This window comes from Clytia hemisphaerica, unplaced genomic scaffold (assembly GCF_902728285.1).
Source record: "Clytia hemisphaerica strain Z4C2 unplaced genomic scaffold, Clytia hemisphaerica genome assembly, whole genome shotgun sequence".
NCBI lineage: Eukaryota > Metazoa > Cnidaria > Hydrozoa > Leptothecata > Clytiidae > Clytia > Clytia hemisphaerica.
The window spans coordinates 1-65869 of record NW_027103564.1 but is presented as its reverse complement, the minus strand read 5'-3'; the positions used below and the strand labels follow the sequence as shown (position 1 = coordinate 65869).

The 65869-nt window shown below is 36.0% G+C and overlaps 2 protein-coding genes across 2 annotated transcripts; both read right to left on the bottom strand.

Annotated features, from left to right (window-relative positions):
- Positions 1-20159: 20159 nt before the first annotated feature.
- LOC136800873 (uncharacterized) lies at positions 20160-22802 on the bottom strand. The gene has a single exon (XM_067057482.1). It carries the CDS (start codon positions 22800-22802, stop codon positions 20160-20162), a length of 2643 nt encoding a protein of 880 aa, XP_066913583.1.
- Positions 22802-25806, bottom strand: LOC136800872 (uncharacterized). Its single transcript, XM_067057481.1, has 2 exons — positions 25442-25806; positions 22802-25143 (listed from the first exon to the last, which is right to left on the bottom strand). The coding sequence occupies exon 2, from the start codon at positions 25028-25030 to the stop codon at positions 22802-22804; it is 2229 nt and encodes a 742-aa protein (XP_066913582.1). The 5' UTR covers positions 25031-25143; positions 25442-25806.
- Positions 25807-65869: the final 40063 nt, after the last annotated feature.

Sequence of the window (65869 nt, the reverse complement as noted above, 5' to 3'; positions counted from 1 at the left end):
GGCTAGAGGAGAGTCTTTAACCTTTCCAAGACATGATAACGGCGTGTTCTGGATAGAAAATTAGTTCTGCTACTTGGGAAATTAGGCGGCTTCATTTCCCATTGAGAAGTTTCTCCTCTAGCCTTTTCGGGGTTTTAAACTCAATGAATGGAGAACCCCTTAACATAGACGCTGTGATTGAAGTTAGATGAGGAAAATTTGTTACAATGCGAGATTAATACACCCTGTATCACTCATAAATTAGGACTATATGTATACCTTCAATTATACTGCTGTCTTCAATACCCTTCTCAGAAATTTTGAAACTTCGATATTGATTATAAAATTGAACGAGGCACTTCAAATGATAATCTGCGCGAGATGCCACCATTTCTTCCAACACTTAGCTTTGCCAAAACTTCAACACTGCGCATTTCCTGAGCTATTTCTTTGATCTTTTCGTTTAACTCTAACGTCTTACAACGGTGCATATTTTCACTATCAGAAAAGTCATTGCAAAAGAAGCATCTCCTGAGATTTTCCAATCCGAGCACACTAGATCTTTTTGGTCTCTTTTGGCTCCACATTAGAATTTTTTGTTTCACTAAGACTAGCATCTACACAAAACAGTTTTCTTTTCACTCTGCTCAATTTTTGTGAATTATAGTTCGCCATGCAATTTTTGTGTGAAAGACGGCTTTTTCCTTCAAAAAGGCATCCAGAAAGTCGTTTGAGCAAGTATACTTTTGACATCGCTGTTTCAACAAACTCGGAAAGTAACTCGAAATCCTGGAATTTGCTCAACGTATTCGCTATGGTATTGTAGGAGCTCTTTTCGGGATCAAATCCTGTAACAAGTAGTAAATATCTAGCGGTAAAATTTAAAATTTCGTATACTGAATCAATAAACCGTTTTATTCAAAAGTTGTACAAAAGACTAAGGAAGTGGTGTAACATTGGAATTTACATGACCTAGTGCTAACCTTATCACCCTACAATTGTATTCAGTATACTTTATTAAATAAAGCTTAAGGCTTCAAAAAGACAATAGAGCCCGCATAAAACCTGTTCAAGATTGTTTTTATTTTACCTCTTCTTAAAGATGGATTCACTAAAGATCTTCATTATCCTCCTGACAAATAAAACACAACTCCCATTTTGTTCTGATGTCTTGTAGGTCGATGGGAGATACAACCCACAAAGTCCCCAGACATTTGCGTCAAAAAAATCCAATAACACCTAAAAAAGCACTTTTCATCATATTGCTCCACAAACTTGTTTTAACATTTGTTCAATGTTTTGTTTTGAAAGTTTTCTTGTTAATGGCAATGAGATTCGAACACTTTAGGATTCGAATGTTCTGAAATTCGAAAACTAGATTCGAACGTCTGTGATTCGAATGTTATTGTAAAATTCGAATGTCTACAAATGTGGGACTTCCGCGTTCAATGATGTATGTAAACAACAACATCAAACAACAAACACATTGACAGGCTGGGTAAATTCAAGAGCAGCCACCCGCTAGGAAGTATGAAATATCTGTTCTTGAGGTCCCTTTCTCCTGGAAAAACTATCTGTTCTGTATCCTGGGCTCTCCTGGATTATATCATCTGTTCTGGGAAAAAATGTGAATCCTGGAAAATGTATATCTGTTCAATAGAAATATTATGCTCCTGGAAAAATAAAACAGCTATTCTCTAAGAAAGTTAAAATACTCCTAGAAAATGAGACCTTTTAAGAAAATTAAGAAGCTCCCTGGAAAAAAATCTGGCATCTGGTTGTGTTTTTCACAATTTAGCTCCTGGATTTTTCGAACAGATTGTCCGCTGGAAAATTGTATGTGCTTTTCCTTAAAATGTGCTCCTGGATTTTAAGAACAGATGTCTTTAAGGCGACCCCTGGATTTTACCTAGGTGTTTTGAGGAAAGTCTAGATTTATCCATAAAATTTACTCTCCTAGAAAAAAAGAACAGATATTTCAAAAAAATCTGCCGGTGGCTGCTCTTGTAAATTGAGACAAAGAACAATTTGAGCATTTTTACGCATGAAACTAGAGTTAGGAATTTGTGTTGTTTAAGCTTAAAAGAAGCTTAGTTTGGATGACTTTTCTTTTGTGTCAATAAATGTATCGAAAGACAAGCACAACTTATGAAAATGTCATAATCTTTATAATAGATTTCCATTTAGAAAATTCGAGAGGGCGTTTTAGGTGGTACTTGAATAAATTTAGCTGATAACGTAAGTTTGGATATAGAAAAAGAGTTTCAATATAGTGGTTATATCTATGTTTTTATCTTATGTAGTTAACGTCAAAATGATTTAACGTCAAAATGATATTCTTGCATACAATGGCAGCTTCAGAAAGGCATATCTTTTTTTAAATTGATTTTCGTGATTTCCCGTAAGCAAAAAAGTTGTTCAGAATTAAATATCCTTTCCAACAGTATATAATATGTTAGGGTTTTTCGAAGATGAAATTTTTGCAAAAAAAGTGCTGACGTCAACAGAAACATCATTTTCAAGAGTGTCTCTCTCAATTTTTATTTTCTTTACTTCATGGGGAACCTCTGTGCAAAATTTCAGAGCTCTATCACAATTTGAAGTATCGTCCCTTTTTTATGTGATATTCCGCCCCACTACATAACTTTGTGCACCAACAGGGAAGTATATATTTGTTGACTTTTTCCTCACTTTTAGCAGTGGGAAGGAAATTGCACTCCACCTTTTAAAGTCATAGTTTTCTTTTCACTTGAGAGAAATTTTTCTTGACACAAGAGATAAATTTCCCAGTATCCTGTCTGTCTGTCTGTAACTATCATGATCTGATTAAGAAATATCAACACCGACACTTTTTAAATAAAAAATTTGACGTCCAAATAAAACAGAACAGTCACTAAATATCCACTATTTCTATATTTCTATCACCGTGTTCATCAAAATGTCAGGACAATCAAGACTTTTTCCACTAGGGGCTAAAAAATTTGGACCAAAATGTCTGCATTTTTAATTCTGTTATTCAAGCATTATTATATTCTGTCGAAAGTTTTTGTGACTTTGTTTATAATTTTGACATTAACTGTGGTAACTCAGGAAAGTTAATGATAAGGGAATTGTTTATCGCTATGACATAATCAAATGCACCGATTGAAACATACCATTTGATTCCTTCTTTTTGTCTTGGACCAGATTATGATCACAGTCGCTTACAACAGTTATGCTCAAGAATGTTTAATATATTTGCTGTACCAAATTTATGATTTAAATCTAAGTTCTGCACCAGAAGAATCTCTTTTTACCATATCTAGCTTAGAGTCTATATTATGTCAAACATGTTATAATGCTTCAGAGAAAACTACATATGAAACTATCTGTCATATTGAGTTTCATAATCGTTTTAACCATCATTCAATAAAAAATTAAGTTTCAAGATTAGTTAATGACCCACATGGAGAGTTGCTTCAAGACTTCTATGACTGTGCAAATTGTCCTTCTCGCACAATAGCTACGAAAAGTAAAACAATCATCAACATATCTGAATATTTGATTGTCTCACTAAAAATATTTTGCTATGATTAGGCATCAAACACTTCAAGAAAACTAGTTCCCAACCTCAATATTGAAACTCATTTTGAAAATGCATTACTAGGGAATCTAAATTTGTTTCCATTTTGATGGTTGAGAGATACAATTTTATAACTTTCACTGACTTAGGTTAGTTTTAACTCAACCTTGGAGCAAAATGGACTGATTGATAATTGGATTTCACTGAGTTCTTCTTCTTCTACAACATTGACTTAACTGGGAAGTGAAAACGTAAATTAGAAAAAGGTGAACCGGGGGATGGAACCGAGGTGAACTCATCTGGTAAACCGGCTGAATCGAGGTGAACCCATCTGGTAAACCGGCTGAATCGAGGTGAACCCAGAACCCATCTTCTGCAGAACTTACTTTGAAATGTTCTTTGTGCATTTTGAACGTGGAAAAGTTTTGTTGTCAACATACTTGAAAATTTTCTTAACTTTTGCCATGAACTTTTGAACCTTCTTTGACATGCCTTTTGTAAAACATGGAAAATTTTTTGTCGTCAACTATAAAAATTTTCCTCCACATATCTGTTTAAAATGTGAAAAACCTTTGTTGCTTATGAGTTAGTTCATCTAATCTTTCCAGCTCACCCAAATAGAGACTTATTCGAATGCATAATTTTGCGTTCTTTTAAACCACATGTAGTTAATTCCTGTTACAAAAAATGATGAATGAATCTGTAGGGGTGGTACAGTCACATTCGGTCGGGGTTGTGGATGGCAAAATATGTTGTTCTTTGATTACCTTATTGGTATATATTTTCGCAACAACAAGAACAGCAACATAGTCGAAGTGAAACAACATCATCATTTTATATTTTGTAAAAGCGTTCACCCAAAAAATTAAGATCATCAAAAAATCAATTGGAATACTTATGTGAAACTAGACTGAAATTTCATATCTGAGACTCATTCGCTAACAAAGCATCCAGTCCATAAATTTTTGGATTGGCAAAAAAAGGGAAAGTGTATGCATAAAAAAGGTTCCAATCTTTAAATAATAAAGCAAACAACTCATGCTTATAAGAAAAGGTTGACAGGTTTAGTTTATTTGATTCTTGTATTTGATTACTTTACATAAGAGAGTTTGTTTGCAATCAACATCTGTTTTCCAGAGGAAAGAAAGTTTTTGTATACATCATGTCTGCCACTCAAGTTTTAAGTTTAACAACCATAAAATCAGGAATTTTCAATGAGTGAGTACATCTTCCAATGATAACGAGGAAGGTCTCTTCAATATTCGCTGGAAGAGGATGTCAAACGAATAAATATCAGATGAATAGCTGACCTTTGACCCTCTGAAGAGTTCAGGGGCAAAGTGACTTTGATCATTGAAAAGCTTTAAAACATCTTCAACTTTTGCCTTACCACAACTCTCACGAAACGCAAACGTGAATCCCATCAGTATTGGTTTAGTGCGGTCGGTCAAAATAATGTTACTGTGAATTATTGTGAAGAACACCTCTTGAAAACAGATGTTGAAGGGCACTTGAAATACCAAGTATATGCTGCTTTAATTTATCCAAGGACATTTACATATTTCTTATCATCTCGTGTTGGAGTGTCCCCCCAGTTTCAAAGTTTAAAATATGTGCAAATTTATTGCTGAACTGCACTAGAGCAATAGTTTGAACAATGTTTGGATGAACTCCTAAAAAGGTCAGAATTCGATGCTCATGTGATGCAACTGCAAGAGCTTGCATGCAAATACTGCCATTTAAAGACTTAATCACTACTGAGTCACCATCAGGAAAGATAGCTTTCTCAGAATTAGAGACAGTACCACTAGCTAAAGATACTTTCTTTGCCACTTTAAAACTCTCTGGATCGATTATTGTGGAGTCTTGCTCTTGCATTAGTAGATCCCCGCAGTGAAAAGTTTTGCTAAGTAATGAAGCCTCAACCATTAAAGTAGAACGTCTCTCTCCAAGCTGCTGTATGATCTTCAATTTTGTATATATTGCATTGCGGAGGGAGAGAGAAGCATTCTTTTCTTTGAGGACACTAATTGTGTCTGATTGAGTTTTATTAAGGTTCTAAAGTCGTTTGATTTGTGTATTAGCATTCTCTAGGCGCCTTTTGTTTATATCTACCTCTGACTCTACTACTTTCCATCTTTTAAAGTGCTTGGGGATGACTGAAGTACCCAAGATAAAGGGGTAAAGAGGTTAGAACCATAGCTTACTATCAAGTAAAACAATACATTGATCAAATCTGTTTTAAAAATCAAAACTGAAACCTTTCCCTGTCCTTCACTTTCATAATCTTTACATATGCTGAAATCACTTTCAGTAGACCAGTAATCATTATTTTCATTAGTTTTGTTATTATCATTGTCAATTTCATCAGTTTTGTTATCATCATTTTCTTCTCCTTTACCACTACTTATGTAATTATCAACCTTTATTTTGAAAAAAAAAAAGATAACTAAATAGTTGGAAAAATTATCAAAATTTCAGTAAAACACTTTTAAAAAGCCTTTAATCAATTTTGAGAAATTATTTTGAAGTCAGTAGTTTTATTCACATAAATCAAAAGGTCATACTTCTTTAAAATAACAAAATTTTTAGACAAAGAATTACGTTATTATCACAACCACTTTTATGATGGAATGAACCAATTTTTATCTCTACAGCAACCTAGATAATTTTAAAGGAAAAACTATTTGTTCAATTTTCACAAAACATGTCACATTTAGCATATTTGAACTTGTTTTCAATTTTTGGCAAAAGAACTTTACTTTTTGGTAGTTATGCGATAATAAAATAATCTATTGCCTGGAGATTGCATGAAGAACTGTGCAGCAATTGTTTTAACTGGTTCAAATCATTTCTATTTTTGGCTCTTTAACTTTTCTGTTGAAAGCATACACAATAAAATAAATTACTTTGAATATTGTTGAGACGTAGTCAGCAACTTTCTTCAGGATTTCCTCCACACTTTCACCTCTCTCAATTCCTTTACATATTTTCTATGAGTGAAGAAATTTACTTAGAAAAATACTTGGAAACTAAATATATAGTTTATTTACAGTACATTAACTAGAAAATTGGTGATATCTTCCATAGTATGATATATATGTCTTTACAACATAATTCAATTAAATAGTTTACACAGACAATAATTTTAAAATAATAATTGTAAGCTTCACACAATGCATACCATCACTTTGGTCTATATTTTGTCGTACTCGTCTCTTTTGTTGTGCCCCCGATTTTTCTCTGGTGTGATTTTTGACAAAATAAGCATAGATCTGATCCCAAATAACTAGTGATGAACAAGAAAAATAAAAATTTCAACAATAAGATAGCAACCTTTTTGTATAGGGTCTATTCACCTGAGAAAAATTACGTGTTTTTTTATAAGCATAAAATTTCACTCAAATCAATTCACCAAACAAAGATTTCACTGTCCAGCCGAGGCTGGAAGGTCAGCCAATAGAGCTTAGCTAGATAGCTTTAATAAGTGGGTTAAAGGGGAAGTTAAGTGATTTCTAGGGTTTGTATTTTTTCACCAAATATCAAAGTTTACATCATAAGTTTCAAGAAAAACGCCACTTTATATCGTGTATATAATTTTTCATTTCACAAATGTCTACTGTTTAACACATAAAAACCGGTGTTTAAAAGACCCCCTTTTATTTTCAAAACTCAAATATTCAACTCTTTGTGTGACGTCATGTGCTCCAAAAGAGAAAGCTTCTAGAGCTTTTAATTTTTTTCTCTTCAATGTCTCTCTGCCAAAGTATATCGTTGGATGAAAGTAGAGGAAGAGATTATTTTGAAAGAAATTTTTTGATAAAGCATGGTTGCTTGTGGAGGTCATGGATGCACTAATAGAACAGAAACACATCCACATTTGAAATATCATCTGCTACCTTCAGAATCTAAGAAGGAATTACGAGAAAAATGGTTATCCAAAATAAGAAGAGAAAAAATTCCCAAAAAGATCAGTATCTGTGACGAACACTTTGAAAAAGATTGTTTTGAACGTGATTTACAGGTAATTATCATTTCATCTATTACGCAATCCATTTCTTAGTGCCAAGAAACAAGGTAAATTTCAATTAGTATTTGTCATTATTTGTCCTCCAGTCTTTACCTTCATCTGTTATATTGTGTTGACTTGTTTACTAATTTGATAGCGAGGTAATAGTTCTCTTATTTTTTATTTCCAGGCCGAACTTTTGGACGGTACAAAGAAAATGAAACTTAAACCAGATTCCGTTCCAACAATTTTCTCGTATACGAAATCCGCTAAACGTAGAATATCTTCCATACAACGACAAGAAACTTCGGCAAAGAAAATTTGTCTGGAGCAAGCTTTTGAAGCATCCCAAACTAAAGAAGTTGAAACAGCAAGTAATATGGTTGATAAGGCAATCGAGTGCAATTTTACCCAGACTCGACCTCCGAAAACCAAGACAATCAAGACTAGATCCATCCGAACACAATACAATAGGCTTGACATAGTGGAAAATATTGTGAAGCCTGTGTCATCAAACAACCCTGTCAAAATCAAAATACCAATACCAAAGAAAACGAAAAGAGTAAGTATTGGCATCAACACCGAATTAACGTTCCATTGCGATGACAATATCTGTATCGTTAAAGCGCCTAAAGGAAAAAGTGAACATTTTGATATTTCGGAGAGTGGTGGCAATACTGATGAGTCAAATGAATCCCCTGATGAAGAGCCTGATGAACCGGATAACATTAAAAACGATCCTGATTTCGAGCCAGAAAAGATTGAAGAGCAAGAGGACTTACCCAAAGATACCAAATTAATTGTTTTTTTGGACGTGTTTATTACCACTCTTGCAAGTTTGTATGATATGCCGCCAGCTAGCATTTGTTAAAAAAACGTTTTTTAAAGGAACCCAAGTCATTGTAGACTTAGTTTGTCAAAACGGACAAGTTTGTCAAAACGGACATGAAACGAAATGGCATTCACAACCCAATATTCGAGGCTTTTCAGCAGGAAACATTTCGATGGCAGCAAGTACTTTGATTTCTGGATGCACATTCCAAAGGATTAAAGAAGTCATGAGTATCGCTAAAATTCCATTTATGAGCAAAGTTACCTTTTATTCGATACAAAAACGATTTCTTTTCCCAGCTGTACATCGTGTATTTGTGACAAATAGAACCTTGTTTTTGGATTTCGTAAGACGACGAGGCCAACTGGATTTGTTGGGTGATGGGAGGTGTGATTCCCCAGGATATAGTGCCAAGTATGGGACATACACTATAATGGATGGCCTAACGAATTTTATCTTGGACTTTCATGTCTCTCATTGCAAAATGGCGGGAAACTCAGCCAGAATGGAGCTAGATGGACTGAAAAATGTGCTACGTCGCTTAGATGAACAGAAGATACCGATCTCCAGTCTGACTACTGACCGACACAAACAAGTTCGGTGCTTTATGAGAAAAATGCGAAAGGATATTGACCACCAGTTTGACGTCTGGCATATCGGTCGGAACATTAAAAAAAAACTTCTAAAAATTGCCAAGAAGAAATCATGCATTGATGCATTTAGATTTACAGCCTTGGATCAAATCAATCATTAACCATTTTTGGTGGTGTTGTGCCTCTTGTGAAGGTGATGCAGAGGTGCTAAAGGAAAACTGGGTTAGTATCCTCTACCACATTGTTGATAAGCATAGATGGAAGAAGGGCAAAGTCAATAAGAAATGTAAACACCCCAGGTTGACGAAAGAACAAAGGAGCCGAAAACCTTTCTTATCTACGACTTCCCCGTCATACGTAGCCTTGGAAAAAGTTGTACTTGACAAAAGTCTTCTTGGTGCATTCGATCATCTTACCTCGTTTAATCACACCGGCACGTTGTAGGTTTACCATTCCCTCTGCAACAAGTTCTGCCCGAAACGTTTACATTTTTCGTACTCTGGAATGATAGCCCGTTCACAACTTGCCGTTCTTGACCACAATTCAGGAGTTTGTGCAGTTCAAAGCGAAACCAAAGCGGGAGATAAAAGGACTAAACTGCAGTTTTCGAAAGTCACTCAATCTTGGGTAGTGAAAAATATCAAAGAGCAAAAACAAAAAGACTACATCGAACATATACTATTCGAAATTTTCGAGACAGTCTCTTCCAATGAGACTTATGAATCTCCGAAATTGGAAAATGTGCCCTCTAATATCGCACCTACCGAAAAGCCATCTAAGGAAGAGTGTATCAAAAACAAGAAAACTAGATTTATCGTTTAGTGAATATTTTGTATATATTTTCTTTTTCATTCTTCTTGGACTATTTCCATTTCCACATTATGTTGAGATCTTTCTTTGTCTTCTAAATATTCTGAAAATGGTACATACTTGCTGTCCTCTGAGGGATACTTCTCCCTGATTTTCCAGACAGCGCACGATGGGATTACTTTACCAACGCCTTTCCCAAGGTGGTTATGAACCCAAAATGTATATTGTTTATAGCCTGCATATCTGAAACTTCTGTTATCAACTTTTATTGGGTCTCCTCTCAGCCTATTGAGTGCCGATAATACAGTAATCAAAACAGGCTTTTCCAAACAAACCATCCTGTAGCCTTCTGATTCAGTGATGCATTTCTGACCTAAAACGAGAAATGATTTATCGTTTTCAAAATGTTTAAAGTCTCACCCTCAGAGATCTTTCTACAGATTTTTCTATATTATCGCCATATCCTTATAGAAAATTTACAAATTGTTTTTACTCATATTACCAACTTATCTTCTTATATTATAGCCATTTTTACGAATTTTTTGTTTATCATAGTCATACCCTGTATCTTTAGCTGTGGAAAGATGTATAGTATAACTATAGAACTATAGACATAAATTATAATCTCAATCTCGATTTTGCGTGTGGTTACCTACCTTCAAAGAGTTCTTCAGGGACCTCGTTTGTGTCTTGGCAGCACAAACTTTCGATTGAACTTTCCATAGCTTCACATTTTCCACAAACACACCAGTCTCTGTTCCCAATTCTGGAATCGCTGGTGTCCTCATCTAGCTCTCCTTCGTCTGTTGTGGGGGATATCGGTCGTGGATCGCACACTGGCCTGGCACCTTTAAGGTTCAAAAGCTCGGGTTCTGACTCATCTGTACTCTCCTCACTTGCGGTAGATTCTTCAGATGAGCTCTCGTTTAATTCAGATGAGGGAGGTGGATCTGATGGAGGGTATTGAAGCTCCTCCGTATTACTGAGGTCAACAAACCTTTCTTCTTGAGGGTTTTCTTTGTTAGAAACGAAGTTATCTTCCTCACGAGGGCTTTTTTCATCAGAAACAAACTTTTCTTCATGGGAGTTTTCTTCGTCAGAAGAAAAACTCATAGAATATTTCAGCTCTTGGGTTTCATTCAACCAAGACATGATGATAGTTTAGAAAGGAAATAGAATTATTGGCTTTAGGTGTACTTGCTTTGAGAGAGAAGAGATTGAAAGAGCGAGAAAATTCTCTTCGTAGAAAAGTGTTTACCAGAATATAATTTTTGTTTAAAGAGAAATCTCTCTTTTTGCTTTTGGAGCATTTCCATTCTTTTTTAAAAAACGCGTCCAGTTTAAGAACCCTCTATTTTAGTAAAATAAAGAAAGCTGTAGCTTCAACAAAAAATTATCCTCGGGCACCTAACATTGATATATAATGTAGAAAATGATGGAAAATATATACCCTAGAAATCACTTAACCTCCCCTTTAAACTTTTTTGTTTACAATTTGTTTTATTTTAATCCCTTTACTCTGTTTTTTTATGTACGAAATAGTGTCTGATCAACACTATTTCTTCTTTGGTAAAGATGACGGGTGGCTCGCGGGCGTCAGAGAGTGGTTACTCTTGGTACCACACCTGACTCTAGGCTTTGTCTTCATCTTGCCATTTTCTTTTTCTTTGTATAGTTGTTTGATTCAATGTTTTGACTGTTTTGTATCATATTTGTTGGTATTGTCGGTCGAGCAATTGGGGTGTGATGGTGTTTCAGCTTTTGCTGAGATTATGTTGAGGGTAGTGTTTTGATCCATGAGAGATTTTCAAACTTTTCTTAGATATAATCCAAAAATGAAATAACTTTTCCACCCTGTTCTTGATTCCAGCTATGAAGAACAAGCAGCAGGGCAGTCTTTGATTCAGAGTCTTTCCTGTGCTCCAATTTATTCAACATAGGGGATGTAACCCACAACATAACGTAATGTGTTTTCTTCCTGACTTGTCAGCTTCAAAAACTTTAAAGACTTTTTCTGAGCGCCTTCTTTCCATACACCAAGGTTTTTGATTGATTTTGATCCTGAAATAAGTAAAAGAAATACAATTATATAACTGCTGAAATGTTTTAGATGACATGGTACCCCAATAATACATTATAAAGGATTCTGTGTCTGTACAAAAGAAGAAACTATTCAGCACTGCAAATAATCCAATACATGATTAAGGAAACAGATTTTCTCTAGGGTGGCTTTTCTCACTAGGAATGGAAGAGAGCAAAAAAAGTCAATCAGAAATGGGACAAAAAAACATACCACAGGCTTCTTCATGGTCTTTTTGTATTTTTGAATTACATATTGCTTGCCACAATGTTTGCAATATAAAGTTGACTTCTTCCAATCTTCAATTTCATCGGATCCATAGGGTTTCACCATTAGAACACTTCAGTCATCTTGAAACATGATTGAAATTTCTTGAGTTGATTTGTCAATTTCCAACTCCAAATCATCAGCCTCTTCAAGGATGGTTTCACTGACAATTATCGGTTCAATGTCAAAGTCAACATCTTCTTCATCAACACTGATTTCTTCAAGCTGTTCTAATGCAAGAAGTTCATCAGGAAGTTCAGCATCAAAGTTTAAATCAAAGTTTGATTCTTTTTCCAAATTTATTGCTTCCGCCATTTTCTGGAACTTCTGTTAAAATCGTCTGACACAAACTTGTGTACACATAGCAAAGATTTTATAAACAAACTTCCCGTGCTCTGATTGGTTGATTAACAATAAACTGTGACGTCAAACAAAAAAATTCCGAAAACAAAAGTAGTCAAAGCTAGTTTCAATAGATGAGTAGGCCATTTCGCATCCTCTTCTTTCAAACCCTGATTTTTTTGGGACCCTTGGGGCATAAGCTACCCGTTGACCACAAAAATTCCAAAATTCTTGAATTTACCGTTGACAACATTAGAACGGGACCTAATGAGGTCACAAGTTTGGGAAAAAAACTTCAAAATGTGATATCTCGAGTTTGAAAAGGAGTTGGGAGGTCATTGACCCCTCATTGGATCGAGAATTCTATTGGGAATAAGATGGGAGGGGTTATTAGTAGGCTTGAAAAAGGCTTGGAAATTTGGCTGATTTTTCAGGCGTTTTCACTTGATGACATCATCAAAACAGGACAAATGCGATATCTCGAGATCGGAAAGGAGTTAGGAGATGGTTGACCCCTCATTGGATCGGAAATTTAATGGAAAATAAGTGGGGGTAAAAGTGGGTATATAGACACTTTCGAAATTAAATATATTCAAATTGAGGTATCTTAGGTCCAATGACGTCATCAAAAACAAAAAAATACAAATACAATATCTAGAGTTTGAGAAGGATTTAAGCAATGATTGACCCCTCATTGGATCGGAAATCATCATGAGCATATATTTGGTCAATGAAGAAATAGTTACAGTAGAGAGTGAAAAGTTTATTACACATTCGATGACATTATTTAGAGCCCAAACGACGTAACAAAACATACAATTTGTCATATCTTTAGTTTTAAACCATTTTAAGTGGTAATTCTTCGTTCTTTGGGATTAATTCAGTCTATAGTTTCCCCTTTACTATCAAAAGGGCTTATGATGCGTTCAGCTTATCTACTCCTTGGCGAGTTTATGAAAAATTTCTCAAATTTTGCCAAGGGGTTGATTCGAGTATGAGAGAGGGATTTCGTGCAGTTTTAAAACAAGAAATCTTGTTGTTTTTCGAAAATGCAGTTATTATTTGGTCTTCTAAGGCGCGTCATGTAGACCTCAAATTAATACAGCAAGCAATTTTTGGACCTACCGGGAGGTCCTTTAATTTGACCGTTGTCCGTTCGTCTGTTACAAGCTTTTCTCGGGATTGGCTCATTAGTTTTTTTTAATTTTTTGCACAATGATACAAAATGGCAATGCCTAAGAAGTGACGGAGCCCGATTTTTNGACGAGCCCGATTTTTGAAAAAAAATTTTGGGGGGCAAATTTGGGCCAAAAACTACCTAAAAATAAGGTTTTTTGGACTTTGTGCAAAATTGCTTCATTAGTTTTTCCTGATTTTTGGCAGAAAGATAGAGTGCAAGGTACCCTAAAATGTGGCTGAAGTAATTTTTCTCGAAAAATTTTTTTTCGTCGTCAAATACGGATTTTCGCAAATTTGGGCCAAAAACTACCTAAAAATAAGGTTTTTTGGACTTGGTGCAAAATTGCTTCATTAGTTTTTCCTGATTTTTGGCAGAAAGATAGAGTGCGAGGTACCCTAAAATGTGGCTGAAGTAATTTTTCTTGGAAAATTTTTTTTCGTCGTCAAATACGGATTTTCGCTTTTTTGGGGAAATTCCCTTTTACCATTTTCCTGTTAGCAGCTTTTCTCGGGATTGGCTCATTAGTTTTTTTTTATTTTTTGCACAATGATACAAAATAGCAATGCCTGAAAAGTGACAGAGCCCGATTTTTGAAAAAAATTTTTGGGGGGCAAATTTGGGCCAAAAACTACCTAAAAATAAGGTTTTTTGGACTTTGTGCAAAATTGCTTCATTAGTTTTTCCTGATTTTTGGCAGAAAGATAGAGTGCAAGGCATCCTAAAATGTGGCTGAAGTAATTTTTTTCGGAAAATTATTTTTCTTCGTCAAATACGGATTTTCGCAAATTTGGGCCAAAAACTACCTAAAAATAAGGTCTTTTTTTGGACTTGGTGCAAAATTGCTTCATTAGTTTTTCCTGATTTTTGGCAGAAAGATGGAGTGCAGGGTACCCTAAAATTTGGCTTAAGTAATTTTTCTCGGAAAATTTTTTTTCGTCGTAAAATACGAATTTTCTTTTTGGGGGGAAATTCTGTTTTACCATTTTCCTGTTAGCAGCTTTTCTCGGGATCGGCTTTTTATTTTTATTTTTTTTCATTTTTTGCACAATGATACAAAATAGCAATGCCTATAAGTGACGGAGCCTGATTTTGAAAAAAAAATTTGGGGTAAATTTGGGCCAAAAACTACCTAAAAATAAGGTTTTTTGGACTTGGTGCAAAATTGCTTCATTAGTTTTTCCTGATTTTTGTCAGAAAGATAGAGTGCTAGGTACCTTAAAATGTGGCTGAAGTAATTTTTCTAAGGAAAATTTTTTTTTGTCATAAAATTTTCAAAAAAAGACGACCAAGTTACACAATGATAAAAGAAAATAAATCAGACGTTTTTGCATTGTTCTAAAACTTATTGTGTTTGCTCAATACCAATAGTAAAATATGTAGAATACCTACTTTTATCTGATATTGATCAAGGTAGGTCCATTCAGCATGTTGCTTGTTACTACTTGTGACTTACCTGTACCCGCACAGCCTTGAACAATTAGTCGTTTGCAATGTTCATATCCTACAGCAAAATTTCCTCTCGCATAATCCAAAAGAAGTTGAATATTGTAGTTGACAATTAGCATTTGGATTGGATTTACTAATTTTGGGTCAACATCTGGCAATGTACAAAGTCTACCTTCCCTCTCAAATGCTTCATTTGCTTGCTTTGATACATCGGATAGCCAATTTTTTGTTTCTTCTATAAGTGTGTCAGGAAAGGATTGTACACCCAACCACATCAAGCCATTTGCGTGCCAGTCATAATCAATTCCACCATTGTATAGCACTTCCTCATCGACAGAAGCTTCTTCAATTGATAGTCTATTTTCTCTCGCAATATCTCTAAGAAGTTGGTTTCCCATTGTATCAACGACATTGTGAAGATTGACTATCTTGACTTCCTTCAAGTGTTGATTGAGAGAAATTTATTTCTTCTATTGGTTGATTCGGCTGATTGTTTTGTCTCTTTTGGCGTCTAACAACTTTCTTGTCATATTCAGCCTTGGCAAACTGCAGCATCCTTCTCACAGATTCAGGGCAATAGTCAGAGTCCAGAAATTGAGCAAATGATTCTGTGTATGTATCAAATCCATTTTTCAAATCATCAACTTTCCTCCAAGTACCAGGAGAGAATTTCATTAATAGTTCTTTAGAAAAATCTTCACCTACTGGCCATATCCAAAAGCGCTGACATCCAGTAAATACAGGAACATGATCTTTGTTACAGGGTGACTTCTTTGCACAATCACACTTTTTTGCCCAGTCGTACAAAGTAATATAGGGATTTCTTCCCTTCTTTTATCTGAAAGAAATTGTCAATAATGGTATCTTTGGTAACTTTGCCATCTTTACCATTAGGATCAAAAAGCCTGAAACCGCTTAAACCAATTCTTTTAAATCTCCTGCTGCAGCTGTATAGCTTACCTTTAGTATTGATGTAATCAGCAGCTGAAGATGGAGTATCAGCAAAACCAACTGTTTTCAAAAGCAGTTTTTGAGCAACAGACTTCAGAGAAACTGTTGGATCAGATTTATTCAGTATTTCCTTGTATATATCCATAAGGTCTTGTGTAGATTTGTTACCTTTACAACAATACCCAGTTATATACTTAATCAATGCCAATAAATCATCAGTGACTATAGCCTGGGTATCACATTGGGCTAGCCATGTTAAAGGTCTTAGAAGTATATGTTGAACCATCCTGGGGTGATCGTTTCTACCTTCAAATCTGGATATTTTACCCTCTGTAATTCTTGGCTCAAAAGGATTGATCTCTTTACCAGTTGATCTTTTAGATTTTTCATCATATTCGCCAAAATGATGTCTGCAGTATCGAATGACTCTCTCATTGGTTTACCATCTTGATCTTTTTCCTTAGTGGTTACAGTTTTACGTCTAAGGCAGTACGAGCTACAAGTGTGAAGCATAACCTTATTGACTAAGTCAGTATGGAATGCTTTTAATCTACATCATCTCCTTGACATAAGACACATTTTTTCAACACATTGGCATCTACATCAGTTAAACTTCCTTCTGGCAAAGGCCAATTTTGTTTGTTAGGAACCCATTGTGGTGTTTGATCATCATTGTGTTGCACTTCACCTCCTGCAGGGTGTAAGGATACAAACCCAGGAGAAAAAACCCCAGTGTCATTCATCTCTTTTGTTTGAAGCCATGTTTCAAGATCTTTGGCAATATTTACAGTTGGGTCATTTTTATCTTGAGATAATATAGCTTTGACTTTATCATAGTGTTGTTTAGAAAAAAATAAGGAGTGTGAATGAATCTGCCCTCTTGATTTGGCGAATTCATATCGACTCCAAAATTCTTCATACTGAAAAAGCTCTTTTAATACTGTATTTATGTAATTGTGATGTCTTGCATCAAAATATGATGTAACAATATGCTGGTTTTGAAGTAAGACTTGATGTCGAAACTTTGAGTCACTTTTGAATTTTACTTGGAGATCAGCTTCAAGATCTCCAGTAATTTGAGACAGGTACTTTATCAAAATGTTATGCAGTGGAATCCAGTGATGCTCTGCACAGCTGGAAGTATCAAAATAGGTAGGATAAACTTGGTGTTCTTTCAACATGAAAAAACAAAAGGAATCCAATTCATGCTTTCGTTCACGCCAATACGGAGCTGTATCAATTAAGTTAGCACTGAATGATAAAAATTTGCGCGGTATTGCTTCATCTTGATTTTCTAACTGTTCAAGTAACTCATCCCTGGTGATATGTTTCTCATTGATCTGTTGGTTGACACAAAAGGAACCTTGATCCAAAGCTTTTTTACGCATACTGATATTCATTAGGTGAAATTTGAGAAATCTGTGAGCAGGCACTCTGTTATCATTGCAATAGCATATATGCTGTACCCAGTCTTCATATTTCAAAGTTCTTGCAGCTTTAATAGTATAATCACATGTCCCATTTACAAAAATATGAGGATAACACATTGTGAAAAAACCATCGGTTGATAATTCTGGAATAGGTTTCTCTCTTTTGTTTAGGTGCAGCCTTCCTATGTCTGCTACTTGACCTGCTTCAAGAATTTCTTCAACATTAGCATTGTCACCCAGAAATGCACGCAATGCATTCTTAACATTTTCATCAGCATCAGAATTTGTTAATTGAGTTGCAAACCCTGATGCTGTTGTTAATTCTTCATCTACGGCAAGCTTTTCAAACTGACCAGGTGCTGGGCCTTTATCTTCATTTTTATTTTCATTATTGAACTTATCAGCAGAAACTATTGGAAGCCCTGGTATAATTCCAGCATCTTCAGGAATGTTTAAGAGGCGATTCTGCTCAATAATTACATCATGATAATATGGATTGGGCTCATGCAAAAAATATTTCCCTTTTAAAATTTTCCCAGAAATGTGATTTTTCCTTTATATTGAGAATATCCAGGTTGTGGATTATCCAGTCCAAAAGCAGGGATACCAAAAACCAAACCATTAAGAGCTTTTTGTTGTTGTGCACGGAAATAAACTGACACAGTTTGGAACTTCGATTGAAGTGAATACGATTGTTCAAACTGAAAATTAAAAATAATGACAAAACTAAGTGACGAAATATGACAAGAAAAATGACAAGAAAATTGTACAGAAATTGACTAGAAATCTTGAGGAAATTGATCAAATTGACCTTAAAAGTATCATGAAAATCGCACAAGAAATCTCTTGAAATATACCAAAATTAATGAAACCTAACTTAAGCTTAAAGAAATTGATTTAAAAATATCAAAAATAATCTAATTCCAGACACCTGAGCCAAATAGGCTGATGAACAGAAAAACACAGAGAGGCAAAGGCAAAAAGCAGAAAACAACATACCAGGTAGCCAGTATGTGAAAACTGTGAAAAACTGTGCACAAAAGTTGAGAATTGAATTTTGATTTGGAAAGTTAAGACCAAAACTGTCTAAGTCTGAAACTCCATATTTTGATGCAACCACACACAACGCTTCTCATAGCTTGATTGATGATTCATGAAAATCGAGATAGAAAAAACGCGTACTTGAATAAAATTGAAAATACTAGATAATTGCCTAAGTGTGAATAAACTAATTATATGACAAAAATGATACAAAAGAACTTAAATGAATGCGTAGAATTAATTGTCAAGAGACTGAACAGAAAAGTGACGTAAGACCAAGAAACAAAGGACTGAATAAAATGACACAAAAGACGCTGAATGAGTTAAATTTTTGACCATTTTATATTAAAACCATCATGCATTACATTCCCCACCATGGGCCAAAAATTTAATCATGTGATCAACCAAAATAATAACTTTGCATGGCTCAATGCCAATAATGACTTTTATCATGGCTCATTGCCAATCAAATAATAACTTTCACATTAACTCATAACCAACCAAGATAACATTCACTCATTTCGTGGAGCTCATTGAACAAATCAGGATCATCGACTGAATGGATTAAAACGAGGTTACGAACAGATCTAACTGTTTCACGTTTGACGCTTTCGTTTTCGTTTTGATAAGATACTGTAACCTTACGAACATTGCCATCATCGCCGACAACAACATCTTTGATCATACCGTACGTGTATCTTTTCGTTAGTGCAGATTCGACTTTGGTGAATAATACGACGTCGCCGATTTGCAAGTTGCGTTCATGGCGAAACCACTTTGTTTGTTTCATAAGCTTGGGAACGTGACATTCGAGCCAGTTTTCGAACCATGCATCGTAGACTTTGGAGTTGGTTTCGAGTAGCCTTATTGGATTGCATGTTTTGACGAAGTCTCCTGAAGGACTACGATCGTTGTTACGACCAAGTATCAGCCGATTCGGTGTGAGAAGATCCATGGTTTCAGTTTCAGTGATGTTTCCAACGAGTAGTGGTAAATCGTTGATTGAGTTTGCAATGATTGATCCGAGTGTCTCCCATTGCAGTATCGATAGCCTTTCGTTGTGGGCGATCTTTTCGATTGACAGGTTGACTTCTCGAATCTTACGTTCGACTTTACCATTGACGTTGTGAGCTCCTACTGGACAAGTTTCGAATTCTACTTTTCGATCCTTGAAAAGTGTTGATTGGATGTTGGTGAAGCTCATTCGAATATCTTGATTGCTTTTGACCAGTTGACTGCCTTCGTCGCAGTATAGCTTTATGGGAAATCCATATCTTGATGAGAATCTTGTAAACGATTGGATGAAGGAGGGTGACGAATAATCATCCATCGTGTTGATGTGGACAGCTGATGTGGAACAGCAGCAGTAGATGACGAGCCAGATCTTTATGGTTGCTCTCTTGTTGGTTGGTGAGATTGATTTGTATGGACCACTGAGATCCACTTGGGTTTGATAAAACGCTGGTGCGATGGTGAGTGAACTGCTTGGAATAGGACCCATGATGGCTTCAACGGTACGTTTTTCAAGATAGCGACATCGTTCGCATGATCTCTTGATGGTTTTAACGAGAGTTCGTCCTTCGATGATGAACACCTTCTTGAGTAGTCGACGAAGGTTGCTTCGATGCCATCATGTTTCAACCAGTGTGCTTCGATGACGAGACTGTAAGCGACAGGTGAGTGACGATCAATAACTGGTACACAAAACGTGGACTGAGATAAGTCAAGCATTGCATCTGTGAACTTGCCTGCAATTGTGACACCATTGTTTGGAAGGATTCGTCCTTGTACGTTAGAATGTTGTCTTTCAAAGTGGAGATTGGTTCGTACTTCTTTGGGCTGACGAATTTGATGACTTCTTGAGTTGCTAGTTCAAGAAAATAACGTTCACCAAGTTGGACTTCGACTTCCTTGAGCTGGGGAACGTCAGATGCGGTGATTGGATGGTTGAGAACGATTAACAATCCGTTTGAACGAAGCTTTGATCTCAAATTGTTGAAGTAACGGTACACGTAGCCCATGATACGGACGACGGTGCTGAAGGATTTGACATTGGGATCGATGAGATACGACGAGAATTTGTAGCGTTCTCCAACTTCTTCTGGAATGATGGGTGCTACATGGTGAACGTAGACTTCCTTATTGACTTCTGATACCTGTTGATCGGTCAGACGAAGTTCTTGAGCGGTCATCACTGGGAAGTCCTTTGATTGTTGATGCATCCAGTTGTGACCATTGATCCAGGTAGATTCTTTGTTGACGTCTTCGACGGTTGCACCTTTGCGAGTACCGATATCAGCTATCATCTCATCGGTTGGAACGTACTTCCACTGATCTCTGGTGGTGAAACGAAGACTTTCGATGACACGATTTCGTACCCACTGCTTCAAGGGCTTCTGATCATTGTCCAGCCAGTACAAAACGATTTGACTGTCCGTGAATTTCATCGAAGATTGGTGCCATTTGCTGAGTGATCTCTTCACGATTTCTCCGGTGTGGGTATTGATGAGAGCAGCATAGAGTTCTCCTCTTGGTTGTGACATCCCTTTTGGTACTGCTCTGGTTCGTGAGAAGATGAGTTGACATGAGTATTCACCGTTGGTTCTGAGAAAACGAGCGTAGATAGCGACACAAACCATAGACGAACTTGCATCTCCGAAGTCAAGCGTTTCCATGGTTAGGTTGACAGCATCTACAGGTACCACTGCACGATTGAATCTGAGATTGCCAGCTTCTTGGATGAGTTGAAAGTTTGATTCCCACAATGGTCTGAGTGTTTCTGGTATAACATCGTCCCAATCCAGTTTGCGTTGGACTAGGTCTTGAAGGTCGATCTTCATGGATGCGACTAGAGGTGAAACTTTGCCGGTTAGATCGAACATCTCGGCCACTTTTGAAGCACAATGACGACGTGTTAATTTGGAAGGAATGACGTTGACTTGATTCGATTTTTTTCCACGAGACTTCTTCGCGAAGTTCAGGTCACCAATGTTGAGCGAAACCATATCTGATTTGACGTACCACTTGAATCCAGCGATGTGAATCATCTCTCCGTCTTCACTCATGGTGGGTGGAGGATCTTCTCCTGAGAATACGAATCCCTTGAGATTGAATCCACCTCGACTGATGACACGTTCGAGTTGGTCTGCACGAATATAGGCTGTTTGTCTGTCTTGTTCACCGGTGAGGCAATCATCGACGTAAATATCACGTTTGACGATCTCTTCGATTTCGGGGTACTCATCCTTTGACATTTCAGCTACTCTTCGAAGACCGTATTCAGCTTGGTTTCCTGAAGACTTAACCCCGTATATCAGGGTCTTGACGACTTTTTCTTGAGGGATTTTGGATGGGTCAAGGTTGGCTTCCCAAACGTAGCGTTGATAGCACCAATGAGATTCGTCCAATTTGATGGTGTTATACATCTTCTTGATATCTGTGTGCATAGCGATAGGGTGAATGAAGAATCGGATCAAGACTTCCTGAAGCCTGTTGAGGGTATTCCTCCCTTTAGCGAGAAGATCGTTTAAACTATATCCCGACGATGTTGTTGATGATGCATCAAAGACAATGCGACAAGGGGTGCTAATGGAATTGCCCTTCCACACTGCTCTCCATGGGATGTAGTGGTGACATTGATGGTCGCTGAGCATCTGTTGAGTTGACTCTGGTAGATTGCTGACATAGTCGACGTAACCAAGACTCTGAAGCTTAGATTCTGACGTAAGGATATCTTCCTTGTCGCTATGGTTGGACGGTTTGTTGAGTTTACGAAGTTGTTGACCAAATACTTTCATGGCGATGTCTTTGTTGTTTGCTAATCTGGTTGATGGATCAGTAATGAAAGGTAGGATAGCTGAGGTTGTTCGAGTTTCTGGATCGATAGTGACCGACGAGTTGATAAGTGATTGTTCGATCTCTTCCTTGATACTGATTGCTTCAGTCGATTCGTCGTATTTACATTGGTTGCAATTGCGGCAATTTGGACAGCGATATGTGATTTCACTGCCTGCTCCTTCGACTTCCTCAAATACTCGCATTGATGTGGATAGATGGGTGTTGAATCCAAGCAAAGGAACGTCTGATGGTGGAGTTCGAAGTAGTTGATATGTTGATGTGAAGTTGCAGGATGCATGAAAGGGACTGAATGATGGGTGTGGTCCACCGATGACACCTGATCCTCCACTTGCACTTGTGAAGGATGATTCGAAGATCGACAATCCTGATGGCATTTGATGGATGATTTTTGGAAAGTACCTCAAGTATTTGATACCGATCATCATGTGAACGTCGCCACCAATTGATGATGGAAGCTTTGGTAGACATTTGAATCACCACACTTGGAGTATGACTTGATGATGTCTTTTTCTGCTTCGACGAGCGAAAACGTTGGGAATGTTGACGTGATCTGTTGGATGCAAGGACCAGTTAATGAGGCTATCTCCCCATTGCTGAGTGGAATGTTGACAACGTAACGTCCAAATGACGATTTTGTGACACTGTTCCCAACACCACCAAGGATGACTGGTGCTGAAGAGTCTTTGATGGCACTGGGTCCGAGAAGTTTGATTGCGTTTTGACTGACCACGAAATCACTGCAGCCACTGTCGTAAAAGATAAGTAATTTGTGTTGATTGATGAGAACTTCTTGCAGCATGTAGATACCCCTGTCTCCATGTTGATCGTTTGTTTTGAAGGATGCTGTGTGGAATGACAAGCTTATATTTCTTGTAAAGCTTGGAAGACTTGGACTTCGGAAGAACCGTTCTTTGAATTTTTCCAGCAGCTCGATATTGGCTGGTTCCTCTTTATGCTCCTCGCAGACCAAGACGTGCTTTCGAACAGGATACTTTCGATGTGAAGCGTTGGGACATACGAAATCATGCTGACATTTTCCATCTTTATGCTTTCCAGATGCGGATGCTGCACCTGGAAAGAGACATTGAAAACAGTATCCCTTGTCTTTGAGAAGGGAGAGTCGACTTGCAGGTGTGAGTTCTGCAAATTTCTGACAAGTGTAGTATTGAACCAGCTTTGTTCTACCTGGGCCTGATGAGGCAACATGATCGTTTTCACCAGCTGGGGTTTCACAAAGGGCACACACAGGATTCGAGGTATCAGAGGACATATAAGAATTCGAAAAATGTCCATACCTCTTATCCCTGGTTTGTTTGGATGGATCCTTTGGTTTGTTATCGTTTGATTTTGACTCATCTCGAAGGAGAAGTTTCTGCTCGTTGATTCTTCGCTCTTTGGTCAGGAATGATATCATAGTTGTCCAGGTTTCCTTGGGGCTGAGGTTGTGGTCACAGACACTTGATAGGAATCTTGTTGTCCTACCGTCACCGAGGAGGTTTTGAATGTGGTTAAGTGAGTCGCCATAATACAGGTGTTCTTCTATGTGATGCTTTTCGGCCAAGACTGCCATCTCCTGCATCATGCTTATTAGGTGACTAATGCCAGAGACAACTTTTTCCGGGTTTTTCTTTGAGATTTCAAGTGATTTGAGTTGAGTGATCTTTTTCTTGAGCATCATCCTGGTGTCACCAAATGCTTCTTCGAGACGTTTCCAAATTTCGTCGATTGACTCAAGGTTTTTGACCATGGTATATGCTGGATCAGCAAGGTAATTGTTGACTAACAGATCTGGTAGATAGCTCTTGGGAGTTGATGATAAATGAACTTTTTCGAAATTAGAGCGAAAGGTATAATAATCTGATTTGGAATCATATCCAGTGAATTTGTCAAGATGAATGTTCAGTTTATTGCGTTTGAATTCTGAATGTACATCTAGTTCACGATTACTTATTTCAATGCTCAAGTTGTTCATAAAAGTTTGACGTAAAGTGTCTAATTTGAAATATCTCTCACCAAGTTGTTTGATTGTGGCTTTGATCAGTGCATTAGTGGTAGATGTTTGGAGACATTCCTTGTAGGAATCTGAAATCTTGTTGAACTTTGTTTCGTTTGATGGTATCTCTTTTCGCCAATTCAGGAGTTCGATTGATGCTGAGTCAGCAGGGATCCTTTTGAAATTTAGTTCCAGTTCATCGATGGCTCCTTTGGCCCACTGCATATTGAATTCCAGTGTTTGTTCTTTGTGCGCGATGAACTCGTCGACTCGTTTCTTTTCCTTGGTGACAGTGATCTTGGAGTTGTATTCCTTCGAGTCCTGTATGTACTTGGTGATTTGATCCAAGCCTGTCTTTATTGTAAGTTGGAGATCGTCCGATAAGGCTTGTCCGGATGACACGATTCTGCGTGATTTGGTACGGATTGATTTCCGCATTAATTCGAATTTGGCCAGTAACGACTTGAGGTCCTCTGGTTGTATGCTTTCGAACTTATGTTCGTTGATGAGATCTGGTATCTCGTCACACATTACTTCGATGGCAATGCGTTCTTCATTTACTGTGGTGTTGTGTAGTTGATGATGAGGAGGATCCATTTCGTCCTCTGATGAACTCAGCTCCTTGTAGTTGACACGTTTTGTCTGACGGAGCAACATGCATTGATTGATTCAAATGAACAGGCGAGTGAGTCAGCCCTGTTTGAATGTTGTGCACGGAAATAAACTGACACAGTTTGGAACTTCGATTGAAGTGAATACGATTGTTCAAACTGAAAATTAAAAATAATGACAAAACTAAGTGACGAAATATGACAAGAAAAATGACAAGAAAATTGTACAGAAATTGACTAGAAATCTTGAGGAAATTGATCAAATTGACCTTAAAAGTATCATGAAAATCGCACAAGAAATCTCTTGAAATATACCAAAATTAATGAAACCTAACTTTAGCTTAAAGAAATTGATTTAAAAATATCAAAAATAATCTAATTCCAGACACCTGAGCCAAATAGGCTGATGGACAGAAAAACACAGAGAGGCAAAGGCAGAAAGCAGAAAACAACATACCAGGTAGCCAGTATGTGAAAACTGTGAAAAACTGTGCACAAAAGTTGAGAATTGAATTTTGATTTGGAAAGTTAAGACCAAAACTGTCTAAGTCTGAAACTCCATATTTTGATGTAACCACACACAACGCTTCTCATAGCTTGATTGATGATTCATGAAAATCGAGATAGAAAAAACGCGTACTTGAATAAAATTGAAAATACTAGATAATTGCCTAAGTGTGAATAAACTAATTATATGACAAAAATGATACAAAAGAACTTAAATGAATGCGTAGAATTAATTGTCAAGAGACTGAACAGAAAAGTGACGTAAGACCAAGAAACAAAGGACTGAATAAAATGACACAAAAGACGCTGAATGAGTTAAATCTTTGACCATTTATATATTAAAACCATCATGCATTACATTTGTACCCTGTGTCGGGAGGCCATGTAAGCTTTTGAATTATTGCTACCACTTCTTATCAAGATGATGCCAATTTCAGATGGTAATTGAGGCAATTTGGTGAATATTTTTAAATTTGAAGGTATGGCAACTGCATGGCCCTTTGAGGCCAACATTCCGTACTTTAAACAATGAACATAGATTGCAATGGATATTTTGCGAATTAACAATGTTTCGACAAAAGTAAGGCCTTGAAGAAAAGAGGGTGTGTTGGCAAAGTGTTGATTATTATGCAACAGATTTCCCTCATTGTCACAGAAGCAATCAGTGGGAGGTGAATGAATCCCTGAAAAAAGTAGCGCATGATTTTTTTTTCGATTTTGTTTCTGATTAAATTCATCTTTACACCTAGTGCATCTTTGATCTTCTACTTGCCACTTATCCGCCTTCTTCTTAGGGACATGGGAAAAGAATACTGGCCTGACTTCTTGGCATGTGATACATCTATCTATAGAATGCTTATCTTCCCCTTTGATGAAGTTTGATACAGCTTCTTTTACAAATCTATTTTCATGGATGTTAAGGTGCCCATGATGATGGTCACTCAATTGAATATTTGTTTCGTTCACACGTGGTTCTTCATTCATCTCATGATCATTCTGATTGTTCAATGGAATGTTATTGTTGTCAGAAGGTTGTCGATTAGTATTGATGTTCATAGAAGTGTGTGATAATTTAGAATTATTTTGAGTAAGACCTTTTAATAACCTGTCTGGATTTATCTTTTTCTTGTTTAAAAGTTTGCCAGCTTTCGATTTGTTCTTATATGATGTTTCTTTTGAGGATTTTTTAAAAAATGCAGAAGGGATAACAATGCGTTGAAAATCAATATTTTTAAATAGTGTTTTACCCTCTGGTTTATTTGGGAACGTAATTTTTATATCTGGTTTATCAAGCAAGTTATTTTTAAAAAGTGTTTTACCCTCTGGTTTATTTGGGAACGTAATTTTTATATCTGGTTTATCAAGCAAGTTATTTTTAAAAAGTGTTTTACCCTCTGGTTTATTTGGGAAGGTAATTTTTAAATCTGGTTTATCAAGCAAGTTTTTTTTCAGTGGAGATGTACATATTGCTTTAACAGAACTCTCCTGTCTATAATTAGTAGAAGTTTTTACAATACATGACTTTTTTTCCTTTATTTCACTTCGCATAATTTTTCTTCGTTTCCTTATTGCCTTTGTGGTTTCATTTTTTTGAGGGGACAAAAAATTAGCTTTGTAAATGTCACATTCGTCTTGCAAAAGTATATCAACTCTATCCATTTTTTTAGTGAAAGAGGTAGCATCCATATTTTTGGTTGTTTTTGAGTTTGAGCTAATAGAGACTTCAGAAATGTTTTTGTCAAATTTTATATTGCGTACAAGGTTATTATGAATTGGTATAGATGGTGAAATTTTTTGTGATTTTGATTTTTTATAAATTAATAAATATGGAACAGTCTCATCATTAACTTTACAGTTGAAATTAACATTTTTGATACAGAAAACTTTATCATCATTAACCGAATACCATGTATCTTTATATTTGACGGCCGATGTATAGTGACCACTATTTGCGGTTTCACCGTGATGGAAAATGACAGCTTGTAAACTCAAATTTCCCAAAAGAACATTCTCAAAATTTTCTTCAATTACTAAATCAGGTACCACTTTTCTTGAATTCTGCGTTGTATGATCGTAACGGAACATACCCAATGTAATAATAAGGAAATCAGATATATGAAATAATGTTCTAGATCTAATAGCATTTGTTCGAACGGAGCAATCAGAGCACTGATATAATTCATCAAGTGGTTCTCCAAATGGGTCGTCTACTAGCTTAATCAGCTCTTGCTTTATCGAATTACCTTCTCTATTTGGAAATTTGATGTGACACGTTTGTTCAAAAACTGTTTGATCAGAAACATTCTGGCAACTTTTGCACAGTATTGACTGTAAAACTGAAGTCTTAAACACTGATTGCTCAGTATCTATTGGAGAAATTTTATCCAAAATATGAAGGAGACATTCATGTGCATCAAACTGTTCACATCTTGCATGTTCATAACCTGGCAGCTCAAAATATGGCAATAATGGGTATGTTTCTAATGGGGCATCAGAGAACGTCATAGAAATAAATAAGTTTTTCATCACATTTATAACTGGATCATTTTCAGCACTATTTTCATATTCACAAACAAACTTCCGAAAGGCATCAACTGAATACAATGCTTGAATAACAGAATTGAAAAAACACACATTTCGACCAAAATTGGTAAGCCCTGTTGGACAAATTGTGTCTGGAGAAGCTGACATATTATCAAAATAATCAATTTTGCAGTACAGTAAACACGGCTAGCAAAAAATAATTAATTCGGTTAAAAAATGGCAAACAAAAGTTGCTTAAAATATACGGTATCTTTTAAACAGAAAGGCAAGCAAGGAGGATATACTCGAAGACCAAATGTAAAAAATGAGAACAAATTTGTGGCACAATAAATTTTAAAATTGACTTCCCTGATCTGAAGACCAACAACCAACCAAACAATGAACAGGCCAGTGCCTTCTTTCTTTGCTGTCGATTTGATTGAAATGAAAGTCGAAACCAAACCAATGACCAAAACAGAACGATGCCAATCAAGGATCGAAGCCAAGAAAAACAGGACAAATTATAGTAAATTGTAATGATGATAACAGAAAGTAATGACTCAATAAAAATTCAAAAAAAGAGCCAAGCAGTTTCTCAGAATTGCGATTCAGCCAAATTCGGAGAGAAAAAATAGAATAACCACTTTGATGATAAACTGAAACCATGGCAACGAATCTGTAGAACCAATCAGTGTCAAGATATCTCTATCGCCGTGACGTCAAAAAGGACAGGGAGCATAATGGCATCACTTTCGTTTTGCAATAAATTCAAATATAACAATTTACTATAACGGAGGTAATTTGTTTTATCATTTCCCGGGATATTCTTCACGTTTGTTATCTCCTAAATATTGACGTCACGGGTCACGGAGGGTAGACTCGTTCTTCGTATCATTCTGACGTATACGTCAAATTTGATATGACGGAGGTAATTTGAGTTACCATTTCGGTGTATATCCTTTGTATTTTATCCCCTAAATATTTTGGTGTCGCGCGACTCGGAGATTCGAAACGTTTTTCCCCTCTCCCTGCCTTATAGAGAGTCGAAAGGATAGATAGTTAAAGGTACGCACACACGATAGCAAAACTGCTTCGCTCATAAATTCGCTTCGCAATAATATACCTGATATAATATACCTGAAATAGTGTTAATGAAGAAAATTAATGAGCAAATGATTTAAGATAAGGTTTTGACTTTGAATGCTTACTAAATGTTTTTTGTCAAGTTTTCAATTTTTATTTGGTCTTCCTTAGAGTCAGAAAAATGCCCCCTTTGGCTGACGGGCAAGAGTGCAGCGATCGAGCAAAGAATTTCGTTTGTTGAATATTTAATCTTGTCTTCTTTGTTTGGCCATTTGAACCAATTCTACAATTCCAGGGTACCAAATTGATTCAAATAAAACAGCTACCCAATCTCCTTTTTGCCAGTTAGCTACCATTTGCCTAGCAATGCTTTCAATTGTGTCCTCACATACATCATTGGGGTCAACAACAACAAGCTCTTCTCCAAGGCAGTTTTCGTTTTGTATTGTCTCTGTGAAAGTTGTCTTCAATGTACCCGCTCTTTTCTGTGTACTCCATCTGAATGAATTTAAGAATTTGAGAGTATCCTTTCATATCTTGTTGATAATGATTTATACATTGAAATGTTGATATATCTAGATAAACAAACTCAGTAACTAAAACCAATTATTTTTAGGGCAGCATATCAAAAACCTTTTTATCGAATTTTGAACAAATTTTTGGAAACAAACATACCTTGAAAATAAACTTCGGATTTGCTGACTTGTTACATACTCGTCAGGATGCAGTTTGGTTCTTAGCCTGTAATGGGCTTGTTCTGGGCTCGTCTTTTTCCCAGTTTCCTCACCTTCCAAAAATATCTTCATTAGTAGCTTCTTCTGCTTGATGGAATATCGAAAGGTTCTTCTCTTTGGACGTGCCCATCCAAAGATACTTGTGAAGTATGTGTCATCCTGTTGAGAAGCACAGGATATTGATCTATTTACTTCTGAACAAACAATGTTTGGTGTTTTCATCCTACTAACATACTCTAAGGTCCCGAATAGACGTCCCCCCCCGCTTATTAATTTTCGAAAATATTTCGGACCCCCCCCCCCGTTCTTATTAGGACCCCCCGTTTATTAGTTTTTAAGAATATTTTCAGCTGTCAAAGAGAAGGACCCTTATTTTGCTCTAAATAGCCTGATTTTAGCCTTTATTTACCTAAATATTTTCAGACCCCCCCGTTTATTCAGACCCCCCCGTTTATTATATTTTGCAAAAATTTCGGACCCCCCCTTTTATTCAGACCCCCCTACTATTCGGGACCTTAGAGTATAATGATTTTGCTCTATCTGTTAGTGACCTTGAAACAGTTTGAATCGTGTGGTCCTCAGATAAAACGTGCACCTCAAAAGATGCCTCGTCTAAAAAGGATTCCGTGCAGCCAATGGTTGGGCAAAATTTTAGCGTGTTTACCATTCTATCAGAACGTGGTTTCTTTGAAGATGAAGATCAGGGATTGGTTTGCCATTTCCCTGTTGTGTGGTAGTCATTAAGGACCTTTATAGCTGGATGAAATGTTGTGTCGGTGTATTTCCACTTCTTTCCTTTGCCAACTCCAAAGTAACGCCACATCAGCAAGTGATCAGAGAAGAAACGAAAGGAATGATAGTAACTGATGTTTGGTATTGGTGTTGATCCATGTAACTTTGATGCTTTGGAATCGATTTCGACAACTGCAACATCAGCATTCTGGATGCCTTTTCCATGGTGAAGTCCGTAATAGATATCCTCAGCTGATTGGATATCGCTGCCAGCATCCACAAAGCTTCTCAAAACACTCTTGGCTCCAGCAGATTCACGATCACACTGGTCTTTTCCTCGGGAAGGTTCGTTGTAGTCGTAACGCTGCAATGAGATATCTTTGTCCTTACACAATTTATAAAGTGACTCTAAATAGTAATTCCCATGATACGAAGGTGCATTGTCTGATTTGGCATAAAGTTGAGACATATTTGCCTTTTCCAAAACTACATCAGCTAGACAAAGTGAGTCAACTAGGGCTTGTTCACAGCGATAGGCTGCTGTAAAATAAACCTTCTTTATTAAATTTTCTTCTCTATCTTTAAAGAAGAAAACATCAACATGAAGAGTCATACCTTTCTTGCCAAAGTATTCTTTCTGGCCTTCTCTGAAACGAGCTGGTAAATCTTTTGGCAAAAGTCTTTCAGGCAAAACCCTGTTTCAGGTGACAATTGGTCAAACGCCATTATCTTTGCTAATTTCTGCTGAGCATCTCTAATTTGATGTTTCATGTATGCTTCAATATCTGCAATAGCAACATTGGTGTCATATTGGAGGTCTCCATCTTCAGTTTCTTTGACAAGGTCCCGAATTTGGTTCAAAACTAAGTGAAGTTCAGTGCAATCAGCACATTCCTCTTTACTGATTTCTGCAGATGTGCTCAAATCAGGATCATCTTTGTAACTTAAAGCAAAGCAAGTTGAGTGAGAAGAAAGTGTTGAAGTTTTTGAACATTTGACAGGATAATTTGATTTGAGATATCTCTTTCTTTTTTCAAGTGATTTACGAACATCATTTTGCTTCATTTTCTCAGCAATATCGGTCAACATGTTGGCGATATCATCAGAAAATGGGGCTCCCTCAAAATCTTTAGTGGTCAAGGTATGTACGGAACATTTCAGTCTAATAATATTGAGTTTGTTTTTTCTGGATGCTGGTTATGGTTTATCCAGTTCATTTTAAAGTCTAATCCTATTATATTTGACAAATATTATTATGGTGAAAAATTGATGGAATCTTTTTCTATACATAGGTGTCGAGAAAAATGAGGCAGTTTTACCACCGCAAATTGAACAAGAAAGATGCATGTGCAAATTTGCTGAGATTGGAGAAGCGATGTAATAAATTGAATATCTCGGGGTATGGGAGGCAAAGAAGAAAGTACACAAAACACGAAGACTGATTTTTTATGAATAATGCTTTTATACATACCACTGTAAATAGGAGAATTGTTCTTGTTCAAGTCCATTTTCGTATATGTTTCTTGTTCAAGTCCATTTTCGTACACACTTCTCGTTCAAGTCCATTTTCGTACACGTTTCTCGTTCAAATCCATTTTCGTACATGTTTCTCGTTCAAATCCATTTTCGTACATGTTTCTTGTTCAAGTCCATTTTCGTACTCGTTTCTTGTTCAAGTTGTATTGTGCCAAAACATAAAAATAGAAAAGAGATGACAAGGAGATCAATAATTTCTTTTTTTCTAAAAATTTTACCAACCAAGTCACTGTTTCTAAGGGAGAGAGGGATTGTGAAAAACCCTTGGCCAAAAATAATACATAGAGGGCTAGCTTTTCCTTTTTTGATAACTTGCATAACTCCACACATTCACTGCAAAACGTGCAAGTGATTTTGTGAAATGTATTCTGAAAAAATAACCCTATCAAATGTACAACAAATTTAGAATTAGCTATTGTAAGTTTCTTTGAAAAAACTGATTTTCATTCTCTGTATCAAGCGTGGTTTTTTATCCACAATCACATCAAATTTGTTCTTAGAGAAAAGTTTGGGTGATTTGGATAAAACTGAACGCACGATAACAGGAAATGTAATCACTCTCTTAGTTCCTCTCTCATTTATAAGGCTGACATACCAATCTTTAGGAAACCAACGGCGGTCAAAGTCCTTTTTCTGTAAAACTTTAAAACCCTTTGGTTTATCCTCTCCTCTCCCGTTAAATAGGAATCTGTAAATGGCAATAGGAAAGTCTATCTTTCACTTTTCAGCCTATTTTTGAGAGCAGCCTCAACGCAAGAGAGCAACCTCTCAACATGGAAAGATACTTGCCTGATATCTGGCATTGGTTTTTCCCAGAGATCCAAAAGTCTTTGGTCCAAGATGTTCTCCGCAGGTTCCCATGTCGATGTTTCGCTTCCCCAGCCATGCCATTTAACTAGGTAGTGGGTTCTTTTTCCAATCTGTTTGAAAAACAAAAAACCAAACTATTTAAAAAGAATCAAAGTAAAAATAATTTTTCTATTCATGAATGAGACATAAACAAAAGCACACAAACAAAAGCTAACTTTCATGACAATGTCTAATTTTTTTCTAATCCGATTCACGTACACCAGAAAACTTTCTGGAAATTTCCGAAAATTTAATAATAACCTCCTTTCACAAAGAGAAGAGAACTTTACACAAAAAAAGTGGGGGAGGGGAATAGAGTAAATATCCCATAAATATACAGAATGAACCTACCTTCTTTTCGGCTAGCACTCCTTCAGCTTGATATAAATCTTTCTTGCTTCTTTTTCTCCTCAACTCATGAATGATTTCATGGTCTGTTGCTGTAGAGGATTTGTGTAAAAATTTGTAAGAAAATCGAGCTTTTCTGCAAGACTTCTTTTCCATTTTTCTTGTGACCCACCAGTTCAAGAGTTTTCTTCGAAATGTTTCAGAACTCAGTCGAAAACGTGACTTATAAAAGGCGCGCGAAAAAATGTTGCAATCAGATCGCGATGACTGACGTCATCAAAACTTCTTTTAGCGAATCAAATTGCGTAAATAAATTTTCATTTGGGCAGCCCGAGTGTAAACCCCCGGATCGCTATCAACACAAAAACAAAACAGAAAAAGAACATCACAGTGACCGTCAACCAAATTTCCTGCGATGGGAGAAGGATCGACAATTGAGCAATGTAAAGTGAACTGTTTCCCAGAGAAATGAGCTGATTGGGCTTCGTCTTTCGGTCGGAGGTTCAAATTTTGGGAAAAATCGAGATCTATGAATACAAGGGGTAGTAGTTATCTCGAAGGATTGGGAACACAGATAACACATTGTCTACGTAAGTTCTATGCTTCAAGTAATTATCACCCATTTCACGCAGCTTTTCAACAAACGGCTCCACCAAATCGACTCTTGTTGTTCGAATGTACTCGATTTTGTTTCCGTTTTTACCGATATAGCTCTCGACAACTCTAGTGTACTCGTAGTAGTTACATTGCTTGTTTTCGTGCATCTCCTCGTAGGTTTTTCCTGAACTCATTTCATTCAGACAAGTAGTTAATGAGTCATGGGGCTTGAAATTGTTTTTTGTTCTGAAAACGTTAATGCATTTAAGTATGATATGGGGATTTAAACAATAAATGCAGAGACAGCTTCTCTTTTCTTTCTCACTCGGTTTGAGACAATAGAACGGCCTTAAATTATAAAACGCTGATAATGAAACTTGCTCTTCCTGGTCACGTGATGAGTTGTACTTTTGAAGAAGCTTTCTGACGGAGTCGACATATATTCGTTTGGCCGCGACAACCAGGATGACATTTTCACTCTTTTTATGCTCTTTTTCTTCATCCCGTAAGTTTTCATCCAGGATGTTTTTAAAGTTCTCCTGAAATTGATCCTTAAACATTCGTTTTGTACTATTAGCATAGTCATTAGACACAATAGAATTAGCAATCCAAAAGTCATATCCCTTGACGGTCGATTTTTCGAACTTCAGTTCTACCATCATTCGACTTATTGTTATACATCTTTTGGTCTATAATCTATTTGATTTGCCAGCCACTTTATAAAGCTTTCGTCCTGAAGCATGGACCCAAAGCATTGATTCATGTAAAAGATTAGCTTCCCTTCTGTTATCTTTGAGTAGTTTCTTAATGTAAGTTATTACTTAAACATAATATATAGTCCCTCCCCCCGCTAGGAACTAACATTATATCGCCAGAGGTACTAGACTATGTAAAAAATAAATAAATAAGTAAATAAAGAGAAAAAAAGAATCTTGCAGAAGGAAGCTACAATTGTTAGGTAAAAGCCTAAAATAAAGCATCGCTAAACCTTCCAGTTTCGTTAAGAAATTCAACAACAGAACAAAGAATAGATTTATTTAGATTTTAACTCAAACTTTCATCCCCATATAATAAAAGCCGACAGAAAAAGGAGGGTTAAGCGGCGGATGAAAAATAATGCCTAGGGTCTGAAGTTTGTCGAACAAAGATTGTCTTGCATGGGAATATATAGAGCAGTGCAGAAGAAAGTGCTGAGTGTTTTCAACAGAGTTAGTTCGGCAACCACAGAAAGGGTCTAAAGTGTCGCGGAAGCCATGTCTAAATTTATGCTCGTTGAGATGACTGAAACCAACCCGAAGTCGGTTAAGAAAGATCACTCCTTGAATGTCAGAAACATCAAAAACATGAGATTGCTTGGGTCTCAAAAATTCATAGATTGCTTTTTTGAAAGTTTTAATTGAAGGTCAGGGTTTTAATTGAGGGTCAGGGTTAAAAGACATCTTCCATTGATGAGCCTAGTCAGTTATACTGGAGATCTCTCTGTTAAGTACATCAAGGCTCAAGAGTTGATCAATCACAAGAGAGAATAAAGAGGTATCGTCAGCAAAGATCTTCGGTTTTGACTCAAGGTTTTTTGGAAGATCATTAATATAAATTAAGAAGAACAATGGACCAAGAATCGAGCCTTGAGGTACCCCAGCATTGATTCGCTTCCACTCAGATGTTTTCCCATTCAACACAACTGTCTGATGCCTATCGTTAAGAAAGCTGCGAATTAAGGAAAACAACGGTCCAGTCACCCCATAAGATTTAAGTTTAAAGAGTAAGCCATCGTGCCACACCCGATCGAATGCCTTTGAAATATCTAAAAACACCCCCTGGTATCTAGAGAAGGATCTTTGTCAAACCCTGTATAAATATCATGCGTTATGGATAACAACTGAGAAATGCAGGAATCCCCCTCCCGAAAACCAGACTGACAAGGAGAAAATAAGTTATTGTTTTCAAAAAACCTGTAAAGTGTATCGTAAATACACTTTTCATATATTTTTCCAAACACAGGAAGAAGAGACACTGGTCTGTAGTTTTTGGCTATGCTCCTGTCTCCCTTTTTATAGACAGGAACCACGTTACCTTTCTTCCACTATGATGGGAAGATGCCAGAGTTGATAGAAAGATTGAATATGCTAAGCAAAGGTTTTACTAGAGACTTACCACAGATTCTGACCATACGAGTAGAAATATTATCCCACCCATGGGCTTTGTTAGCATTCAAATAATTAATAATAGACTCGATTTTTTCTTCTTCAAATACAAGATTATCCAGTCTAGAGTTAGTAAGAAATTGTTCAGGTGGCAAAACACTGCCAGTATCGATAAGTGGGCATTGGTTTGAGAAAAAAGAGTTAAAAATATCGGCCTTCTCAGAAACATCATTTACAAGGACGTTTCTTTCATTTCGAATAGGTGGAATTTTCGGGGTTTTACGTACGTTCCGAAACTGCTTCAGAGTAGACCAGTATTTCTTACTTCCTATGATTGGATCATTTGCCAAGACGAGAAAAATAGCTATCCTTGGCAGTCTTGACGGCCAATCTGCACCTGTCAACCATGTCATCAAGTGTCTGACCATCTAAAGGACTTCACATTTTCTCCAACGACGATATATCTTAGCCTTTTCCAAAAGCATCTGCTTAATCTCAGGAGTCATCCATAACGCCTCTTTGTCTCTGATGGTGATAGTTTTATTTGGAACAAATTAGAAATAATATTAAGTATATATTCAGAAAGAAGGGAAACACGATCTTCTACGTTGAGTCCCAGAAAGGAGGTTTCCCAATCAATGGCATTCAGGGCAAGCACGAATCCTCTCTCATCAGCACGAGAAAAGTCCCAAATCTTGCGTTTATAAGCTGGAGGGAATATAGTTCGAAAGTTTAGTTTTACGACGGGTATCTGGTGGTGGCAACGTGGATTAAGTGAAGGTAAAACCCCGGAATCTAAAATAGGAGTCCGCGAAGATGAAAAAATAAGATCAATGCAAGTAGGAGAACACCCAGGAAGATGAGTCGGCTCATCAATTATTTGATGTAACCCATATTGTGAAGCTAACTCGCTAATGTCCTCTCCTTGAGAATTTGTAATGTCACCAGTCCACCAAACTTTTTGTTGTTACATATAGACATAAAATTTAAACTTGAATTAATTTTTTCCAACGGAAATCTGAATCAAAGTTGATCGGATACAACCTGAATTGAGGCATTTTTTAAATAAATCTTCTCTAAATCGAAATCTATTGGAATTAAGTTATGATGATAGGGTACTAGCTTACTCCTAATGAACAAAGGAAATGGGGAAAATAGTCCATTTCAAGATTTATTGTTCTAAGTCAGATATTTTGACGAAAATGCTTGACCTACTTTTTGGGGTTAGTTGACCTTCAATTTTGGGCCTTCATAATCCGACACAAAAAAGTTTGTCAAATTATGTAAAACTTATATGAAAGTACTACCTGAGAGATGATTGATGTTGACATTTTGAGCTTTTTCGACGTATCCCAGACCCGCTGGGACCCCACCCCAATTAGAAAACTTGCCTAAGTTTGGAACAATAGAATTTCTATCCACATCAGGACTTCAGTAGAAATCTTTGTCCCCGTTATGGGGACTATGAGGCAGTAGTAGGGGGAAATTTGTAAAATCGCTCGATTTTTTTAGTCAAAGCACTTGTTATACATTTTTGGAAAGCTAAGGGGTAGGGGAATCAAAATAACTTGGGTGCCAATTTTTTTCGGACACTTTGGTGTGATTTTCGGACAAATACGACGGTCTCGGGCAAAAATCATAGGGTGAAAAATTATTGAAAATTTCAGCTTGAGAAAACGGAGACCTGTTGTATATTTTTGGAAAGCTCTCAAAAAATTAAGATTAGTGATATATTGCGAGTATAGGTGATTTCAGTACCTAACTCAAGATATTGAGCTTCCGAAAGCGCAAAAACTGGACAAAACAGATGTTTCTGGCTGAAAAACACTGTTTTTAAGGATTAATATCTCGAGTTAGGTAAAGAAATCACCCATACTCGCAATATATCACTAATCTTAATTTTTTGAGAGCTTTCCAAAAATATACAACAGGTCTCCGTTTTCTCAAGCTGAAATTTACATTAATTTTTCACCCTATGATTTTTGCCCGAGACCGTCGTATTTGTCCGAAAATCACACCAAAGTGTCCGAAACAAAATTGGCACCCAAGTTATTTTGATTCCCCTACTCCTTAGCTTTCCAAAAATGTATAACAAGTGCTTTGACTAAAAAATCGAGCGACCTCAAAAAAACGAACAAATTTCCCCCTACTACAGGGGTATAGTTACATTATTCACATATTTTAACAAACAATTTTCAACCTACAAAATAAAAACAACTTTCTTGTCTCTTCTTTTCGTCCTTCCTTTTACTTTTCCTCATTTGTAGCACGATGAAATTAATATCTTTGTTAAACTTTTGTCAGAGTATATTTCTAAAGTATGAATTTCACTTAGAGATTAATAATTTCGGATGAATACTGAAATTCTGCTCTCAACAACCAAATCTTTTCACCTACATTCTGGGGGTTAAAAAGCGAAAAAATTCCATTTTTCAGAATAACAAAATGCTCTTTAGAATATTGTTTTGGCACAAAATATTTTTAAAATTTGCTGTTATAATTAATCCATTTGAAAAAATATCAACATTTTACTAATACTAGATTTAAAGCCATAAAACCAAACCTACATTCTGGGGGTTATAACGAAAATGGGAGTCAACTTCAAGGACCAAAAAAAATAGCCTATCTATCATAAGTAATGAAACTAACCCCTGGGAAAGGATTTTGGAGGATCAAAATTTCATTGAAAACATTCATTGTTTTTAAAAATTCAAATCTACATCTTTCAGGTCTAATTCAAATTTCACCTACATTCTCGGGGTCAGGTGCTGTATATTTACCACTTCTTGAGTTCATTTCTTTGTCGTCAATACCTCCCGGAATTAACTCAACATCATCAGCTAAAGGTACAAAAATACATATTTGAGACTCTTATTAAAGGGAACATTAATTTAATGATTTATATTGACATCTATGGTATCCATAAAAATTATGACAGAGATTAGATAATACAAATTAAGAGTTGAAGCTCAATAACAGTTGTATGAAACATGAGAATCTTTTTCTTTCAAACTATATCCTAGTTTTCTAATTAAAGTCAATATTTTATTTTCAAAAGTGTGTTCATTTATATGTTTTTTTATATAATAGAAGTCGAATATTGTTATTTTTTCTGTCGTACCTGGCTCCATCAAGATTGATTTTAAAAGCTAGCTGTCCTGAGCTTTCTCCCCAAGACGTTCTCTGGCCCAAGTGATTCTTTTATCACGGTTGACCGGATTTGGAGCCGGAACATTGGCGAGGTCGATGTTCCCTCTCGTGGATTGGCGACGATATCTAGCTTCTCGTCGTCATAGCCAGTATAAAGTATATTTTATAAATTTACTAATTGAATTCATTCATAGTTATGTGGAAGATTTGGATATCTCTGTAAATTTTGTTGATTTTATAGTTTATTCGAAATAAAATTTCTTATTGTCAAAAAAAAAAAAAAAAAATAGCCAGCAAGAATTGTCGCTACAGCATGGCGGATTCTGGTGGGGGAACATTTATCACTCCTAAAAAATTCAGAAAATTACACTTATCTTTTATCTTAAATTACTCATTAAGGCTGTTTGAATGGGAAAAGATGATTTGATCAGAAGCTTTAGAAAGTGTATATAATGTCTTACTTTCCATTCAAACCACTTTTTACGAACACGGTACTGCACCCTTTAGACACGTTTGATTGTGTCATTTTTCCATCGGTCCCATTCTTCACACGTGTGGTCGTAAAAATGCGTCTCTCATGTTGAGGTTTGTGTTCGTCACGAAGAAGTGTAGGACGGATGAATGATACATAGTTTTTGATTTGCCAGTAGATATCATTTGACAAGTAAATGATTTTTTCACCATATAACAATGAGGTCTTGTATACTTCCGATTTCAGGATCATAGCTGGTTTGTTCGTTTCCATCGTCTTGGATTCAGTTGCTTGATCTAAGTGCTCCAATGTCATGTTTATTATGTTTGAGCTTCTTGTCGCATTCCCCTGGCAAATGAGGAAAATTAGTAGGTTTCGACAATCACTTGCCAGATTTTTGTTTATTTTTGCTGCTTCTTCAGGTGCGTTGAGAAGTTCGAAATGTTAACCGCAAAAGGGGAGCTGCCAATTGCGATAAAATCCAGGGGCGTCACCAGGGTGCCGCAAGTTGCGCTCCTGCGACACCTTTTTTTGCGGTAGTAAAAATTTAGGACTAGGGTAGTCTGTACTCTGTATGAGAAAGACACGATTCTGCTTCTGCGATTCCCCGCGCGCGCCCTTAGAAGCGTAGGGTGGTTTATTGGCGTATGGGCGGATGAGAGACTTTTTCAGATAAAATTACGTCTCCGATTCGCATAATGCTTCACTTGCCCTAGCGCTGCGTCGCCGCCAGTAGGGTAGCGTCAACTTTTCGGGAACGGTAAAATGTAATTTTGCGACATTGAGTTATCAAGTGCGCCATGATGGAAAATTTCTTTTTTACGGTAACGAGTCGATTTAGCCATTTACCCGTCACATTGCAAACAGCTAAGAAGCTCATCCGGCAGCCGTAGTGTAAGACTCTGACAAAGAAAACTCCGAACATTCCAGAAAATCATTCTCTTCTTCGCAAAGCAGCCATGGCTTCGGTTAATGTGTTGGAAGAAGGGTTGCTTATTTTAAAAAGTGGTGACCTGGATAAAATAAGAAAACTGTTTAATAAATATTTAAACGAAATTAGCAATGCTGTTCGGTTTGGCAACTTGATGCTCCACAAGAATTCTGTTGCCAGAAACAACAAAGTGGAATGGTGTCAGAATTCTGTACCAAATAGACACTTGGTGGAAAATTTGGTCCCATTGAGGTTAGTTTTATTTCAGTTCTGATTCATTTCATTTTACATAGCTACTTTTTCAAATTAAGATTGATTGATTGCAACGAGCAGAGATTATTGTAATCTGATATGTTTTTTTCTCCATTAATTTGTGGTTTTTTATGCTCCCTCCTCCCTTCAAATCAAGTGAAATGTTTTTTCAAAGTGGAAGTGTTTTGTTTTATTTAAATGACATACTTGACTTGTTACGTAATTCTCTAATGACGTGCGTGTGTTGTGTTATTGAGCAACTCAACTGATTTTAATCACGTTTTTAATAATCTCTTGACATCAAAAGCCTGTTGACATTTTTCTCGTGTGTGTTTTATTTTTATGAGATGAAAAAAAATGTTTTGTATGAAATCGTCAATCAATTAGATATCGAGAGCTCAAACATTTTTCAGAAAAATGAGATATGAGCGAAAGATCTCGTTAATGAATGGTGTTTCCTTGAAAAAAATGAGACGTAGAGAAAATTAGAAATTAACGCAGAATATTTTGTTGATTCAAACCAGAAATTTGACATTAGTAGATATTATGAAAATTTGCAAAAGGTGGTCGTTGGTTAGTTTCTCTCGGTCGGCATACTGTCCAGTCCACCTGTCCACTTGAATTAATCACAATCTTCCTTTCCTTTATAGCTCTCAATCAAATGGTAATTGCTTGTACAGTTCGATTTCAATCCATTTGGTTGGTGACTCGTCACTTGCTCAAAAGTTAAGGGTAACTTCTTGTTTTGAACTTTTTTTAAATGCTGAGTTTTATTACAACCACCCAAATTTTCACTATGCTCATAATGTGCATCGTGATTCTTTTCGCAGCTACAATAGTGCAGTTAGCTTTGCTTTCAAAACTGAGCCACCCGACCACGTTCTCTATTCTAAAGATCTGTTTATTCGAAGCTCTACATATGTGTCAAAACTTTAAATTTTCATCTTATGCATGTATTCTAGCTCTTTCTTCTGTCATAAAAACACAAATTAGAGTTCATTGTCCTAAATTTGGCGGTGAAAATGGCAACTCCTATGTTACTCTTTTTAATTCAGTGATTTTTCCTCGTCATTTTTATGAAGAAATTTCCAAACCTAATTATCTGAACTGGTATGACATAATGTTTTGTCGAGAGAGTTTTTGTGAGAAGGGTAAACTGAATCATTTTGTTCCCCTAGTTTCTTTAAAAGATTTTAAGTTTCAAAGTAGGGTAAAAAAGGGAACCAAAAGAGGTCACCCAGATCCTCAAGTTTCCACTCAAGTTAATAAAATCTCTTTTCCTCCTGTCCCTAAGAAACCACAATCTGCTTCTTTAAAGTCTTCAAAAAACATAGCTACATCAACAAAACCACGATGTAAGAAGAATTCTCCTTTCCAGGGAAATACCATTTTTGACACGTATTCGTTTAAATCATGTCAAATAGCTCCTTCCTCTTCTTCAAATATTGTTACTTCCTCGTGTGCTGTTGTTACGTCATCCTCTCAGACTATTTTGACCACAGTATCTAATTCAACATCGTCTGTTTCCCTAATTTCTCAAAGTTTGCCTGTTATGTCCTCAGGCCCTGCTGCTGTTATACCAGCAACTCAAGTAACTTTTTCTTCTCCTAGTGAGTCTGCTGCTTCAGCTGTTGGCCTTTCTTCTCCTAGAGAGTCTGCTGCTTCAACTGATGCTTTTTCTTCTCCTAGAGAATCTGCTTCTTCAGTTGTTGCCTTTTCCTCTCCTAGTGAGTCTGCTTCAGTTGTTGCCCATTCTTCTCCTAGTGAGTCGTCCAGTAAGCATAGTTATTTTTTTACTTCATTACCTTCAACTTCCAAAACAGTTGTTAAAGCATCTGCTAATAAGGATAAGCTAGTTCAGTCTTATGACTCGTATAGTGATGTTCCAATTGAGCTCAGATATGATGTTAGTACCTATTTTGCTATTTCTAAAAACTTAAATGATGATGAGAGATATGATTTGATCAAAAATTGTTTTATACCTGATAAAAACTTCTTATTTCCTAAACATGGAACTTCTTCTTTTAACCCAAAATATTTGAAAAATAATTCTACTTGGGCTAGATATTCTAAAAGTCAAGGTGGTGTATTTTGCTTGCCTTGTTCATTATTTGCTCATACCAGTGGTAAATTAACATCACAAACAAATTTTGTTTCTCAATGTGTTGTTCCAGGAAAATCTTTTTCTGGTGCTTTCAAGCGCCATTTAGGTGAAAATAAACCTCAGCATTGTGATAGGAGAAATTATACTGATGAATCTCTCCATTTACGGTGTCAAAGTATTATGTGTGCCTTTTTAAATCGCTTTGAGGGTGGAAAACCAAGAGATGTTGATGTTCTTATTGATAGGGATAATTTGAAAGCCATCAACAAGGCCAAACTGATTTTGCCTTCAATAATTGACACTGTTATTATTTGTGGTCATATGGGTATTCCTTTGAGAGGTCATCGTGATGATCGTAAGAATTATCCTGAGGCTGGGGAATATTCTGAAAAATCTGGTCTAGGTAATTTTATTGAGTTGATCAATTATGGGATAAGAAGGGGGGACAAATATTTAGAGGATCATTACATTCATGCGCCAGGTAATGCCCATTATTTATCTTCATCTACTCAGAATGAAATTATTTCAATCTCTGGAGCACTCATTCTTGAAAAAATTTTAATTCAAATAAAGCCTGAACCTACTTCTGTTTACTTCTTTTCCATCATGGCAGATGAGGCTATGGATTGCTCTCAAAAAGAGCAACTATCTTTAGTCTTAAGGTACATTGATGAAGAAAATGTGATTCACGAGGAATTTACTGGTTTTGTCCATTTAAAAGATGGTCTCACTGGAAAAGCAATTTCGGACACTATTTTAAAAAGAGTTGATGATCTTGGTCTTGACATCAATCAATGTAGGGGTCAAGGGTTTGATGGTGCTGGGAATGTTGCTGGTCATAAAAATGGTGCAGCTGCACTGATTACAGGTCTAGTTCGAAAAGCTATTTTTGTCCACTGTTTTTCACACAGATTGAATCTTTGTGTTTCTAAAAATTTTAAAATAATATCTGTGAGTAATATGCTCGAAGTTGCAACCAAACTTACTTATTTTTTTCACAATTCAGAGATAAGGCAAAGGTGTTTTGAAAAATATGTCAAGTCTTTTCGCCTCTCTCATCGTGTGAGTGACAACCTTGATGGTGAATGGTTATCTTCCAATAAGGATTCAAACTCTAGCTCCAAGGCTAAAAAATTGAGGGATCCTTCTAAAACTAGATGGGTCGAAAGAATCAAAGACCTTGAACTTTTTATTGAGCTTTTTGAACCTCTTTGGTTTACCCTCGAAGAAATAAAGAACAATGCGAACCGCAAGTATAACGATCAAACCCGAAAAGATGCTTTCTCTTTTTTTAAAGCTATTGACTCATTTGATTTTATTGTCAACTTAGTAGTTTGCTACCGTGTTCTTGAACTTACATTGCGTGTTACTGAACTTCTTCAAGCCAAATTAAATGATATTTCCGTCGGTGTCAATCTAATCACTTCTACCGTCCAACGTGTGAAACAGGCTAGAACCAATGTCCGTGCTGAGCATGATGAATGGTTTCAATTTGCCGTGGATATAGCTAATAGGCTAAATATCAATGTCTCAAAACCTAGGACAAACAAGAGGCAGATTTTTCGTGATAATCATCCTGCCGAAACTGTATCTGATTACTATAGAGTTTCTCTGACCGTACCTCTTTTAGATACTCTTTACCAGGAGTTCATTGGTCGTTTTTCTGAGCATTCTTTGCTTGCATACAAAGGTTTATATCTTTTGCCCAAATCTTTTTTGTCCGAGGAAGATGTGGCTGTCAAACTCGGACCTTTTTTTCGTTTTTACTCTCACGATATGGTTTCTCCACTACGAATTAATGAGGAAATTAAAGCATATGGGACCTTTTGGGCTGATTTTACAGACCTTCCCACTACTATTTCTGAAACATTAAATGCTATCAAGCATGCAAAGTTTGATAATATCGAAAGAGCTCTCAGAATTCTAGCTACTATTCCTGTGACTACTTGTGAGTGTGAAAGGTCCTTTTCTGATATGAAATTAATTAAGAGTAAATTACGTAGTACAATGGGCCAAGATAGGTTAAATGGCCTCTGTCTAATGAATGTTCATCTTGACAAAACGCCTGATTCGATGGCAGTATGTGAAAAGTTTTTAGCTAAACAGCAAAGACGAATTGCTAAGTAATTTGTTATAAAACCGAATCTTCGTTAAAAACATTTCAACTGAAAAAAAAATTAAAAAACAATGCAAAAAAAATACAATTTCTGATCTTTTCTTCTTTTCTTCTTTCTTCTAAATTGTTCAGTGTTCGTTTCTCCATTCCAGCCCGCCAAGATACGGTCGATCCTATGAGACACAAAAGTGAATGGACACTTTATATAGGCGTTGACCTGGGCAAATTTTCGTGTCAATTACCCTACAAGAATGGAAAGAACCAGCAGGCACATAGAATTTTTTTCTAGCTGGGGGTTTTCCTGGGTGTCTTCGTGCCTATCTAGTCGTTCATTTTCTTCCGTCTTTTTCCTTTCTCTATCCGTCTATGTACTGTGTTATGCTGAGATGACGACAAGTAAAGAAACTACCAATTTTATCATATTTATTTCCTTGTAATAATCATCTCAGCATGTCACTAGGCATACTGACGAGCTCTGATATTGAGCGAAACGGATTTATGTATGGTTTTTTGAACAATGATACCTGAACATGTTTTTTTCTTTTATTTTCATGTATACAAATGGATGTGGATGAAGACAATCGTTATGGATTTCATCAACTCGCGCATTGGTTTTTCATCAAATCTATTTTAACTAAATAAATATCTAAATGAAATTCATTGTTTTATTACCTGTGTCACTTACCTAACGTCCTTCAGAAAGTAACATTTGGAATAAAACCTTCCCTGGTATTTTGGAAATCAAATTCACTATACGTGGTTTGGTTTGTAGTATATTTTTTGATGTTAATATTATAAAATTGCTATTAATGTTAAGCTACGTTATAACTTCCTCCGTTTTGAGCGTAAAACTCGTAAAAGAATAAGGCCTAAAAGCTTGGAGCTGTCAATTGTGTAAACTTTTAATGTTGGGCTTTTTCTTAAAATGTTGTCTTTAAATTTCGAACAATTAAAATAAACAAGTGCCCGAATTTCCTATAGGTAGCCATCGCAATTTCGAAATCGCCTAAATTTCACCCGCCCTCCTTACGCGGTAGCTTAGAACAGGGTTCAGACAGACCCTGGAAAACCTGGAAAACCTGGAAATATGATAAATTTTCAGAAAAATCAGGGAAACTCAGGGAAACCCAGGGAAAATTTTTTTTTTCCCAGTCTGCTCAGGGAAACTCAGGGAATTTTGTTTTTTGAAGAATGAATGGAAAAAACAGATTTAAAAGTTTTTTTAGTTTTAAAGTGTTTATTCATATGCAGTATTTGTAGCTTTAATTTTTACCTTAGGTTTACCATTTGATTTTTTTAAAGATACATCTCTTTTGACTCTGCTTAGTTTTTATGGTTTGCTTGATACTCAGGGAAAAAATAGGGAAAAAATAGCTAAAATGAGGAATTTCTCAGGGAAAAAACCTTTGAAAATTGATTAAAATTCAGGGAAACTCAGGGAATTTTATTTTCGAAGGTCTGTCTGAACCCTGTTAGAACCAACTGTAGTAGGGGTACTATTTTAGTTTTGTCAGGGAATTTCCCTTGGTCAAAAGGAATTTCCCAAAAGGACATATCATAGAAACCACAAGTTATTATTATGCCCGAGACACCCAGTCTTTGAAAATGTTCGATTACATGCGTGGCTCTGCCACCCATTCAACAAATGGTAAACTTGTTTAACGACGAGTTGCTGGTTAACCACGTGCAACGTGGCCTGTGTGTTGGGGTTCACAGGTATTGGGAACTGCAGCCCATAACGTCCCCCTGTTGTCTGGAAAAATATGGGCGTACCGCCCTCATGAAATCATCGCCCGCCCTCCAACCGCCCATTCAAAAATTGAAATTTGCGACACCCCTTGAAAATCCTGGCTACGCCCCTGAAATCCTCGTTAGTGAGCAAGTTTTGCTGCTTCCAAGTAACTGAAATGAAATTATTGAGATTGATAAGTGGTGAGATTTAAACAATATAAGCTTGTAATCAAAGTTATGAATGTTAAACGGTCCGTAATTTGTTAAATAATAATTTAGTTATTTAAAGAGAATTGTTTTCTTTTTCGCGGTGTTCAAATTTTCGAAACTTTGATATGCTACTGGGCTATAGCGTGACAGAAATTTTTCCAAAACTTAAATAGTAATATAGATACTTCACTTACTATAAAGCGATGACATACTTGTGACATCTTTTGGTTAATTCATGTATCTTTGCTTTCAACCGATCAATTTTATTGATTGATTGATAAGTCAATAATCCAATAATTTTTTGCTATAACGAATTTTCACAATGAAATGTAGTGATTCCAGCAAAGCTCTAATATCTGTGGATACAAATTCAACCTTCTCTTTGTTCACAAATGTATCAATTTTTTCAAAACTATTCTTAAAATTTAGGAGCTTTAGAGTAAATATAACAGATCAATTTACCAATCCAGATGTCGCGGACCGTTAGAAAGTCCAGGAAAGTGAGCAAAGACAAAAGTCTTGCCACAACTGTCTGTGCTTTATCGTGCTTATCTTGCCTTGATAGGGGAACGTTGGATTGCTCGACGACTTTTTTTCATGTTTCTTCACATGGCCCTTTTTCAGTTCTTCATTTCTTAGTGCTGACTGCTGTATTTTTGCTCCTCCACCCAGCCCAGCATCTAGGGAGCTTCCTTTTTTAGCAATTTAGTTTTATTTTAAAGCCTTGTTTATTTATACCTGCCTTTTAGTACTATTACTCCTGTTTTGTCATTTTAAGCCATATACTCAATATTGTTTACATGTACTATTTACTGTTTACTATTTTTGTCATTTTGTCACTTTTGCTGTTTTATAACTATATGTGTTTGTATTGTGTTTTCTCTACGGGTATCTGTGTATTCATTTACTTTATTCTAGTTTTTATTCCTGTACATATTTGTCATGTCATTGTCTTCAAGAACTGAAAATACCATGTAGATCACACTGTGTGCCTTCCTGCCTAGTCCCCCTTTCGACCACTTGTGTTTAACTAATGTGGTGGAAAATTACCAGTAAGAAAGGTGCTGAAGAATTGAAAATAAAATTTATTAGCCAAGTGGAAATCCACTAGAGACTTGAGAGTAGTCAATAAACTCCATCTGTCACCTGAAAAAAAGCTCTCCCATCTACTAAAGGTTGCCTTTACCATCTTCATAGATCTAAAACAGCTGTTTTTGCTTCAGGTATTGTGGAAAGAAGCTGTAGATATGTTTCAGAATCAAAATCAGAATTAGAAATTCCAGAGACTGATCCCATTACCAATATTGAAAAGATTCCGTGGTCAACCAAAACAACCACCTTGAATGATCTTACAGTTGTAACAAATTGTATGGTTGACGAGACTGCCTTGAAGCCAACTGTGCAATTCAATCGACATGACAAATGCTTGTATGGGTTTTCTGCAATGCCACGATTTGTTTTGATTTGTAAGATCAACAAACATTTTGATATCTCTTCTTTTTTTGATGGTTTGACACTGCAGCGAGACTCAAAAGACAACAAACCAATTTGTGGAGTTGTGGAATCAAGAGGTAATTTCATTGGGTATGCTCAATTTAAAACCTACGAAGACTGGAGAATCGCCTTGACAAAAGGAAATGAGAACTTTACAGTTGAAATGATCGAGTCCAACCCTAGGGTGAATCAAATCTTCCAGGATTCTGAAAGTAATGGAAGATCACATTCAACATATGTGTACTCGTTAATGATATCCAACTGCTGCAAATCGTTACCAATTCAAGAGATAACATCAGTTAGCACAAACAACCGCTTTTTACAACATCAAGACCATCAGCTTCTTGCCTTCAGTGTTATGAAAATGCTAAATTTCTATGGAATTCCCATGTTCCAGTTTGTGGCAGATGGTGACTCAAGATTCTGGAAGCAAATGCTCATCATGACTGGTTATGTCCCATCTCTTAGTAAGTTTTTGCTTCACTTGTTTTTCATCGTCAGAAAAAAATGAAATAGATCAGTGTGTGGAGTTTTTCTAATGTCGTTTAAAATTAACCGCAAGCTGGGCATCAGTGACTGCTTTCATTTTCATTCCAAAACACTCTTAGATTTTTAGACCCTTCCCCATCTATAAGAGACAAAAAATTTACGAGACCAAAAAGTATTACGCCTTGCATAACTTCTTCCCAGATTTTTAGGAGTTTCTTACAAATTTTACTAACAGAAAAAATTTCTTTTCTTTGTTAGCATTGAACCAGATGAGAGAATCGTTTTCCGAAATCAGCCAGAACCTTGTCGATGAGTCTGTCGATTATGGGTGGAAGGTAAAGCCTCAAAGTGATTTTCAGATTTGCCACTACATTCGCAAGTCAGAGCAAAGCAATGCAGTTACTTAGAATCCAAAGCAAATGAAACATTTTGCGCGGAAGATAGTAGCAAAATCAACTTTTATTTAACCGAACCTTGCCTGGCAGATGTGTTCACGATGTCTGCCCCATTTATCGGTGGACTTCCAAGAATGGCAACACAAGATCAGATGCATTGGACAAGGAAGTTTGCCAAGTCATCCATCTTATCAACAAAACCTTTAGGTCTTGGTAACTACATTGTGAGATTTCAGTCCTTAATTGATGTTTACCAAATGGGTCCACAATTTGGTCTACTGAAGCAAGATGTTGACATAAACAATAAGACAGAGCAGGCATCAGCTGAGAGACTTATCTCTGTGTCTTGTTTGAGTGGATTGAACAAACTTCATTGGGCTAAAGCCACACAATTCCTACTATATGTTTGTAAATTGGGTTTTGAAGCCTGGTGGAGACATGATCTTTATCCAATTGAAAGAATTGCAAATAGCTACTATGTATGCAAGGTAAACCCAATGATATGGTCTCATTCAGTGTTTTAGGTTACCCAGACAAAATTTTAAGTAATACTATCCACATGCAAAGAATCTCTATCTTAATCTTCCCTTCTCACTTATATAGCCTTTCTGATGTATGTCATACAGTGACGAGCCTATGCCATTTATGATGATGAATAAATAAGCTTTAAATTGTTCTTTTTTAGGTCTTTCACCTCTGGCATTCATGGGTTAAGACCTCGAAGTTAACTATGAAGTCGTGCTTTGTAACTTTGGGACTCTACCGAGATACATTAGTTATGTGCTCATCACTGATGCACTTAGCCTTGACATTGAAACTTTTTTTGCCACATTTGCCATTTATGCCTTGGAAATGGTCAGAATTCCCAGTTGAAAACAATTACAGTTCAGTTCGGTAGGTATCACTGGTAATTTAGATGGCATTATTATTTTGATAACCCTTTTAGCTTTCCTTTTTTAAAGATTTCCTGGGTCTGATAAAAAGCACTTGAACAGAATTTTTGACTCCAAAACTTATTGATTCTATTTAACTGTGTATTTATTTTCATTTGACGTTTTTTTACTTCAACACAATTCACCTTTTGCTTTTGTGACTTTTGACTTTGACTTTTATTTAGGACTGGCCACTTTACCCATCCAAACTAATCGGTTGTTATAAATTGATCAGATTTTGTGATTTTTTCTGATAAACAAAAAATGATGAAAAAATTCCATAACTAGCTAGCTAGTCACAAATCCACAATTTTCTTTATGCAGGTTCTTATTTGGTAATGACGATGAATTTTCTGCATTGGAATATCTCTACAGAACAGCAAAGCAGATGGCTCAACAGAAAGTACAAATCAATGGAAACATATCAAATATTAGAAATAAGCCAAACGCAAGTAAATGCAGGCATCCCAAAGTTCCAACCAAAGATAAAAACCAAAATCTTTTTCACAACGACTGGCAAGTAGTTGATTTGTTAACTCATCTTGAAAAAGTTGACATTGGAATAATAGAAGATTTTAAAGTGCTCGGAATGGATGCATTACTATCAAAGCAACCACTATACAAGGTATACATCCCTCCAATCTTGCCAACCCTCATCTGATAAAAGGTGTCAATCTAATCTCCAAACCAGTTACTATTGTATAGTTATATACTCGAATTCCATTTTTAGTTTGAAAGTCAATTATAGACGTGTTTTAACCTTTAGGCGAAATCAGCAAGAATGAAGAATCAGTGGGATCTTTGGAACTTTGAAACACCTATTAACACGTATAATTTCATCAATTGCTTCAGTCCATTGTCTGTCTCCACTCCTGTGATATCTACTGATGAAATAAGAAAGATAAGACAAGTGAGTTAAATTTATTTCTTAACAATACAATTATTTTGGTTATTCAACCTTTGAATCTCCCAATTTACAATTTGACTATGAATGGAATTAACATGTTGAATATTTTAGGGGAGGATCCTATGCTGGCACTGACTTATACCCCTTAATTGTTTGTCTTTCAATTTTCAGGCACCACACATAGAGGTTGACGCAAGAGCAATGACACTAGCTAAATATGTGACTGTGTACAAGCAAAGCGGTGGTGCTACTACTTCTGGTGTTCAAAACGCCAAACGATTCAGACAAAACACTACTCCAGCAAATATTACCACTGAAAACGATGGAGAATCTAGCAGCGAGGAAATCAAAGCTGGTGATTATTTCTTCTCGAATACTTATGGTGTGATCGAAATCCTTCAGCTATGTCGAAAGAAGACACATACACACATACACAAACACTGTTGACGATTTGACAAACATAAACTTCATTGGTATTGCTTACCGCAGAGTAGAAAAGACAGATGTCCATTTTGCTTCACCAACCTACACTCGAAAATACTACTCCCCCTCGGCAGACGTATAAGAAAAAGGTATGTGTATGGTTTTTGAGCCAAGTTTCTTAAATCTTTTTTCTTAGATGTGTGAATAAAATTATGTGCCTAATTCATAAATCGAATCACTTACTTTCTTAAGGATGGCACTTTCCGAAAAAAAAACCAAGAAGGGTTACGGAAAAGGGGTAGATAATGGATCGCGCAGTTTTTACTGAAGGAGGTCAACAGATTTTAATTTTTTTTAGGTTCAACATATCTGAGACGTGGTTTCAAGGTTGTGAAAATACGTTAAATTAGCAACGAAATACCCAAGAGGTGTTAAACCTAAATACAACATTGAAGAAGAAGTTTTTTTTTAAATAGTCGACTTTAGTGAGATACTTCTTTGGTGAAAGTTTGAAGACAATTGGATAAACTGTTTTTGAGACATTCAATTTTTAATTTTGATGTCGTCATCGATTATGAAGTCATAATCAGTCATAATCTCCAATTCCTCATTGGATGAAGCCATCAAAAGATAAATTATCAATCTTATCTGTAATTTTCTTAGGAGTGTTATTGAAACTTTCAATAATTTTGTGAATACTAGTGGAGCAGGAGTCAGGCCAAAACACAGGCTGAGGAATTGATCAAGTGAACCTTCCCATTCGAAACGTAAGAATGTGAAGAAAAGAATGTGAATTCTGTTGGATGGTTATGGAGAAGTAGGCATCCTTCAAATTCACTTTGCACATCCAATCGTTGGGTTAAAGTAGTTCTTTTACAATGAACAACCCCTCCATCTTGAAATGAGGGCTGTGAATGAAACTGTTCAAATGTTTTAAATTTATCACAGGTCTGTTCCCACCATCTTTCAGGTGCAGCCGCCGGCGCAATTTTCCGAAATGTCTGTTCTTTTTTTCCAGGAACAAAAATTCATGATAATTTTCTAGGAGCAAAGTTCTGAAACAACAGTTCTAAAAATCTAGGAGCGCATGTAGAAAAATTTCCAGGAGAAAAAATAATTTTAACATTTCCGATTTTCCAGCTCTGGCTCTGTTCTAAAAATCCAGGAGCTACATCGGAACAAAGCTCATCCAATTTTCCAGGAGTACCATTGGAACAAAACACATCCAATTTTCCAGGAGTAACATTGGAATAAAACACAACCAATTTTCCAGGAGTAAAATTGGAATAAAACACATCCAATTTTCCAGGAGCAATGGAAATACCCCCCCCCCTTGAAACCAATACTAGTATACTACAGGAGTGCGAACTGCGAAAAGATTTGTTTCATTCGCCCCTCCTAGGCTACGTCATAATATAGTCCTTCGTTTCGAGCGCAAAACTCCTACTCTTCGGGATACGAGTTATACTAGACTAGCAAACTAGTCTGTTAATTAATCATGTTAGAGAGCGGGAACATAAAGGCGGTGGGCGTTTGCTAGAATAGGAGCTGCTTTGGAGAAGGAGCAAAAGTTGGCGAGATGATGCTGATTAACAAAGCTTTCAGCCCTCGCCACCGACAAAATTTCTTCCTACGCTTACCTAACTCATACGCTCACTTTTCCCGCGTGATACCGTTCCAGTCCGACTGGCAAAATACCGTTGTGGCCCGAAAAAATTTCCGTTTTTTAACTTATTTCTTAGATAGGGATGTGTATTAAATTTTAGCATGGTCTAAATTCAATCATACTTTATAAAAAGTTTTTATTGTCTTGATTTACTAGAAGACATTGATGTCCGTAGAGAAATCTTGATTCCCCATGGACTCTCAGATCCATAAAAAAGAAGGGCTGCGTCGTGCTAGAACACTATCCTATAGAAAGATTTTGGTCGAGGTTTAATAAATTAGGAAATAGTTTTGGGCGGGGATAAAAAAGACGGGGCAAAATTTTAGCCGTAACATAGATTTAAAATGCCTGAAGGGCTAGATGTCGTGCTTTAAGCTCATCCAAGCATAAAATCGAATATCGCAAAAAATATTGCTGCGATTGTTTTCGAAAACTCCGTAAGCATCTACTTTAGACGTACAAACTTTTGCGAGGACGAAAAATCGCGAAATCCACGACATTTACTTTCGCGAATTTAACGGTAAAATATTTTTCGCGAGCATAAACTTTCGCGAATCAAGACGTAAAATTGAGAATTTTCACATGTAAAAATGGCTTAGAGGGATTACACTTATTGGATTGGCTTGAAACATTCATCCTTTCACTTATTAGTCTTTTAGCAGGCTAAAAAGTGCCAAAAAAGTTGCATTTTATTCAAAGTTTGCAGTTTTACAGATTTTCTATTTTGTCAAGAATTTTTCGCGAATGGCCAGTTCTAGAATTTTTAAAAACATTTACTTTTGCGAAAATCGCGAATGTTTGTACGCCTAAAGTAATTGGTTTAGCTCTGAAATTCTATTGTAATGTCACATGACCTTCGTAGGATTTCCTACTTAACCTCTACACACTTTTCAATATAAGTACATTTCGCCCTTTGGGTTAAATATATGGTCAATAGCCCAATAATTGGTAACTAAGCCCCAACTTTTTCAGCAATATCGGTCAAGTCGGATTTTTAGTCTTTCCGTGTACAATTCCCATGTATCGAAGGAAGAAATTTGGTGGATATGTAATTCAAGTATCGGGCACTAAAAAAGGTGTTTTCAATGTTTAATGACCAAAAGTTTTCTAAATTTTCTATTTATCCACTTCTTGTTGATCTCAAGAAAGTATACAATCTCATAGCCTGGCCAAATTTAGCAACAAATGGGGGAATTGGATTCTTAGTTTTATTTAGTCGAAAAAGAGGAAAATTTTACGAGAGGAATGGGCTAATGTTTTTTAAAGTCAGTTTTACATAATCCGTATAAATTACGTAACGAACAACACTTGCCTCTTTTCATTGTCAGTGTCACGTTACGTACTGATTCCCGACGAGATGCATGCAAAAAGCCATAATTTAATAAAGTCTTAATATCATCACCTTGGTAATTCTTTGAAAACGAGGCAGTGTTGTTCGTGATGTAATGAAAAACCTATTGTTGACAAATAAGAACTGAAAGACAATGTTTGATTTAACTCTACTTTTCTTTCATAAGCGATGTAAATTTAACGTTTTCGTTTTCCAGTTATTCGGGGCTTGGCGTAGCCAAGACCCCTGACCCAACCACCTAGGGCTTGATCCGAAGTATCGTTCGTGCCGTGTTCTTTCACTTTTTGTAGGAATTCCCTGTATTTTCGTTCTACAAATGAAAAGAATGTATTGTATGTACTTTTCCAAAAAAGAATCTATTATTAAACTTCTGACAGGTGGCACATTTAAAAAATATTTTGATTAAATGTAATACCTTGTTGGAAATATAGATTCAAGTGGATTCAAATGAATTCGGTAATTGTGTCACTTTTTATTAATTTTCCTTGCAAAGTTTTAGTTCTCCAAAGTGGCTTTCAAATGGATGTGAATGGTTTAAATAATAGGTCAAATGGGGCCACTGCGAGGGGTTGTAACTTTTAAACAAAAAAATAGAAAAGTATAATGGCAGACGAATAATTTCGATTCATTGCTCTCAAAGAAAAAAAAGATATAATTTAAACTAATACCTAATCGTAAAGATAATTTTGAATGGATAAAGTCTCTAAAATATTTCAATAAAGTCGAAAATAAATAACGATGAAAAATGGAGAGGAAAAAATGAAGATTTTTACTACTGGACCAAAAATATTAAATTTACACTTTTCTGAAACGTTGATGTTTTTATTTTTTTATTCAAATCTTTCTTATTCAAAAGTTACAGCCCTCCAAAGTCTACTTTGATGATACTAAAATGGCTAAAAATGGGCAATATGGACCCCACAAGCAGCTCCAAGTTTGGATCTAAGAAATATTTGAAAAATCGGAATACTCTCGGGTACCTTTTTCGAAGTTCAGTTTCAGAAAATTTGACATTTTTGGGTCCAGTGGTAAAAATCTTCATGTTTTCCTTTTCATTTTCGATTTTATTAAAATATTTTAGAGACTTAAGCTCATTCACTCAAAATTATCTTTCCAATCAGATATTACTTCCTTCAAGAGCAATGAATTGAAATGTTCTGACTGCCAGAAGTTTTCGAACAGGTTATAGATTTACTTTGACTTACAAGTCTGTAAACTGTGGCAGGAGCGTTTTGTTTTTTTCTCCTCGTCATCTTCTTTCGTCTCAATCTTATTCTCTTTTTTGTCGACATCGAGATCTTTGTTCTTGTTTGCTAAAAGAAGAAACGAACTTAACAATCAATTTCATGTGGACGTAAAAGATATTATTTTAGCCCCATACAATACGCAGAATCAGTGTTTTCCTATGTAATAAAAAGAAATTTGCTTTTGTACAGAGTCGAAGGAGAGTTAGTCTTAACTGAAATCACGATACAAAATTCTGTACAGGTATGACAAACAACACAACTTACAATTTAGTTCATCAATCCGTGCTTTCCAGTAATGGTTTGATTTGTTATTGTGGGTCCATTGTTTTGTTTTTGTTAGTAGATCTGTCGAAAACAAAAAACTACCTTTTACTACAAACAATTAGGCTGCATCGTTCCTTGAAGTGACTATTTTACTACAATCATCCACTAAATATTTGAGACAATTGGGAATTCCCGGTGTAATTTTGAACACCACAATTGATTTTGAACACCACAATTGATTTTTAAGCACCTTAAACTACAGTTGGAAAGTAGAGTTTGGAATAAAAATGTCCTGGGTGGAAAATTTTTGAAAAGGAGGCTAATACAGCTGAATTAGGACAAAAACGGGAACTTTCAAAAACATTTTCCCAAAAATTAATAAGCGGGGGGGGGGGGTTGGAATAAGAATGTCCTGGGTGGAAAATTTTCGAAAAATTAATTAGCGGGGGGGGGGGGCGGCTATTAAGTACCCGAGAGTAACTGAAGACCGAAAAAACGAGCTGCTTACTGGCTGAATACGAAAGCATTATCTTACCAAATGACAACCTGTAGATTCGCCATCCATAAAAGATGATTACATGGTCATTAGATTACCATGTTGCTACCAAATGGATTGATGATCTGAAAAACAAAGCAAAAAAAACGAAAACAGCACCCGATTTCTTGCTGTACAGTTATAAAGAGTGGGGGTAGGATTTGTTAGACTAGTTGAACATTACCTTCCATAAATTTGAAATATTTCTATTTAATAGAAAATTGTATCCCCCATATATCCATATCCACCACCAAAAAAGGGAAATAAACCAAAAATACCCAAACAGAACACTATCATATCCTCGAGAATATATTTAATGGCCTGCCTGTTACCTACTATGGTTAAATAACCACCATGTCTGGTCCACCCAGCCACCCTTTCACAATGTGTTGAATATATAAAGTGGTAAAAATACAGTGTACTCAGTTTTGGCATTTCTTTAAAACAAAGTTTGAAATGAGATAATTGAATTAGTCAATGACACAGAGTCACTCTGAATATGATAATAGTAAAATAAAAAAATTGCAAAAGAAATATTCTTCCAAATTACCGTTACAAATGTAGTCTCATTCAAAGGTCAGGGACGAAATATATTTTTACTGTATATTCACAAGATTTTTCTGAACAGGTGTTTTTAAAATTCGGATTAGGGTCAGGAATTCAGTTAATATTTAGGTTTTATCGAACGCGTTACTTTAACATATTCAACACATTGTGACAACCAGACAAGCACCACACCCATGCACGAACGTCAAGTTCAAGTGCATCGCACGAGCGTCAAGTTCAAGTGCATCGCACGAGCGTCAAGCTCAAGTGCATAACATCAAATGCACGAGCGTCAAGCTCAAGTGCATAACATCAAATGCACGAACGTCAAGTTCAAGTGCATCACACGAGCGTCAAGCTCAAGTGCATCGCAAGAGCGGCAAGCTCAAGTGCAAAAGTAGAGAATGGGGAGCATAAGTAATTGGATAAAGCTCAACCCTGCATCACTTGATAGTCCAGTCATACAAAATTCAACAAACCGCAGTTGATAAGAATCCAGAAAGAAAATTTCGTCTCTTATTTTCATTAGTATGGGAAGTTCAAAGATTTTCATTTAGGCGAGGCAAATTTAATCTATTTTTCTACTTACTTAAATCCTATTAGACCTAGATCGTGGAACAATGTTTAAGAAATGGACATTGAAAAATGGGAAAATCTTTATTATTATATTAGACATAGATCGTGGAACAATGTTTAAGAAATGGACATTGAAAAATGGGAAAATCTTTACAAGATTATTTTTATTAGGTACCTACACGACTACCTAACTTGAGGACAGAAAAGTTCTTTAGTTATTTAAGTTTCCTTAAAGTATGTACTCTTAGGCCAATAAAAATCCTGAATAAATATAGACTATCCTACAAATAAAAGTTTAACAAGTTCAAAATTATCTCTTCATTTGACTGCAATAAATTGTTAGATAATTCAGATTATCACACCACTCACAAATTGCTCATTAAATCTCCTAAGCCAGCAACCTCAAACTCTAACGTACACAATACATGTCCCATTACATAAATATAACGCTAAATGACGAACCAAATTTGCCAAACCCATATTCAATTCAAAGACTTTGCCGAAAGAAACCATCAAAAATTCCCATCTAGTGCTTATTTTAACATAGGAATATTAAGCCAAACCAAAACCATATCAGAGTGTGAGCAAAAGTTTCCTCGAGTCTCCAATATGTCATATTCGATTCAAAATAGTCAAAGAAAAGGGACGAGAGATGATGTTCTTCCGTGCTGCATTGGTAGTCACAATGTTTTATTTGCCTTCCAACAGGTGATCCAGTATGTCAAAACAAATTGAAATCTCGAAAAGTCATTGATAATTATGTCATGTTATGTTAGTGGGCCAATTTGAAGGAAGATGAACCCTTAAAAAGCCTGGATAATGATGCAGTAACTTTTCTTCTGTCTTTAAAAAAGGTCAAAGGTAATTAAAGAATAATAACCAGTCAAGTTTAGAAACAATATCCTTGTATAAAGTAACCAGAATTCCACACAAGATGCGTTTTTTCTTTTTAATTTTACTTTTTACTGAAATGAAAAGGAAATTTTTGGGAAATTCAAAGTGAAATGATTTTTACAATATTGTTATGTCATTATGTATTGAAATATGGCTGATAATAAACACATTTTACAGTAACCAGGGGGTTCAGTTTATTGAAAATTAAAGTCTATTACAAATTATTTACACCCGATAGACCCTTTCGATGATGCAAAATCACTAAAAATGGACCCTGTCAAGACAGGTCAAGACAATTTGTTAATTTTGGTCCCCTGCAGAACTTTTCAGACAGATATTAAAAGCTACCCTGGTTAGCGCCACATCCACCATACCTGCAATTCCCCCCCTGGTCACTGACATCAGCAGAATGGGCTCTTCTAGAAAAAATCCGTTCATGGGGGGTGGAGGATGAATTGTCGAGGGGTATTGAAAAATCCCAAAAAAATTGCAATGTCCAGGGGGTAAATTCCAATGTCCAGGGGTAACTTTTTGTGTCCACGGGGTTGATTTGATGTTTGTCCAGGGGGTATAACCCGTGTCCAGGGGATTAAAAATCAAAATGTCCAGGGGTAATTTATGAAAAAAATAATATATCCTCCACCCCCCATGAACGGATTTGGCCAATTTCCATAAAATGATCCTATCAAATGCACTAAAGTACTAAAAAGAAGAAAAATGTCTTGCTCAAAATTTTCAAGGTTCTACTTATTTCAAATTTGCTGAATAAAAAGTGGATAATACGTAGTCAAATCATTTTAGTACATTTCCATACACAAGTTTTATAAAAAAACCCTTTTCAAATTTGAAAAAAACTTCCGTATAAGCTTTGTAACAGTGTATGGTTTACAAAAGTATTCAGTAGATATCACTGAAATCCGTAAAAATAGAGCAAATATAATAGACATGAGCATGAAAAATCAAAAGAATCAATGTAAAGAAATAATAGAAGCTAAATAAATTTAATTGAATAATACAAACATTAAACCTTCTTTCATAAGCATCTGAGCCATCATTTGGGCTGAGCCTCAATTCAGCTTGATGTAACAGAAATTTGAGCCTCGTGATTATAATGTAGGTGTCTATTGTAATGATACAAAGACTCTTAATCATTATTGAAAAAAATCATTAATCCATTTCTAACTAATTTGAAAACCTAAAGTCAAAATTATGATTGGAATAATGCATAATTTTTAATTTTCAGCCTAGATTTGCTTATAAAAAAAGATGTAATTCATTTTCAAGGTTATTTGAGACCCTCCAGCGCTACCCCTGATTACGATATCACGCAATTTTTTGCGATTACTAAACGCAAACTGACAAAAAATTGGACAATCGCGCTTATAATGAAAAAGTCCAAATTACGTTCAAATTTTTCATCACGATCACATTCTAACTTCTGATTACTCAATCACGACAAAAAATTCCATACTGCGTAATCATAGAAAACCGTCATCATGAAAAACCGCTGGGGGCCTCTCATTAATAGAGTACATACTTGTATAAAAGGTCGAGGTCGAGGTCCTGGTTAAGAAAGAGACGGCAAGCAAGAGACGAAATTTCTTCTGAATTAATATCAAAATGCGAATGCTTTACATCTGTGACACTCAAAATACTCCTCATTAACATTTTCAGTATTTGCAAGGAATTAGTTCAGTTGATTCTGCCTTGAAAACAGCATTTTCATTTTCAATGTTATCTCTAGGAAATCTCTCAATGTTATTCGACTCCAAACAACTTAGCAAATGCTTTCTAAATTTGTCTTGCAGATAACATTCATTGTCAGGTAACACTCCACAAGCAATGTCAGTGGCGTAAGCCAGGCAGAATAGACCACAATCTGTGGAACCTTTTTGTCTTAACACTTTAGGAAAGGAGACATGGAGGTTGCCATCTTCAATGAAATATTTGTAAACTTGACAGAGCTGTCTTTTCAAACTATCATCAGTCTGGGAATAGATGCTATCATAGACAAACACCTTTCCATTTCTACCAGTAGAAAGAACCCAGTGGTTGTCCCTTACATGATGTATTTGAATACTTTTATCATGGACACTTACTTCTTTAAGGTTATTTTTTTCCGAGACTTTAGAAATCTTGGAACAAAAGATGGGATCTTGTAAACCCAACAGGTTTGGAAATTGTTTACGTATAATTTCAAAGGCTTTCATCAATATTTCATCACTTAGCCAAGAGCTGCGAGAAGAGGGCAGCTTCAAGTTTTGGAAAATAGACAACTTTTTTGCAGCCCTTCCCCTTGAGGAAAGTTTCATTTTCTTATTTTTCTCGGAACTAGTCAGATCAATAGTTTCATTTTCTGAGATACTTCTCTTGACACTTTTCCTTACCTTTTGATCAATAGTAGATTTAGTCTCCAAAGGAATGATTTCACTTTTGACATTTTCACTTTTTTTAATTTTTTGAGGCTTGGTCAAAATGGAACTTTCAATAGATATTTGCCTCTTACCTTTTCCTACATCATCTTGATTCATCTGACTAACATCAGCAAAGAGAGGATGTTCTAGCCCAGACCTTTTGTTGTAGCGAACAGGACGATCAAAACAAGAGTAAGTTAACCAAGCAGTCAAGCTAGAATCTTTGAATTTGCAACGGTACAAATACTCGTGACTTTTAGGATCGAGTTTTCTTTCTATTACACTTTCAACTTCTTGATACTCTAAGGGAGCTAAAGATTTAGAAATTTCTTTAGCGAAAGTAAAATCCTTAGACTTTTCTAATTCTTTTCTGTGATCTGCCAAATGTTTCTTAAACTGAGGCAACATTTGAAAAGATTTTTTATCATCATTCACTGGCTTCAAAATAATTTCCTCGAGTACATGTGAGGCTTTTAACTCCTTTGTCACTATGAGAGATTCAGGAAATTCAAAGATGAAGGAGCCTATGATGGTTTCCTTCAAAGGAATCAATCTGCATTTTACAGCCTCATCTTCACTAGAAGCGCTAGGAATGGAAGTGCCATTCTTCATAATTGATGCTACTTTGCAAACAAGTATTTGATCCTTCACATTTGCAATTACAAAACGATAGGCAATGATATTGTGATTTGCATCAATAACTCCCTTTCCCGGTAAATAGTTGCTGGCAATGTGTCGACGAGATCTTTCTCTAGACACATGTTCACGAGGAGTTAAAATTTTTAATGCCGCTCTTACATGAATTTTTGTCATTTTCTCTCCAATAAGCCTACTTATATACCACTTATCAGAATCAGATTTTGCAAACTCTTCTGTACAAAGTTCTTCATCTTTTTTCTCTGTTTTCACTTCAATATTTTCTTCTTCAAGTTCATCAAGTAATTCAAAACCTTTTTCATCTTTTTGACCAAAAAAACACTCTGAAATTTTCTTTTCTTTTTGATTAGTTTTTTTAGAGAGAAAATCAGATGGCTTGACATCTCTTAACATTCTTAGACTGTACTCATCAGAAACAAAACCCTTAAATTGGTTTTCTTCGGGGATGTCTTTAGTACATTGGAGAAAAGAAAAATCCTTTAATTTTGCATTAGATTCAATAAAAGCAATTCCCTCTGGGCAAAATTTACGATACATTTCAATTCCCTCTTTTTTCCCCTTTTCATAAGCTGAAACGAGGGACTTTCGAAATTCTTCAAAAGTTGCTGGGTATTCATAAGACCCCATGGTGACTTGGGCCAACTTATCTTGGAGCCTCCTTCGGCTTGTTGTATTTTGTTTCGTGACACCCATAGCTTTTAACCTGTCCTCTGTAATATGATTGCTCTGGACTTTAGACAGCTTGTTTACTAAATCTGATAGAACAGGCTGTGCATCCAAAGATTGGAGCGCATTTGTTTTCCCCTGTAAATCACTTATCAAACGTTCAGTTGTTTTGGTTCCCGATTTGAATGGAGACAAAACTGAAGTAGACAGATTTTTAAAATGAGCAAACATAGCTAACATGTGATATGTTGCTGCAGCAAAAAGAACTTCAGCCGTTTGATTACAGCCATAGGTCACAAACTTACCACGCTTACTAGGATCTGTTGCAGCAGAGCGTACAGCATCATGGACCCTCTTTGATTTAGTTTGCAGGATTTTTTTCCATATTCTCAATATTGTAAAACCTTTACTTATGCTACATTGCATTTCAAGAGGATTTGAACTAGGCTCTAAAAAAGGTTGAAACAGTGCAATCACAGCCTGTATGTATAGGGCAGTTCCATGCGAGGTAACTATGTGCTGTTGTAACTGATCAGCAACTGATTCTTTGAAAATTTTCAAGGCAGCATCAACGTTTTGGTCAAAATATGCTGAGAACATGAGATCATTGTTTGAAAAACCTAGTTTATGACCTGAATCATCACAAACTTTTTTCAGCTCTTACAAATGATCTATTGAAGCTCTGTAGGACGAATTTGTAGACGGAAAGAAATTTAGATCAAGAGTCGGATACTTCAAACATTTTAAGAAAAGTCTGAGACAATGATCATAATCAAGATATGAGATTGATGGAAGTGGACCAAAATAAGGAGCAGCAAATTTTGTAGCCCCATTTTCAAGCGTCAAATACTTGACTTTTAACTTCAAAAGCTCAGGGTTAGGAGACATTAGAGCAACTGATGCTGCAAGCTGAAAGCCTGCAGAATCAGTTGCATGGCCAATCAATTTGACAGGATTATCTTTCAAACTATTTTCTTGTTCATCAAAAAACAAAAAAACATTTTGAACGTACAACATCCCACAATTTTAACACATGCTTCCCTTGGTAACCTTTGTTAGGAGTAGGCCAAACAAGGTATACTAATGGTTTACTGTAAAGACCAGACAAGGCAGAAAGATTATGGACACTGCATCTTTTGATAGTTTGTTATTTTCAATCGTAGTATCTATGTAAGACTTTAGTGCAGAAAATCCATCTTCAAAAGATTTGTCTGAAATAATGTTGTCAAGTAAAACTTTAGAATCATTCCAATTAGAAAAATCAGGATTGTATGACTCACCAACCAGCTCAATTTTTCCCTCTTCATTTAGAACAGGTGAGATAAATCTTAGAAGACGGGCTTCATCAGTCGAGTCAATCACTGGACCTCCATCATAAAGTATTTGAGCAGTTTCAAAAAAATTAATTAAAACCGATTTTCAGATTATTGGTTTGAACATGGGCTTTTGCACATGTTTTTCCTGGGAGGGCAAAAATTTTCTGAAACATGGAGTACTCAGTTTGTCCTAATTTGTTAATCAAGTTTGAACCAATGTCTTTAACAATGTCACAAAATTTGTGATTGTTTTTTGACTTCAATTTTCCAATTAAATTTTTACAAACTTCAAATTGAATCGAGCTTTTTGCATCAGGTTGTTGAAAGAGAGTAACCATGTCAACAGCTAATCGTGTAATATCATTATCATCACATGATTGAAGCAAGATATTTTCCCAGGATTTTCTTTCGAGCTGTGATCTTTTCATTTTCTTGATCGTTTTTTCAACTCTTTGTTCTCTGTTTCTACATTTTCTAAGTGTTCTTTTATCTCAGTTTTTGTAGAATAATTTTTACGAAATCCCTGCCGGCCAATTCTGGGCCAATAGAGCTGCCTTTTTAATTCCCGCATTCATCAAATCATGTAAATATTCCTTACGAGACTCGCAATTTTCACAAGTGTAAGGGTGTAAACCGAGGGATTGGGAAAATCCGAGGCATGGAGGATCGATGCTCTTCAGGAAACCATCAGCTTTAACTGGTGTAGTGGTTTTTCCAGGAATGAAAACAACCCTGGAAGAACTCTCAGATTCCTTGCAAAGATCCCGATGTTCTGTCTGGTGTTTTGCTTTCCATTGATCATAGTCACACACATTTCTTATGACCCTCAAGATAACACACATTTTCCAAGTTTTTCTCATAGAACAAAGTAGTCGTTTTTTTAGTACGAATGGTATTGTTATCTTTGAACCTATTGACAAGATTTTTGTCCCATATATGGTAGCATGGGTGTTTCTCAATTTTCTTTCTACTTGTCTCATTGTAAAATTCAGTCAAAATGGGATCATTTTTTGTTGGCTTTAGTTTTACATTTTGAGTTTTCAATTCCATCACCCAACTTAAAACACTTTTGTGGTGATTGGTACCTGCATGCTCATAAACTTGGCGAAAACCTGATAACATTCCAGTCCCCTTAGAGGTACTCTTTTTACCAAACAACTTTAAATATTCATTGTATAGTTCACAAATCTCACATTTAAAACATAAATTTTTTCCCCAAAAACAGTAAATTGTGGAAGCAAGTCCCCCTCTAATAAGTAGCTTAAAGAGGAAGCTGCAACATTACCAACCGGCACTGGCATAAATGAAGAACATAAAAAGCTTTGAGTTTTTCTTCAAAGTGATTTTTGGTGTCTTGAGCTTTACTGATCAATTTCTTTACTTCTTCACTTTGATCATGGCAAACTTTGAAAACTTCTTCAATAAAAAAATTTAAATGAAGTGTGATCAGTAGGCAAATTCAGAGGAGTAGCACTTTTGTAATTATCATAATGCCGAGAAAATATCAAGTTATTGTAATAAGGAGATTCCTTAGATTCTTCTCTAAATTTGAAGTTTTTTGGCAAGTACTTAATACTTGTTTTTTCTGTGGAAGCCTTTAATTGTTCGTTTGTTTTTAGATATTCCAGCAATGTTTTCCTACTTTTGAGGCTACTTTCTTTTGATTTTGCAAAGGACTTTTCTACTGCTTTGTCTGCAGGTGAGCTTGTCCTGTATTCATTTTGAGAAAATTTTCAAAATCATCTAATTCATTCAAATGAGTATCAGGACAATCAATGCTTGATTCTTCATTATTAAAATTGATGGATGGGGCAGTAGTGTCATTGTTTGGAGTAGAAAAAGATTCGCATGATTTTGAATGGACAATGACAGAAACATGCCGTGGTTGTGCTTTTACACTGTAGCTATCTTGTTCTGAATTAGGTAATTCATCAACTAAATTAGACGAATTTTCATTCTTTTTTTTCAAATCATAACCAAGCAAAATAATATGACGTTTACCCTTAGTTTCTTCTTCGCAAATGTAGATGAATGCCTGAAGATTCAGACACATTCTTTTAAGCCTGGTGAAAAGAAGACGTGTCTATATTCTTC

Excerpts from the sequence above, each read along its gene's own strand:
- LOC136800872 (XM_067057481.1), bottom strand. The coding sequence starts at position 25,030 with ATGTTGCTCCGTCAGACAAAACGTGTCAACTACAAGGAGCTGAGTTCA.
- LOC136800873 (XM_067057482.1), bottom strand. The coding sequence starts at position 22,802 with ATGATCGGTATCAAATACTTGAGGTACTTTCCAAAAATCATCCATCAA.